We start from the raw sequence: 72,089 nt of genomic DNA on the forward strand, positions 1-72,089 counted from the left end.
ATTTAAATGTTATTTATAAAACCATCGCTATCTATTAGTTTATTAGTCCATATGTCTTGTGCAACAAATTCATCCGTTTATTTAGCTATGGTTTGTGTATTAATCATCGTTACCTTTTAGTTTAAAGGTTGTTTATATAAAACTACCACTAAATAGCCTAATTTATATCAAATCTTTGAAAACCAACTCCAATAATTTAGAAATCCTAAATCTTTATGCTAGTTCCAAATCCCTAATTTGCTAATCTTTTTCTTTTCTCGTTAAATATGCTTGCTCTAAATTCAAGCTCTTTTTCTTTTTGTGCTTGTTGCAACCAGTCGAAAGAAGTTTCAAAAAATATTTTTCGCAAAAAATCGTTGCTAATTTGTCAAATTTTTGTAGTGTTTATTCATGCATTCTTGCATTTACATTCACCACTTTTTAATTCTTCTCATTCATTCTTCTTAAAGTCACAATACATGACCTCTGAAGCAACAAATTTTACTATGCATCCAACGCAGGGGGTCACGTTCAATGCAGTCCCAACAGAGCCCAAATGGCTCCAAATTGTGGCTCTTACATTGAACGTGCCATCCTACACATTCAACGCACCAAACTACTCAAGTTTAGTGTCCCCATTTTTTACACACGTTGAACATGCCACCATCCATGGTCAACACACCTAACAATTCAAGTTTGGTGTCTCTCTGTCCCCACCCACGTTGAAAGTGTTACCTTGCTTGTCATGCCATGCTTGCATGACTCATATCCATTTTCATTTAGTTTATTTTGTCAAGCATGCATCTTCATTTTCCATTATCCTTATGTCATCTTTTGCATTCATTCATTATATTTAGTTTTCATTTGCTTTTCTATTTTGCTTTTCCTCCTAATTTTCATTTTGAATATTAAAGATGGAGCTCGTGACTATCATATGGAATCTAATATGGTTTCATTACCCTCTGAATCCTAGCATGCAAGGGTCTTTCAAATATTACCCTATGGTTCACCCACTTTAAAATCTATGCATACTGCTCCTTCACAAGGCCTCAGAAACCCCCTAAGGTGAACACAAATTCAAATCTTCTTGTACTTACCTGCCTTCTTCTCATGCATTGATCACTGATGGGAAGCAGAAGCTGATGAATTTAAAAATTATTAAATTTGATACGTTGTAAGTATAGTTCTTAATTCACCAAAAATCTGCCTATCAATTTAGAAATGTGTCACAAAGAGTTTAAATCAAAATTACTTGGAGTTTTAAGTCCTAGGTCGTCTCCCAATGAGTTGCAGAGAAGGGTGCTATCTTATTAATCAGAGGTTCAAAGAAGTTGAGGTAAGTAAATTGGAATGTAAACTGAGGAAAATTAAATGATATGAATAAAAAACCTTGACTGGGAATTGATTAGTTAGAATCTCTATCATTGATGGAATGATTTTTTAGATGGATTTATAATTAACGGTTACTTTGTTTAGTTATCCTTTACTAGGTAAGGGAAAGTCAAACAAGTTGGATTACTAGATCCGTTCACGAGTTACAACCCACTTAGTTCAAGGGATTGACGTTGGTGACAGGATAGCAATTCAACAATTAACCCAATTACAAATTTTCTTTCAATCCTTCCAACTCAAGAGTTCCTTTTCAATCAATTCCCCATCAAGTAATGAAACTACTCACGCATTGTAAATAATAAACCCATAACACATAAAAGGAAATTAAAAGAAGACATGATTATTGGAATTGAAATTGAATTAAAAAGAAATAATCCTTGCATTAGATAACCATAAAAGTATCTGAATAATAAAATTGAACAAAACAAAGAATATGGAAGAATAAAACCAAGATAAAAAAACAAACTAGAATGATGAAGTCTTGATGAGGAAATAACTCTTCTCAATGTTCCAATGCTAAGACCAATTGAAAATTAAAATTCTAAAAACTAGAGAGAAAAAAAACCTAAGAGAGTAAAAAAACTAGATCTAAAACTACTGAATGAATGTGTGTGTTGTTTCTGCATATTCTCTGACTCTAGTCTGCTGTTCCGGGCCGAAAACTGGGCCGAAATAAGGTCCAAAAATCGCCCCCAGCGAATTCTGCAGATTATGCAGATCGCACATGTCACGCGATCGCGTCGTCCATGCGGACGCGTCGCTTGCGCTTTTTCCTCTCCACGCATTCGCGTCGTCCATGCTACCGCGTCGCTTGCGCTTTCCAATCCGCACGGCCGCGTCACTGCGATTTGCGCTCCTTCGCGCGGTCGCGTGAGCCATGCGACCGCGTCACTTCTCGCTGGTTATCTCCTCAAATTCTTGTGTTCCTTCCATTTTTTGCTAGCTTCCTCTCCAATCTCTATCTCATTCATGCCCTATAAAGCCTGAAACACTTGACACACAGATCACGGCATCGAATGGAATAAAGGAGAATTAAAATTAAATAATTAAAGTCTCTAGGAAGCAATTTTCAAACATGTACTGAATTTAGGAAGGAAATCTAAATGCATGCTAAATTGATGAATAAGTGGGTAAGGATCATGACAAAACCACACAATTAAACACAATATAAACTATAAAATAGTGGTTTATCAACCTCTCCACACTTAAACATTAGCATGTCCTCATGCTAAATTGAAGGAGACAAGAAAATAAGTATGAACATGTAGAAACTCATGAAATGCAATGCAATCCTACATATATAAATAAACGCAACTATATGATTATTGTCCACTTGATCAAAAGTAAATAAGCTCTTCAAAACAATTACAAATCAAATTCCACTAATTCTATCATTATACAATAAAACCGATAAAAGTGCAAGAAGATAGCTTATGAAAGCAGGAAACATGAAAATTCAAGCATTGAACCCTCACTGATAATGTATGTACGCTCTAATCTCTAGTGTATAGGGTAATCACTCTATTCTTCTCTAGTCATATTTTCTAACTTTTGTTTTTCTCCTAACCAATCAACAACAGTTAATATACCAATGCAAACATCATGAGGTCTTTTCAGGGTTGTAATGGGGCCAAGGTGCAGGTGTGGGTATACATATGGCTAAGTGAGCTTTATAAATTGAATCTTTAATTAACCTAAGCTCTCACCTAATATACATATATTCTATATACTTTTAAATTCATGCCTAGCTACCCATAATTCCCTTTTTCAACACATACTCATATTTCAACTTTGTATTTTAATTCTATCATATGTGCATTGATCTTTGAATTCTGAATTTAACATTGGGGTAATTTTGTCCCCTTATTTATTTGTTTTTTTTTTGAATTAAAATAAATAAAGCTTATCAACGCACATAGATTTTTGATTCTTATAGTTTCACATGAATAGGTATCCAAATTCCCTTTAAATTTTCATGACACATTCCCTTAACAACTTTTGTTCCCACAATTTCCCATACTTAACTAGCACACACAATTCTATCTTAAGCTAACCAAAGATTCAATTTGGGATATGCAATTATTTTTCAGCTTGAGGTTAGTAATGTGGTAAAATATAGAACAAATGGGGTTTTAAAGGCTCAAAGTGGTTAACAAAGGTAATTGAAAAGGGTAGGCTTGATTTGGATAAGTGAGTTTAAACAAATAATGTCCTCAATCATATGCAAGCATGTAAATATAATAAATATTGGACATATAAGATAAAACAAAATATAGATTACAATCATAGAGAAGTAAACACACAAGAATAAAATAATTATAGTTAAATAATGTAACCATACATAAAGGCTCAAATCTTTCACAGGTTGTGTGTTCTTTAGCTCAAACATCATGTTCCAAATACAACTCAAGCAGATTTATCATAAAAATTTTGAAAAATTAGTGAAATTTTATTCCAAAGATAGATTTTTAAAAGAAACTTATTTTCTTTTCAATCAAGTAGAACATGCATGCAACTATTCTATAAAGGGGAGAAAATCTAACTAAAATATCCTAATTATTGGTGTACAGAGAAGAGAAATTACCTCCAGACGTCAGGTACTAACCGACCTCCCCACACTTAAGGCTTTGCACCGTCCTCGGTGCCATCTGTCAGGAACAGGGGTGGGCTGGTAGCAGTATCTCCACAGTCGGGACTATCATGGCATTCCGGATGTGTCTTGAGAGATTCAGAGGTTGGTCTGTAAGGATGCACCATAGTAGAACAGCCATGTCTGCAGTGAAGGAGGACTCATGAGTGCTCGAAAAGACGTAATGGGCATGATCTGTGCCCATACGCGAGCCTCCAAGGTAAGTGCGGAAGCCAAGATTCCCTTAGGGCGGGTACGGTGGTATCCGTAGATCCAACGGCTGCCAGGTAATGTGATGACTCCGAGAACGGAGTCCCAGTCAAATTGGTATCTCTAGCGCTGAAGGGTGGCTTCTTGAAAAGCGTCCATTCCTGCTGGAATAGGAGGAAGACTCAGAACATGCTGAATGGCCTCTTCTGTGATGGGGACTTGTTGCTGCCGGACATAAACAGACTGCAGGGTCGGTATGTAGAAGTTGGAGTAGAACTCAGCTACCCAAGAGAGATTGACCTGCCTCGGCTGTCTCCGTAAGAAACCCCATTATCTTCGTTCAATTTGCGGCTCAACAAAGGAGGGAATATTGGATGGGAGGATAAGAAGGTATTCATTGTTATAGTTCCTTTCTGCTAGGATAGGGAACATCTGCTCACAGTAGCGATTAGGAAATCGTGCAGTGTCCTTTGCTGGAAAGGCTTTCTCCTTGTCGTCAACCTTTATTATCCTCTTAACTCTTTTTGTTGAGGGCTTGACTGTGGTTGAAGAAGGCTCTGCCACTAATGCTCTTTTAGTTCCTCTTCTTGCTGGTGGTTTGGAAGTAGCTTTCTCTTTTCCTTTCTTGGTGGCCATCCTGAAAGAAGGGAAGAGAAAGGAAATTAAATTCAAAGAGATAGAGCAAGGAAGAGGGTATTGTAAGTGATAGTCAATGCACAATAAAGATAAATGGCATTAACACATGGTCCGGATTACATGTGAAAAGCTCATCAATGGAAATATAGCAAGTGCATGTAGGACAATGGAATGCAAGAGGTTTATTGGCATGCAGGCAAAGGCATGAGTAGCATATATCAAACATTCAATGTCCAATTTAGATTACCATTTGTAACAAACTAGCCATCACGTTTGTATTGACAATTAAATTTAATTAATAAAATATGAAAGGGAATTTGTGAAAAGCAAGCATTGCATATTAGAGTAAAATAATGTGAAGAAGTGCATAATGTCATATGGGCTTTTTCACAAACACATAGCATGCATGTAGAATAAGCTCTTGAAAGTATGAATTTGAACATGCAAGCAATCCCTTAAAAAGTAATATATATGATTGTCAAACAAATTTATAACAAACCATAAGCATATAAAGATAAATAATGACTCACATAAATAGATAACACCAAGTAAAAAGGAAAAGAAAAGAAAAGAAAATAAGAACAATGAAGAAAAGATAAGAAGATAACATATGAAAATAAGAAGAATAGTAGAAAAGTGTGAAAGAAGAAAAGAAAAACCTTGTTAATGGGGGTGAGAAAGATAGAGAATGAAAGGTGAGATAGAGAGGGGAAGGGAGAAAGAAGAAAGAAGGAGGGAAAAGAAAAATTAGGATTTGGAGGAAAGAAAGATAAGATAATTTGGCAACTGAGGTTGAGCTGTGCGGCGCATGCGACGCGGCCGCAGAAGGCATGCGTTCGCGTGGTTGCGCTCCAGGGAGGGTGACGCGATCGCGTCGGTCACGCGGTCGCGTGACCTATGTTGCGCTGCTGGCACGAGTGCAGCCTCGCTCCAGCACAACTCTTTGTTCGATTCATTTTAATTGCCAAAATTGAGTGACGCGATCGCGTGGGTCACGCGATCGCATGAGTGTGCGTTATAAAATGCGTGACGCGGCCGCGTCGCTGATGCGGTCGCGTGACAAGGCTTGTGCTTCCAGCACCAATCCAGCATCACTCTCGCACAGAATGCGACTGTGCACCCTTTTACGTCGAAAACTCAGGGCACGCGGCCACGTGGGGCACGCAGTCGCGTGGGAGGCCATGATTTCCATTTGACGCGGTCGCGTGGGGTAATTTGTGCCATTGGCACGACTTCAGCGCTGCTCCTGCGTAACTTTCTGTTCATTTTTATTTTTCTTTACTCCCCCTGCCACGCGGACGCGTCGCTGGTGCAATCGCGTCGCGCGGCGAAATTTTTTTTTTTTTTTTACTAAAAGTGAAGAAAAGAACGATCATACCGCGGTGGGTTGTCTCCCACCAAGCACTTTACTTTAACATCCGTAAGTTGGACGCTCCACTAGCTCAATCTACTGCTATGTGGGGATCTTCCAAGTGGAGGATCTCAAGCTCCTTGCTTTTCTGCACTTTCTCACTATGGTACAGCTTCAGGCAGTGTCCATTAACCTTAATAAGTTCAGAGCTTGAAGGATGGCTTAGGTGATAAACTCCGTACGGTTCAGCCTTCTCTACTCTGTATGGACCTTCCCATTTGGATCTTAACTTACCGGGCATTAGCCTTAGTCGAGATTTGTAAAGGAGGACGAAATCTCCAGGGTGAAATTCTTTCTTCTTGATGTTTTGATCATGCACAGCTTTCATCCTTTCCTTGCAAATTCTGGAATTCTCATAAGCTTCTAGGCGAAGGTTCTCCAGTTCCTGCAGTTGCAACTTTCTTTCAGCTCCGGCCTTCTCAATTTTCATGTTGCACTCTTTAACTGCCCAGAAGGCTCTGTGTTCAATTTCAACTGGGAGATGGCAAGCTTTTCCATAAACTAAGCGAAAGGGACTCATCCCAATGGGTGTCTTGTATGCTGTTCTATATGTCCACAGTGCATCTTGTAGCTTGGTGCTCCAGTCTTTTCTATGAGGCTTCACTATCTTTTGCAAGATACGCTTAATTTCTCTGTTCGACACCTCGGCTTGCCCATTAGTTTGGGGATGGTAAGCTGTTGCAACTTTATGGATTATCCCATACTTCTTCATCAATCCTGTTAGTCTCCTGTTACAAAAATGGGTGCCTTGATCACTCACGATCGCTCGTGGTGATCCAAAACGGCATATAATGTGGTTTCTCACAAAGGAAACAACAGCGTTAGCATCGTCAGTGCGGGTAGGGATTGCTTCCACCCATTTGGAAACATAATCCACAGCTAACAATATATAAAAATATCCACTAGAATTTGGAAATGGACCCATGAAGTCAATGTCCCATACATCAAAAATTTCACAGAAAAGCATATAGTGTTGAGGCATCTCATCCCTCCTGGATATATTACCAAATTTCTGGCATGGGATACAAGATTTGCAAAACTCAGAAGCGTCTCTAAAAAGAGTAGGCCACCAGAATCCACAGTCTAAGATTTTTCTAGCTGTTCGTTGAGGGCCAAAATGTCCTCCACTCTCAGATGAGTGATAGGCCTCTAAAATGGACTGGAATTCTGATTGAGGCAGACAACGTCTAATTATCTGGTCAGCGCCACATCTCCATAAATATGGGTCATCTCATATATAATATTTAGACTCACTTTTCAGCTTGTCTCTTTGATGTTTAGAAAAATGTGGAGGAAATGTGCGGCTAACTAAATAATTAGCAACAGGTGCATACCAAGGGACTACCTCAGATACTGCTTGTAGGTTATCAAAAGGAAAATTATCATCTATAGGAGTAGAATCATCCTTAATATGTTCAAGGCGACTCAAGTGGTCTGCTACTAAATTCTGATTACCACTCCTATCCTTTATTTCTAAATTAAATTCTTGTAGCAGCAGTATCCAACGTATAAGCCTTGGTTTGGACTCCTTTTTAGCTAATAGATACTTTAGAGCTGCGTGGTCCGAATACACCACTACTTTGGTACCAAGTAAATAGGCCCGGAATTTATCCAGAGCAAAAACAATAGTAAGAAGTTCTTTCTCAGTAGTAGTATAATTGGACTGGGCAGTGTCTAAAGTCTTAGACGCATAGGCAATAACAAAAGGATCCTTACCTTCACGCTGAGCCAGCGCTGCTCCTACTGCATGGTTGGAAGCATCGCACATGATTTCAAACGGCTGGCTCCAGTCGGGTCCTCTCACAATTGGGGCTTGAGTTAGAGTAGTCTTTAGCTTATCAAATGCTTGTTTGCAATCTTCACTGAACTCGAACTCAATGTCCTTCTGCAGTAATCTGGATAAGGGAAGTGCCACCTTACTAAAGTCTTTAATAAATCTCCTGTAGAAACCTGCATGGCCAAGGAACGAACGGACTTCCCTCACAGAAGAGGGGTAAGGTAAACTAGAAATAACATTCACCTTTGCTGGGTCTACAGAAATGCCATTATTAGATACCACATGTCCTAATACAATCCCTTGTTTTACCATAAAGTAGCATTTTTCGAAATTCAATACAAGGTTTGTATTAACACATCTATCTAATACTCTAGATAATCCCTCTAAGCAAAGGGTAAAAGAATCACCATAAACGCTAAAATCGTCCATAAAAACTTCCATACAGTCCTCAGTAAGATCAGAGAAAAGACTCATCATGCACCTTTGGAAAGCAGCTGGTGCATTGCATAAGCCAAAGGGCATTCTCTTATAAGCATAAGTCCTAAAAGGACATGTAAAAGTAGTCTTTTCCTGATCCTCAGGAGCTATATGAATCTGGAAATAACCTGTATAACCATCTAGAAACAATAATGTGATTTACCTGACAGGCAATCCAGCATTTGATCAATGAATAGAAGTGGGTAGTGATCCTCACGAGTAGCTTGGTTGAGACGCCTGTAATCAATGCAGACTCTCCAAGCATTCTAAACTCTAGTTGCTATGAGCTCTCCATGCTCATTCTTCACTGTAGTGACTCCAGACTTCTTGGGCACCACTTGTACTGGGCTTACCCATTCACTGTCTGAAATGGGATATATGATACCGGCCTCCAATAGTCTGGTCACCTCCTTCTTGACAACTTTCAAGATGGTGGGATTCAATCTTCTCTGGGGTTGACGGATAGGTCTTGCTCCCTCTTCTAAAAATATTCTGTGCTCGTATACTTGAGGGTTGATTCCCACTATATCTGCCAAGCTCCACCCAATTGCCTTCTTATGCTTCCTCAGCACATCAAGTAGCTGCTCTTCTTGTTGAGGAGTCAGTTCTCTTGCAATAATAACCGGAAGCTTCTGCTCATCCTCAAGATAAGCATATTTGAGATGTGGAGGAAGAGGTTTCAATTCTAACTTTTGATCATGGGCAGGCTCTGGATTATCTGGAGCTCGTGAAATTGGCGAAGTGCCCTCACTGTCAGTTAAGAGGGTCCCCACACTCGGACCTTGTCCAGTGTGCCTCTCTTCAAACTCTTCTTTTTGAACTTCAGCCACACTTTCGTCTATGACATCACACTGGAAGATAGAACGATCTTCTGGGGGGTTGTTAATGACTCCATTCAGATTGAAGATCACTATGTGGCCATCTATTTTAAAGGAGTATGTTTCTGAAAAAGCATCCAATTTGAATTTTGATGTCTTAAGGAATGGTCTTCCAAGTAGGATCGATGATGGCTTATCTGAATTATTATGGGGCATCTCCAAGATATAAAAATCAGTGGGAAATGTGAGCCCTTTAATGTTCACCAAAACATCTTCAGCAACTCCAGCCACTGTAATAATGCTTTTATCTGCTAACACAAAACGAGCTGCCGACCTTTTTAAGGGAGGGAGCCTCAAAACATCATATATGGACAAAGGCATTATACTGACACATGCTCCTAAATCACACATGCAATCATAAATTACTACACCACCAATAGTACAACTAACTATGCAAGGACCTGGATCACTACATTTTTCAGGTAATCCTCCCATTAAAGCAGATATAGAACTACCTAAAGGAATAGTTTCTAATTCATTAATCTTGTCTTTATGGATACATAAGTCTTTTAGAAACTTTGCATATTTAGGTACCTGCTGAATAACATCAAAAAGGGGGACAGTTACCTCGACCTTTTTGAATATCTCTACCATTTTAGGATCAGGTTCCAGCTGCTTTCTGGGCTTCCTTGCAAGCTGTGGAAATGGAATGGGAACAGTGGTTTCCGTGGTGCCTGCGCCTTTTGGTGCTTCTTCTTGTGGTTGAGCTATCTCTTCTTCAGCTATGTCCTGTATATCATTTTCCTCTTCAACATCTTCGATTTCCACCACCTCTTCAGCTGAGGCATATTCTGGTGAGCTTGGTTCCTCCTGATTCCTCTCCCGTAGTGTAGTTCCAGACCTCAGGGTGATGGCATTAATGCCTCCCTTTGGATTGGGTAATGGTTGTGAGGGGATTCCAGTGGTGCTTGAAGGTTGGTTACCGGAATTTTGTGCTGAACCAAGCTGTGTCATAAAAGCTTGCAGAGTAGAGGTGAGACCATTCAGACTGGCGTTAATACTGTTCACGATGGTACTTTCCATGGCCAGTTGTCTTTTCTCAAAAGCTTGTAATAAATCTTCATTAGAAGATACAGAAGAATGAGTAAATTGATAGGTTTGCTGCTGATTATTCGGTGGTCCTTGGTTTTGCCTCAGGTGAGGTGCTCGGTAAGGTTGATTTTGCCGCCTGTTGTTGTTATTATTCCACCTCTGATTTTCCTGATTATCTCTACCTCCCCTGTTATTGTTGTCCCTCCAATTCTGGTTTGAATTGTCCTGCCATCCATGGTTATTATTTCCACTTTGATTGTACCCTTGGTTGGGGCGGTCATAGAAGTTGTGAGTGGATGCCACCATGTTGTCTTCTTGTTGGAGCTGCGGGCATTCATCAGTGTAATGGCTGTAATCAGCACAAATTTCGCAAATTCTTTGTGGGACTAGTTGTTGGTTTTGCTGCGGTTGAGTTTGCTGAGCTTGTTGATTCAACTGCATTTGCTTCAGTAGGTTGGTCATCTCACAGATGCTTTAAGTTAGAGCAGCAGTCTCTCTGCCAGAAGATACTTCTATAACGGCTTTTGAACGGCCTTGCTTTTGTCTGTGGTTCTGAGTAGATTCAGCTAAATCACTGATCAATTGCCAAGCTTCATCAGTGGTCCTGTACTTCTTCATAGACCCATTGCTGGCACTTTCCAATGTGGTCTTATCTTGGGGCCTCATACCTTGTGTGATATAGCTGAGTAGCACGATCTTGTCAATCATGTGGTGGGGGCATGCTTCCTGAAGATTATTGAAGCGCTCCCAGTATTCGAAGAGAGTCTCATTGTCATCCTGAACAATCGTAGAGATATCCTTCCTCAGTTTATCAGTAACTTCAGATGGAAAGAATTTCTCCAGAAACTCCTTTCTGAGTGTATCCCAGTTAGATACATTTTCTAGAGGTTGAGTGTAGTACCACTCTCTTGCTTTTCCCTCAAGAGAAAATGGAAAAGCTTTCAGCAGAATTGAAGTTTCATCAGTGCCGTCACGCCTGACAGTAGAACAGGCTGCCTGGAAATCTCTCAAGTGCTTGATAGGCTCTTGAGCAGGTAGGCTATGAAAATTGGGCATCAAATTTAACAGTGCGGTCTTTATTTCAAAATCTGTAGCTACCGCTGGATGATGCGCTTGAAACAGTTGCATTGTAAAATCAGGAGCTCCTTCCTCCTGAATGGTAACTCTTCTAGCTGCCATGTTTTCTACACGTAAAACAACCAAATCAGTAGAACGGGCGGTGGTTTCTTCCTCAGATTCACTTTCAGATCCGCCCTCAGAGCGGGCTAACCTACGCTGTTCTCACCTTATTCGTGAAATAGTCCTTTCAATTTCAGGATCGAATATTAGCAAGCACGGATCAGGAAGTGAACGCGTCATTTGACGGAAGAAACATGCAGCTCATAGTAGCAAAATTAAATAAAATGCAAATAAATAAATTCTAATTAATAAAATTAGCACTCTATTGCAACTCCCCGGCAACGGCGCCAAAAATTGATGGGAAGCAGAAGCTGATGAATTAAAAAATTATTAAATTTGATACGTTGCAAGTATAGTTCTTAATTCACCGAAAATCTGCCTATCAATTTAGAAATGTGTCACAAAGAGTTTAAATCAAAATTACTGGGAGTTTTAAGTCCCAGGTCGTCTCCCAACGAGTTGAAGAGAAGGGTGCTATCTTATTAATCAGAGGTTCGAAGAAGTTGAGGTAAGTAAATTGGAATGTAAACTGAGGAAGATTAAATGATATGAATAAAAAACCTTGACTGGGAATTGATTAGTTAGAATCTCTATCATTGATGGAATGATTTTTTAGATGGATTTATAATTAATGGTTACTCTGTTTAGTTATCCTTTACTAGGTAAGGGAAAGTCAAACAAGTTGGATTACTAGATCCGTTCACGAGTTACAACCCACTTAGTTCAAGGGATTGACGTTGGTGACAGGATAGCAATTCAACAATTAACCCAATTACAAATTTTCTTTCAATCCTTCCAACTCAAGAGTTCCTTTTCAATCAATTCCCTATCAAGTAATGAAACTACTCACGCATTGTAAATAATAAACCCATAACATATAAAAGGGAATTAAAAGAAGACATGATTATTGGAATTGAAATTGAATGAAAAAGAAATAATCCTTGCATTAGATAACCATAAAAGTATCTAAATAATAAAATTGAACAAAACAAAGAATATGGAAGAATAAAACCAAGTTAAGAAAACAAACTAGAATGATGAAGTCTTGATGAGGAAATAACTCTTCTCAATGTTCCAATGCTAAGACCAATTGAAAATTAAAATTCTAAAAACTAGACAGAAAAAAACCTAAGAGAGTAAAAAAACTAGATCTAAAACTACTGAATGAATGTGTGTGTTGTTTCTGCATATTCTCTGACTCTAGTCTGCTGTTCCGGGCCAAAAACTGGGCCGAAATAAGGTCCAAAAATCGCCCCCAGCAAATTCTGCAGATTATGCAGATCGCACATGTCACGCGATCGCGTCGTCCATGCGGACGCGTCGCTTGCGCTTTTTCCTCTCCACGCGTTCGCGTCGTCCATGCTACCGCGTCGCTTGCTCTTTCCAATCCACGCGGCCGCGCAAGCCATGCGGCCGCGTCACTGCGATTTGCGCTCCTTCGCGCGGTCGCGTGAGCCATGCGACCGCGTCACTTCTCGCTGGTTATCTCCTCAAAATCTTGTGTTCCTTCCATTTTTTGCTAGCTTCCTCTCCAATCTCTATCTCATTCATGCTCTATAAAGCCTGAAACACTTGACACACAGATCACGGCATCGAATGGAATAAAGGAGAATTAAAATTAAATAATTAAAGTCTCTAGGAAGCAATTTTCAAACATGTACTGAATTTAGGAAGGAAATCTAAATGCATGCTAAATTGATGAATAAGTGGGTAAGGATCATGACAAAACCACACAATTAAACACAATATAAACTATAAAATAGTGGTTTATCAATCACATGCATCAATGTTCGTATCCATCAACTACCATGCATTGGTCCCCCACTCTCCAAGAATCACCAACCTATCATACCATTCGAACCTCCCAACCCTATGCACACCCTTAGATCCTCATTTTGCATATCCACTATTCATTCAGAGGTCCCTTCAGTTATAAATACTCACCCCTCAACACCATCATACATCACATAGCACTACTTCCTTTCTTTTCTTAACCGAAATACTATCCCTCATTCTCCTTCCATTACATCCATTCCCCCTTTCTTTCTTCATTCATTTTTCTTACCTCTATTTTTTCTCTATATGCTTAGGGACAAGCACTAATTCTAAGTTTGGTGTTAATTTTTTCTTGAAAAATTTTTGCACAAAAAGTAATGGCACCCAAAGCATCCTTATCAAACAAAAGAAAAGGAAAAGAACCAGCCAATGTTACATATGATGCCACAAGGTTCCTTTCAAAATATCATGAGAATCACTTTCACAATGTGATCAGCAAAAGAAAAATCAATTTGGAGGTGCCATTTGATTTAGAAGAAGGAGAATATCCTGAGATTCAAGAGCAAATCTTGAGAAGAAAATGGCAAGTTATCTGTGACCTACCTCAAAAGGTGGGACAATTATTAGTTCAAGAGTTCTATGCCATGGCTTACTAATGTAGAGACTTTTAATGCTAAAAAATAGAGCTATCTAAGTTATGTAAGGGAAAAAGTGATTGATTTTATCCCCGAAAGTATCCACAGAATTCTTCACCTGAGAGTTCCAACGTCGTCACCATCGGAAGGGAGCTACCAGCACAGGGTGAAAAAAGATCCAAGATATGATGAGGTAATAAGAGATATTTACCTTCTCAGGGTGCAATGGACCTTGGGTGTGAATGGCAAACCACGCTTATTGAGAAGGTGCAACCTCATACCATTGGCATGAGGATGGTTGGAGTTTATCCAACGATCGCTTATGCCCACTAGCAATCATTCAAAGGTGACAGTGTCTAGAGCCATACTGATTCATTCAATCCTTTTAGGTGAAGAAATAAGCGTAAACCACATAATTTCTCAAGAGTTCTATCACAATACTTGCAGCCCATCCTCAAGCTCCACACTTGGCTTTCTAGGCATTATTTCTCGTCTATGTGGGGATGTTGAGGCTTTCATTGAGAATAACATTCCAATCCCGCTAGAGAGACCTATCTTGAAGAGAACCATTTTGGGGGTGAAAAAGAACCCCTCTCAAAGGGTACAAGAGGACATCATCCTTTAAGGAGAAGCTCTACAACTTCCTAAGCCAAAAGCCCCTCAAGATCAAGCCAAATTGAGTCAACAATCCTTTGCTCCTCTACAACAAGAGGTTGAGTGGCAGCAAGTGTACTCCACAATTCAAGAACTCTCCGCACAACAAGCAAATTTTTACACAGAGATCCAAGAGCACAAGGCCTTGCAAGAGGAACATCATAAGGAGTTCCAAGATTTCAAAGCTTTGCATGAGAAACATCATAAGGAATTCCAAGATTATTGAGCACTTTCTAAAACTCGATATGAAGCTAAAGACTCTTGGCGACTAAACATGCATGCCAAAATGAACTATTGCACTTGGGCACAAAATACTGCACATCCAACTCTACCTCTATATGAAAAGGTATCCAATGTTTATAGAAAGGAGTTTAAGAAGATAAACAAGGAACATGCTCTCTGGAAGGATAGGGAATTAGCTATTAGAGGACTTTAATTTGGAACAAAAAAGAAAGGGATGAGCATGCTGTACGAGGAATTTAGGAGCCAAGAGAAAGTTAACAAGATGCTGATGAGAATGATGATGAAAACCATGACGATGAAGACAACAATGATGAATTAGGAGGTCAAGTTCTTTTATGCTTCTCCTATCCTTCATTCTTTTATGTTTTTCTATTCTGTTTGTCTTTTCTTTTCTTTTGCATTATTTTTCTGTTTTCATGTTTTCTTGTTCCTTATCTTGTCTTCTGAACTTACTACTTGTAATGTCCTCCTAAGTACTCTAATCACATGAAAAAGAGTTGTCTGGATGGAGAAAAGTTGAATATGATAAGTAAAGCCCTCTTATGAAAAGTGGTGGTATACTACTTGTGATTGTCACGGACTGAGCTAAAATGTTGATGATCTTGTATGAAAGAAAAGAATGATTCTTTATGAACAAAGGCCTAGAGAAGTATTATAAGACATGTGAACAAACAAAAAGATCCTTGAACTAAAAAAGAAATAAAAAGAAAGAGAAAAAAGAAACATCAAGGAAAAAGAAAAAAAAAGAAAAAAATAAAAAGATCAAGCGAAAAATCAAAGTTGCAAAGCTTTGAGCATGAATGGTTAAAGAACCCAGTTATGTGTCTGTGGTGTTGATTATCCAAGGATAGGGCTTGGGTAACTAGATCTGCGGGGTGTTTCATCACCTGGTAACTTGGACCAACTGGTTTGGGATTATCGATCGAAAACTAAAAATCAAGAGTTCCCTTGAGACAAAATATTTAGAAGCCCAAAGAGGCTCTAGACATCATGTCTGGGAATTTAAAGCCTTTAACTATATGCTTGTGGTGCAAACGTATCAAAGAGTGACTTAGATAATTAGATTCGAGGGGTGCTTTATCACTCGATAACTTAGGTTAACTAGCCCGGGTTATCGATCGAAAGCCCACAATCAAGAGTTGCCTTGAAAACGAAGCACTTAAAGTTGTCAACCGAAAAATCTCTCTATTATAAATAAAGGATTCAAGGATCAATTAAAGCTTAAAAGAAGGGTCTCATAATATCATTCGAGCTTTAACTCTCAAGGATCCTTTACTCCCAATATTTCAAGATTCATTAAGAAGAAGGAAAATTCGTTTATAATCACATGGTGTGCTAAACCCCACTCTCAAAAGGGACATAAGATTAAAGAAGATTCAATCTTCCTTTATTAAATTCAATTCTTTTCTTTTCTTCTCTTTTGCTTGAGGACAAGCAAAGTATTAAGTTTAGTGTTGTAATGCAGCCGCATCTTTAGTTGTTTTTCCTTTAGAACTTCATTCAATAAGCCAAGAATTCTTGTTAAATAGGCAATGATTTCATGATTTAATGAGCATTAATTTGAGTTAGTTTGAATTCATTTGCTACAGGAAAAATTGGAAGAAATTTAGCAAAGATCAAGGATAGAGAAGAAGTAATAGAAAGCTTACTGAGTTGAATAGAAAGGTTGTTGGATTGAACATAGGGCTTATGGACTCAAACAGAGACTCCCTGAGATGATAAAATCTTGGCACATCCAACGTGCCATTTCAATCCCTCTTCCAGTAGCCAAAAGCAAGGTCACGTTGAACCCAAAGGAGGGCACGTCCAACGTGCCTCTAAGGAGGCAAAGAGCATGTCCAAAATGCCATTTTGAGCCCTCTTCAGGTGCTCACTCCAGACCTCACGTCCAACGTGAGCCATGGCACGTCCAATGTGCCATTTTGGAGCTCCCTCCGGTAGCTCACACCAACCTTGCATCCAACGTGCATGGAGGCATGTCCAACGCACCAGCAGCCTCATCAAGCTCACATTCAACCTAAGTAGAGGCATGTAACACCCTAACTACCAAAACTCACACTTTCGGCTGCACAACTCTGATAGTTTGGACATTACGACGACTCTTATACTATTTAATACTAAAATATGAGCCTGTTTAAAACTTTAAACCGCAAAACCGCTCCCAAAATACTTTCGTTCGATAACGTACATCCATAGATACCATACAACTTACAAAAACTCATAAAGAGTACATCTATATATATACATAGATATATATAATATTACAAGCATTAACCAATACAATCCATATCCCTCTTACAGAATATATCAAGATACAGGCGAGGGTACAATAAATAATAATCCAAAGCAATACAGAACATTTCAACAACAACTAAAATAAACTCTTCGTGATTTCTGCGTCCATATCCTGAAAGGAGAAAAAAGTAGGAGTGAGAACATCATCCTCGAAAGGGTTCTCAGTAGAGGGTTTTTGGGAATTACTGTAATAGGATACGTGAAGATAAACCGTACCAGTGATTAATAACCGTCTTATGCCTCTTTTCAAAAACCACGGTTTACAATAAAAGTAAAGTCGGAAATATTTTCTGAAAGAGGAACCGTTCAATTCTCAAAAACTCAAAATTCTTTCATAAAGGTTTATCTTTACAAGGCACGTCCAACATGCCATTAGAGCTCCCTCCCAGGGGCTCACTTCCCCCTTGCATCCAACGTGTATGGAGGCACATCCAATGCACTAGCAAGCCTCCCCACCTTATGTTCAACATGAAGATGGCACGTCCAACGTGCCAATTGGAAGCACCTCCAGTGGCTCATCTCCAAGGCCACGTTCAACATACAAAAGAGCATGTCCAATGTGCCTAAAGTGCGTCCAACTCATGGGCCTTCTACCCTCCAGGGCCTTTTTATTTTCTTTACCAATCTCTAAGCCTCTAAGCTTAAATGAGGGAGTGAAGATTAGGCAGATGGCCCATGTCATCTAGCATTGATTAAGGATCAATTGGAGAAGGATCTAAAGCTTGACTTGAGAAGGAGAGCATTAATTAGTTAGATTTTATTCTATTTTAATTTGATTCTGTTTTGAATTTTGAATTTTAGGTTTTAGGTTAACGTATATAAGGATAGGAGCCACATACATAAGCTTCTTCTTCAGCAGTTTTACAATTCATAATTCTAGGTTTTCTTTTGATCATGAGCAACTAATCTCCTTTGTTAAGGTTAGGAGCTTTGTTTATTACCATGGATTAAAGTTTTTACTTTTCTATTCTTGATTCATGCATTGATATTTTCTTAAGAGTTTAGTTTTTGTTCTTCATCACAAGGGTTTAAAATGATCGAAAAATAGCTTAAATCTGAATTGAATTCTATATCCATCTTGGAAAATATTGTTTGAAGAATTAAGCTTCAAAACCTCTTCTCTTAATTCTAAAAGTTTTGAACTTGGCTTGATAAGTGACATTAAATCAATTAGATTTAAATCTTAAGAATTGTGTAGCTTATGAATTAGTACGTATGCTTAATCTCTTATAATAATTGATTGATCAAGGAATTGACTATTAGTTAAGTTAAGGGAAATTAGATTACCAAGTGATTGGAATTTGGTTAATTAGGATTCACTGTAAGATAATTTTTGCATGATCAAGTTAGATAGTGAAAGGCGTTCTTCTTGAAGTTTTAAATATCTCCGAAAACATAGCATTCCATTTATACTATTTTCTCAACAGTTTATAAATTGCTTTCATTTAATCTTCTGCTTTTGCTATTTGATGTTATTGAAACCCTAATTTGTAATTGTCTAGTTAGAACAATCGATTAACTCTTTTGTGCTCAGTCTATTAATCTTCGTGGGAACGATAACTCACTCCCGTGGTATTACTTGATACGATTTGGTGTACTTGTCGAATTGTAGTTTTATAAAATTTCGTATTATTGGAAAACTTGCTCTAACACTCGTAGATTTGTCTTTGGATATTTTTTTCTTGGATCATCTCTCGTTTGCTAGAGAAGCAAGAAGCAAAGTATTGTGGCACAATCATCAGTTGAGGTTGAATATAGGGTACTCGATCTTGTCATTTGTAAAAGCATTTGGATCAATTACATTCTCACTTATTTTTGTCTCCTCACTCCAGATCTCTTCACTCTCTTCTGCGACAATCAGTTCACCATCCACATTTCTACCAATTCTATGTTTTTCAAGCGTATGAAACATATCGAGATTGATTGTTACACTGTTCACAACAAGGTCCAGGATGTTCCTGAAGCTTCTTCCTGTTTCTTTTACTTATTAGGTTGCATATGTGCTTACAAAGGTACTGCCGCCTACTCCATTTAGCACTTTCCATTCCATGCTTGGTATGATTGACTTTCACCTTCCAAACTTGCGTCGAGGAGTTACAACTTCTACTTAGTTAGCCTCATCTCTTCATTCTTCTTCACATGTACAACACCTAGTTCGTTCCCTCTTATAGCAATAGTTAGCTAGCTAGTCACTAACTTAAGTTAATTAGTTAGTTGAGCTAAATTAACTCTAGTTAGTTAGATTAACCTCAATTAGACTAACGTCCGAAAGATGTTTTTAATCAAATTCATCCTTCAAAGATTTTAAGTTAGTCACATAAGTCCTTCTGTCTCTTTCCTTACTAATTGTGTTAAAATTTGCTGATTTGATTCATTAAGTGATACCATACTGACTATACCATACACCTAACAGTCCTAATTAATTGGTAATATGACAAGTTTATAAAATTAGATTAAATTATTCCTAAATTGAGAAGATCTTGAGGTATTGAACTCCCTCAATTTGGAGTTGATTTAATCTAATTAATAAATTTATTATGTTAGCATTCAATTAAAATTGTCAGGTGTGTACAGTAATGTCACTTAACGTGTTGTATCAGCAAATTCTAATGCCATTAATAACGAAAATGACGAAAAGACTAATATGATTAATTTAAAATCTTTGAAAAACTAACTCGTTCGATAACCAATTCAAAAAATGAGTGATCTTTTGAAGATGAATTTAACCATTTATCCATTTATTTTATTTTATTTTTTGATATTACCATCTACCCATTTATATTAATAAACTCACGAGACAAAAATAAATTTCAAAACGGAAAACATAATACCTAATAATTACGTGTCCATATTTATTTTTGTCCCCGTGGGGACGGGTACATATTTATTAGGATCTCTAGGAAAAGATGAGATTAAACTAATAATAATACCATCCAAAGTAGATCTCAAACAAACCACCACAAAAAAAGAAAAAAAATATTCAACTTTCTCCCGATAGACCTTACCTAATATGTCCTTCAAGTTTATATTTAACTAAAATATTATATGTTGGATACCATATACTAATATTCTAATGAAAAAGAAAAAATTTGATGGATAAAACAATGTAAAAATCAAATGATAATTTGAGGATCCTATGCTGTTTAGTGGTGTCCAAAATTTAATTAGAGCTAGATATGATAAGTCATATTGATGAAGGTTATTAAATAACCTATATTCCCAATTTGCCACAATTAGTACAAATTCAGAAATCTCCAGGAAGGTGTCTCCTACGGTCCTACCTAATAGGATACCACATCCAATTCCAACAAAATCCCTTTTTTTTAGGACCTTCAAACACCTCTTTAATTTGTTCAAAGATGCATTGTCTTCATTCAATATTGCCATAGTAACCCCACCTAAGTTGTGCAGTACATTACACAGAATTACACATGCATGTTTTGTAACTTTGCTGTAGTGGTTTTTAAAAAGAAAAATAAAAATAATTAAAAATTATAAGTGAAGCATTAGTTGCTAGCACACTTGAAGTTGCTACATTACATATTTACATGCAATATTGCAATCTCAAACAAAAGTGAAAGGAAAAAAGAAAAAAAAATAAAATAAAAAGGAAATAAGGTGTGTCCTATTTGTAGGACTAACCGAGGCAAGAGTATGAGCTGGAACAGATGATTGCATCCTTTTACTACAGATGCCCTTTCATGAAACTTGTCAGAACTTAGATATACGAATAAAGAGATCATATAATTGCATGTATAGGAAATGTTCAAGCATCTCATGATTTTAAGTGTTCTAGTATTTTTTATCATTAATATCAATTATGTTAAAATTAGTGACTAAAACTAAGTTTATAATTAAAATTAATAACTAAAAATATTAGAAGACCTGGAACTACATTACAATTAAAATGCTTCCAAGTGTATATATTGAATAGGATAGGTGCCATTTTTTTTAATAAAAATTATTAGTAAAGCCTATTTTAGCTAAAGCTAAGCAGCTCATGTCAGCCAAATAAATTATTCCATTCCACATCCTCATGCGGACATCCCAGGATACATGAGCATTCTTTCCATTTGAAAAATAAAAAACAAACAATAAATTGGTTGGATTAATAGAAGGTTGAAATTAATAATGTTTAGTAAAAACATAAAATTCTAAGAATGGTAAATAAAACTAACGGAATTAAAGTTGTTATATATTTTGAAGAAGAGAAAGAAAAAGTATACAATGGGTTTGTTGAGATGACATATTTTTATAATTCATTCTATTTATAAATAATATTATTTGCTTACAAATAATTAATGAATTGTTTAAGTCGCACTGGATAACGTATTCTGAAAATTTAAGTATAAAGTTTTTAATTTTATGAAGATGAAAACGATATACTCAAATCTAGTTATTAGATACTATCAAAAACAGAACAAAAATCTGAATATTATATTTTTGTTTCAATTTTAATTTGTTTACACTGATCATTTGTTTTCACTTACTTTTTTTTTTATTTTATCTGATTTTAATTTTATTACAAAAATACTATATATATATATATATATATATATATATATATATATATATATATATATATATATATATATATATATATACTAACTATTAAATCAATTATTGTTTATTTGTATATAAATATATGTGTTATGTAATTTATTTTTAATGTATATTTTATTTTTTAATATGTATTTTATAGAAATGATTGATTTATAGTGACCAAAAATTATTTTGTACCCATTGCTTAATTCATCTTATTATATCTGATTTATTAAGCTTAATCGATCATCATAACAATTTGGCATAAGTAACCTAGTACATCCAATAATGGCGCCAAGGGTTTCAGCCCATGTGTGCAATAATGGTGTCCTTGCATGCACACACTCCTTTTACAGAAGATCATTGGCAGTATCTGTTTTGGAAAATCACACATCATTATAGCAGCTTATTGGATTAATAACAAAGAAATTACAGAGAACTAACATTATAATTTTATGGAATTATAATTTTTTGAAATTACGTTCATTTGGTCTTATTAGTCTTGTGGTAAAAAATATCCATAGAGTAAAAAATTATTTTTAAAAAAGATCGTAGAAAAATATTGCAATAAATTAAGGAGATTAAATGTTTCATAGAACCAAAAAAAATCAAGTAATAGGTTTTTTTAGTTATTATTTTTATATAAAAATCTTATCAACTTTTTTAATTTATTAGCTCATGAAAGAATTTATTTTTTATTAATAATTAATTTTTAATATATATTATCTAAAAGTTAAAAGAATTTAATAAATATACTTTTATATTTAATTAGACTTTAGATATAGGTTTATTATTTAAAAATAATATTTTTTATATATTAAAATATAAATAGATATTATTATAAAATAATTATTTATAAAATTAACGTAAAAAATAACTGCACATAGTGCAAGCAGCAAGGACGCATAAATTTTAGAAAAAAGTTGAATGAAATTTTTTTTAACTAATTACAATGAGCGAGTCTCATGTTATATATGTTGTTTATTAAATTAATAATAAGTTATAGGTTATAGATAAAGTGGGGAGGGTAGATAAAAATAATAGAAAATAAAAAAGAAAAAAAAAATAAAAAACGAATAAAATAGAAAAAAAAAAGAGAAAAAAAGATTTTATTTTAATGTAAGAGTAAGGGATAAATAGGTTCCTAATCTTTTTAAACAGAAACATTTTTTTTCCTCAAGATTGAAAATACATTTCGACCCCTCACCATTTAAAATACGTGACAATTATATTCTTCTGTCGAATTAGTGCTGGAAACGGTAACAGAGATTGCTGAACTGGAGGGATGGATAGTAATGTGTCTATTACGGTTGCTGAAGTGGATGGAAACAAATTGTTAGAGGATAATTTGGTCCTTATTGGCCAAAACGACGCCGTATGCTGGAATAAGCCCTATTTCATCGAAATAGATCGACGAAGCAATGGCCATTGATGGAGCGATTGTCGATGATGAGTGAAGGGGTTTCTTCATGCACAAGACCTGGTGGGAGATCTTCATTCGTCGTGCCAGGAGGATACGAGCATGATGGGGTTATCCTCCTGGATAAGTGAGTGTGCGAGTATGGAGGACCATCAAGGGAACAATGCAAGGGTGGTGGCGGATTTCGTGGTTTGCTGCATGCTTCTTTCCAGGAATTGCTTTTGTGATTCTAACTGCAATCAACTTTCTGTTATGGGGCAGCAAGAGCACTGGTGAGGTAGTCTTCTCCCTGGTGAGCAACCCTATTCCGAGCTCCTCCCTCACAAACTTATACAATGGGTATGATATGCTTTTTGCAATTCTATATGGAACTGTTGGATTCGCATTCTCATAGGCCACCCTTGTGTAAACCCCGGTTAAATTAGTTAATAAATTAGTTTTTAATAAGGAGGATTAGAAATGTGAATATTATATCAAATTAGGATAGAGCTCATCGAAACGAGAATTTTGACACCAATTTCGAAGAAAACGGTCCAAAATTAGACCGAACGGACCGAACCGGTTGAACCGGACCCAAACCGGGCCGTCGGTCCAACTGGACCAACTCATTAAAATGAAGCTGAACCCCTTTCTCTCCCTCATTTGGATGCAGCAGCGTGAAACACTTCCAGGGAGGGGAGAAAGCTTCCGTAACTTTACGGTAAATTTCCGATCCCCGTAACTTCTCCGTCCGAGCTCCAATCGCCGCACCGTTTGCGGCCACGCATCCACCGCGTTGAGCTCTACATTTCTACCGGAACAATTTCACTGGTAACTTGTTTAATCACTCTCAGCCATCTTTTCTCCCAATTTTCGAATTTTAAGTGGGAATGTTGAATTTCTTTGATTTCTGATGTTTTAGGATCCAATTAGCTTGAGAGAAACGTTCACTCTTGCTTATGTGAAGCTTGGGTAAGGTGAGGATGCGATAATTCTATTTTATTTTCATTGAATTTGAGCTTTGAGTATTAAATTGGGTATATATGTGTTATGAATGTGTATTAGGTTGAAAATAAATAATTGGAGCTTGAAATTGTGAATACTGGAACTTGGAGGAAGCGGATTAGTTGAGGTTTTGAGGGCTGTGTTCTTTTAGGAAAATTTTCTTGGAATAATACTTGGGAATCGACTAAGGTATGGTTTAGGTTTCTTGCATTTAATATATAATGTTCTGTGAAAACTTAGGCTAGATGACCATAGGATAAGTTGGAATGCAGGTGTATATTTAATATTTAGTAATTTGTCGATGAATATAATTGGTTGAAGTTTATTGGATAATTAGTTATTAATTTTGGATGGTGAATGTTGTTATGTTAATTTGGAGAGAATTATAGTTGAATGTTATTGTTGATGAACATGGTTGGTTTGGTGCTTGTTGATTAATTAACGATTCGATGAATTATTGATTTGAGGTATTTTGTGTTAAATGCCTAGGATTTGTGAATTATGACTCTTAGTTGAATTTTGGTTGTTGGATTTGAATATTGTATGAGTTTAATTGTTGATCTGAGGTAGATTTTTTGTGGAGATTGTTATGATAATGAGGAAGGAAATGTTGAATTGAAAAGAAAGCAGGTTTGGACCCGAACAGGGTGGCAAAGTCCGAGTTTTAGAAGAGATGCTGCCGAAATTTTATAAAAATTAGAGATTAGAGATTTTGTTTATATGATTATTTAAAAAGATTTAGATTCAAAGGTTATATGGTTTGATTTAGAGTTATTAAGAAAATGAGCATGTTTTAAGTTTGATTCATTTAGAAAAGAATGAATTATGTTTTGAATTGGAACTATTGATGGACGGAATGGGAGGTGTGATAATGAAGGATAAGGATTGAATATGATTGATGTATGATGATGAATGAAATGCGATTGAGAATGATGTTGATGTTGATGAATTATAATTGAATTATTTATATGGCTTATGAATTTGAATAATCTGAGATACGAGATTCCCTGGATTAAGTGCCGTGGCTTGCCACCACGTGTACCAGGTTGAAAACTCGATACTCTGTTGACCCTACGACGTAAGTGTGTGACCGGGCACTATATAAATTCCCGGGAATGTTACCCCCATTGAGTATTATTGATTATTTGAGAAAAAACTATGCATAGACTCTTGGGGATGCACGTCGGGGGACAGTCTAAGTACAATTCAGACTTGTCGGGTTGGCTGGATAACCGACAGATGAGCCTCATCAGCCATAGGACAGGCATGCATCATATGCATATTACTTGAATTACTTGCTTGTGCTCTAATTGGGTGTGCCTATCTGTATTTGCCATGCTAAATGTATATTTGTTATCTGCAGTACTTGTAACCTACTTGTGTTTGCCTTTGTCTGTTTAGTTGTCTGTGAAAATGCATGATGGAGTTGGAGGTTTGGAGGAATGGCAGTATGGGATTTAGATTTAAGGTTAAGTTAAGTTAGGATTAAATATTTTTAGAGAACCACCCTTTATGGCTTCTGTTTAATACTTTAAGCTCTATAATCTGAGTGTCGGTGTTCTAGGATTGCCTCTGGCATTCCCAGGACCTTATATATTATGTGTGTGGCACCTTTACCATACTGAGAACCTCCGGTTCTCATTCCATACTATGTTGTTATTTTTAGATGCAAGTCGAGAGGCATCTCGTTAGGCGTCTGGACTCTTGAAGCGGAGTGGTTACTGGGATATTTTGTTATGCTATGATGTATATATATGTACTTAGCTTTCTCTCCGCATGACTTATTCTTTTTGATCCTCTTAGAGGTTTATGGAGAGGCAGGATTGTGTATATGTACTTTTGGGTTTTGGATATGTATGTATATATGTGTAAATATTCTCCAGCCAGTCTTGACTTCGCAGGCTGAGTTAGGAGCTTGATATTTTGTATCTTTGGCACTCTATTCCCACTTCTGTTAGCTTATGTTTGATAGTTATGGTTTTCTTAGCACGTAAGTTAACTCGTTCCTTGAGCGTTGCGCCTTTATTGTGCGATTTTTATTTTCCCCTTTTCTTCAAGGCTCCTAGCATATTATAATTCTTCTGCTATTATATGTACTCATTTTATTTTAGAGGTCGTAATACCACACCACATTCGTTTTACGACTTAAGCGTAAAGCTTAGTGTGGTAGGGTGTTACATTATGGTATCAGAGCAGTTTGTTCCTATAGAGCCTGAAAGACGGACTGATTGTGCTTCTGTGCATTCTCTGTATATGTGTTTATGTGCTATTAGGATATCTAATTGATATATGTGGCATAAACGTTTGTGAGCATGCATTTGGAACTTAAAGCATTAGACCTGCGATATTGAGACTGATCAACTTAATATCACTTGTTTGGTGTGTATAGGGACCAGATGTCGACTTGCGGACGCGGTCGCGGGCGAGGTAGAGGTAGGACAGGCACCGTTACTCCTGCCCCCATAGGGACTGATCCAGTAGACTTTATGGCTGCCCTGGGAAATATGGCTGCAGTTATGCAGGTGACAGCTGAGGCACTGGGTAACCAGATAAATCAGGGTAATCATGGGAATAATAATGATGAGGATGGTCCTATGACACTTGCTACATTTCTGAAAGTTCGCCCTCCGACTTTTAGGGGAACCTCAAATCCCACTGATGTAGATAATTGGATTCAGGCTATGGAAAGGGCGTTACAGGCACAACAGGTTCCTGAAGAGTAATGGGTTGAATTTGGAACTTATCAGTTGCAAGGTGAAGCTCAGTATTGGTGGCAGGGAACACGACGTATCCTGCAGCCTGATGGTGCTGTGATTCCTTGGGAGGTTTTCTGGACAGAGTTCTATAAGAAGTACTTTCCTAATTCAGCCAGAAATGCCAAGGAACTTGAATTAATGCAGTTAAAACAGGGACAGATGACTGTTGCTGAGTATACTAGTAAGTTTGAGGAGTTATGTCGCTTTTTTCATATCTGTCAAGGTGCGCCTGAAGATTTTGCTGAATGGAAGTGTATTAAATATGAGGGAGGTCTTCGGAGCGATATTCTGAGCTTCGTTGCCCCAATGGAGATCAGGGTATTTTCTGAATTGGTGAATAAGAGTAGGGTGGCTGAGGATTGTGTGAGGAAGGCAGCAAGAGAGAATGGGAATTTGGGGGTGCCTTTTCAGAGGCCTTCAGGGAGGAACTTTGCTCCAAGAGGTAGGAATTTCAAGCGTGGAGGTTTTGTTTCGCAGCAGACTCAGGGTCAAGGTAATTACAGAAGGCCGAATACCAATGCTAGTCAAGGAAAAAGGTTTGGGAAGCAGCCACAGCAAGATCTGAATTGTCAGAAGTGCGGAAGGTATCACCCTGGAGTTCCGTGCAGATTCGGACTTGGAGTATGCTATTCTTGTGGACAGCCCAGGCATATGGCCACCAATTGCCCGGAGAAGAAAAAGTATGAGACTGGTAGAGTGCAACAGCCAGGGAGAGTATACACCACTTCTACCATTGGTGCTGAGGGATCTGAGACACTGATTAGAGGTAATTGTGAAATGGCTGGTAAAATCTTAAATGCTTTATTTGATTCAGGAGCGTCTCATTCATTTATTACATTTGAAAAAGCCTATGAATTATGATTGAGAATGGTGGTTTTAGGTTATGATTTGAAAGTATATAATGCTACTCATGAAGCTATGGTGACTAGGATAGGATGTCCACAAGTTCCCTTTCGAGTACAACAGCGTGAATTTGTGCATGATTTGATTTGTTTGCCTATGACTGGTCTTGATCTCATTTTGGGATTGGATTGGTTATCCAAGAATCATGTTTTACTTGATTGTTCTGAAAAGTCAGTACAGTTTATGCCAGAAGGGTCAGAAGCACCGGTTGTGGTGAATAGTTACTATTTAAATTCTATGATAGTAAACTGTTCTGGAACCGAATGTCAGGGTATTATGTTATTAACTGCGGGAGTATCAGGTAATGATCAGAGTTTAGAGCAAATTCCGGTTGTATGTGAATTTCCAGATGTGTTTCCGGATGATATTAATGAATTCCCACCTAACCGAGAGGTTGAATTTGCAATTGAGTTGGTACCTGGATCCGGTCCAATTTCAATTACTCCTTATAGGATGTCGCCTTTAGAAATGGCTGAACTGAAGGCTCAGCTGGAAGATCTGTTAGGTAAGCATTTTATCCGACCAAGTGTTTCTCCGTGGGGAGCGCCAGTGTTACTGGTAAAGAAGAAGGATGGGAGTATGCGGTTGTGTGTCGACTATCGGCAGTTGAATAAGATCACTGTGAACAATAAATATCCGTTGCCTAGAATCGATGATCTAATGGATCAGTTACAGGGTGCCGGTGTGTTTTCTAAGATTGACCTGCGATCCGGATATCATCAGATAAGGGTTAGAGACGAGGATATTCCAAAAACTGCTTTCAGAATCCGTTATGGTCATTATGAGTATACAGTGATGTCTTTCGGGTTAACTAATGCCCCGGCAGTATTTATGGATTATATGAACAGGATTTTTCGACCGTATCTAGACAAGTTTGTTATCGTCTTCATTGATGACATTCTTGTTTATTCTAAGTCTGAAGAGGAACATGCTGATCATTTGCGAACTGTGCTGCAAATTCTGAGAGATAGGAAGTTATATGCTAAGCTATCTAAATGTGAGTTCTGGAAGAGTGAAGTGAAGTTTCTCGGCCACGTGGTGAGTAAGCAGGGGATAGCTGTGGATCCTGCTAAGGTGGAAGCAGTGATGAATTGGGAGCGACCAATTTCAGTGACAGAGATCAAGAGTTTCTTAGGTTTGGCGGGGTATTATCGCAGATTCATTAAGGGATTTTCACAGCTCGCCTTACCTTTAACTAAATTGACTAGGAAGGACACGCCTTTTATCTGGACTCCGGAATGTGAAGAGAGTTTCCAGGCATTAAAGCACAAGTTGACTACTGCACCTGTATTGGTATTATCTGAACCAAGTGAACCGTTTGAAGTGTATTGTGATGCATCTCTGAAAGGTTTGGGGTGCGTTCTGATGCAGCACCAGAATGTTGTAGCATACGCCTCACGGCAATTAAGGCCGCATGAAATGAACTATCCGACACATGATTTGGAGCTTGCTGCTGTTGTGTTTGCTTTAAAGATTTGGAGACACTATCTCTATGGTGTTAAGTTTCATGTTTTCTCAGACCATAAGAGTTTGAAGTATCTTTTTGAGCAGAAAGAATTAAATATGCGTCAGAGGAGATGGATGGAGCTTCTGAAAGATTATGATTTTGAATTGAATTATCATCCAGGAAAAGTGAACATTGTGGCGGACGCTTTGAGTCGGAAGTCTTTATATGCAGCTTGGATGATGCTACGGGAGGAAGAGTTACTGAAGGCATTCCAAGGTTTGAATTTGGGAGTTAGAGAAGAATCTGGAATCCTGTGTTTGAGTCAGTTGCAAATTTCAAGTGATTTTAAATCAGAACTTCTGAGGGCTCATCGAGACAGTGAAGCGTTACGTAAGGTATTACCAGCAGTCGAACAGGGAAAACAGTGGAGAATGTCAGAAGGTCAGGATGGTTTATGGAGGTTCAAGAACCGGATTATTGTGCCTGATGTTGGAGACCTGCGACAAAGTATCTTGAAGGAAGCTCATAAGAGCGGGTTTTCAATTCACCCAGGGAGCACTAAAATGTATCAGGATCTGAAAGCGATGTTCTGGTGGCCAGGTATGAAGAATGATATGTCATTGCATGTATCTAAATGTTTAACGTGTCAGAAGGTTAAGATTGAGCATCAGAGACCATCAGGGACCCTTCAGCCTTTGGAGATTCCACAATGGAAATGGGAGAGTATCGCAATGGATTTTGTGATAGGTTTGCCTAGAACCCGATCTGGTTGTGACGCTATTTGGGTGGTTGTGGATCGACTGACAAAATCAGCTCACTTTCTTCCTATCCGAATAAGCTGCACAATGGAGGAATTGGCTCGAATGTATATCAAAGAGATTGTCAGGTTGCATGGTGTGCCTTCTACTATCATATCTGACAGAGATCCTCGTTTCACATCAAGGTTCTGGGGAGCTTTTCAGCGTGCATTTGGAACTCAGTTAAGCTTGAGTACTGCGTATCACCCTCAGACAGATGGTCAGTTAGAAAGAACTATTCAGACCTTGGAAGATATGCTAAGAGCTTGTGTTTTGGACCAACCGGCGAGCTGGGACCGGTATATGCCATTAGTAGAGTTTGCTTATAATAATAGCTATCATGCGAGCATCGGAATGGCTCCATATGAGGCTCTGTATGGCAGGAAATGTCAATCTCCACTATGTTGGTATGAAACTGGAGAAAGGAGTTTATTAGGGCCTGAAATGATAGCTGAAACGACTGAGCAGATAAAGAAGATTCGTAGTCGAATGCTTATAGCCCAAAGCCACCAGAAGAGCTATGCTGATCAGAGGCGAAAGCCTTTGGAATTCGAAGAAGGAGAACATGTCTTTCTGAAAGTTACACCAACCACTGGCGTGGGAAGAGCTATTAAGACTAAGAAACTGAATCCCCGTTATATTGGACCGTTTGAGATCCTGAAGAGAATTGGGCCAGTGGCTTATAGAATTGCCTTACCGCCGTATCTTTCGAATTTGCACGATGTGTTCCATGTGTCACAGCTTCGGAAGTATAATCCTGACGCAAGTCATGTCCTGGAACCAGAACCAATCCAAGTAAGAGAAGATCTAACACTTCCAATAATTCCAGTGAGAATTGATGATACTGATATTAAACGATTACGCGGAAAGGAAGTATCATTGGTAAAAATAGCTTGGAGTCGAGCTGGTATCGAGGAACATACCTGGGAGCTCGAATAAGATATGCGAAAGGACTATCCAAATCTCTTTTCAGGTAACTAGATTTGAATTTTGAGGGCAAAATTCTTTATTAGGTGGGTAGGATGTAAACCCCGGTTAAAATAGTTAATAAATTAGTTTTTAATAAGGAGGATTAGAAATGTGAATATTATATCAAATTAGGATAGAGCTCATCGAAACGAGAATTTTGACACCAATTTCGAAGAAAACGGTCCAAAATTGGACCGAACGGACCGAACCGGTTGAACCGGACCCAAACCGGGCCGTCGGTCCAACCGGACCAACTCATTAAAATGAAGCTGAACCCCTTTCTCTCCCTCATTTGGATGCAGCAGCGTGAAACACTTCCAGGGAGGGGAGAAAGCTTCCGTAACTTTACGGTAAATTTCCGATCCCCGTAACTTCTCCGTCCGAGCTCCAATCGCCGCACCGTTTGCGGCCACGCGTCCACCGCGTCGAGCTCTACATTTCTACCGGAACAATTTCACTGGTAACTTGTTTAATCACTCTCAGCCCTCTTTTCTCCCAATTTTCGAATTTTAAGTGGGAATGTTGAATTTCTTTGATTTCTGATGTTTTAGGATCCAATTAGCTTGAGAGAAACGTTCACTCTTGCTTATGTGAAGCTTGGGTAAGGTGAGGATGCGATAATTCTATTTTATTTTCATTGAATTTGAGCTTTGAGTATTAAATTGGGTATATATGTGTTATGAATGTGTATTAGGTTGAAAATAAATAATTGGAGCTTGAAATTGTGAATACTGGAACTTGGAGGAAGCGGATTAATTGAGGTTTTGAGGGCTGTGTTCTTTTAGGAAAATTTTCTTGGAATAATACTTGGGAATCGACTAAGGTATGGTTTAGGTTTCTTGCATTTAATATATAATGTTCTGTGAAAACTTAGGCTAGATGACCATAGGATAAGTTGGAATGCAGGTGTATATTTAATATTTAGTAATTTGTCGATGAATATAATTGGTTGAAGTTTATTGGATAATTAGTTATTAATTTTGGATGGTGAATGTTGTTATGTTAATTTGGAGAGAATTATAGTTGAATGTTATTGTTGATGAACATGGTTGGTTTGGTGCTTGTTGATTAATTAACGATTCGATGAATTATTAATTTGAGGTATTTTGTGTTAAAAGCCTAGGATTTGTGAATTATGACTCTTAGTTGAATTTTGGTTGTTGGATTTGAATATTGTATGAGTTTAATTGTTGATCTGAGGTAGATTTTTTGTGGAGATTGTTATGATAATGAGGAAGGAAATGTTGAATTGAAAAGAAAGCAGGTTTGGACCCGAACAGGGTGGCAAAGTCCGAGTTTTAGAAGAGATGCTGCCGAAATTTTATAAAAATTAGAGATTAGAGATTTTGTTTATATGATTATTTAAAAAGATTTAGATTCAAAGGTTATATGGTTTGATTTAGAGTTATTAAGAAAATGAGCATGTTTTAAGTTTGATTCATTTAGAAAAGAATGAATTATGTTTTGAATTGAAACTATTGATGGGCGGAATGGGAGGTGTGATAATGAAGGATAAGGATTGAATATGATTGATGTATGATGATGAATGAAATGCGATTGAGAATGATGTTGATGTTGATGAATTATAATTGAATTATTTATATGGCTTATGAATTTGAATAATCTGAGATACGAGATTCCCTGGATTAAGTGCCGTGGCTTGCCACCACGTGTACCAGGTTGAAAACTCGATACTCTGTTGACCCTACGACGTAAGTGTGTGACCGGGCACTATATAAATTCCCGGGAATGTTACCCCCATTGAGTATTATTGATTATTTGAGAAAAATTATGCATAGACTCTTGGGGATGCACGTCGGGGGACAGTCTAAGTACAATTCAGACTTGTCGGGTTGGCTGGATAACCGACAGATGAGCCTCATCAGCCATAGGACAGGCATGCATCATATGCATATTACTTGAATTACTTGCTTGTGCTCTAATTGGGTGTGCCTATCTGTATTTGCCATGCTAAATGTATATTTGTTATCTGCAGTACTTGTAACCTTCTTGTGTTTGCCTTTGTCTGTTTAGTTGTCTGTGAAAATGCATGATGGAGTTGGAGGTATGGAGGAATGGCAGTATGGGATTTAGATTTAAGGTTAAGTTAAGTTAGGATTAAATATTTTTAGAGAACCACCCTTTATGGCTTCTGTTTAATACTTTAAGCTCTATAATCTGAGTGTCGGTGTTCTAGGATTGCCTCTGGCATTCCCAGGACCTTATATATTATGTGTGTGGCACCTTTACCATACTGAGAACCTCCGGTTCTCATTCCATACTATGTTGTTATTTTTAGATGCAAGTCGAGAGGCATCTCGTTAGGCGTCTGGACTCTTGAAGCGGAGTGGTTACTGGGATATTTTGTTATGCTATGATGTATATATATGTACTTAGCTTTCTCTCCGCATGACTTATTCTTTTTGATCCTCTTAGAGGTTTATGGAGAGGCAGGATTGTGTATATGTACTTTTGGGTTTTGGATATGTATGTATATATGTGTAAATATTCTCCAGCCAGTCTTGACTTCGCAGGCTGAGTTAGGAGCTTGATATTTTGTATCTTTGGCACTCTATTCCCACTTCTGTTAGCTTATGTTTGATAGTTATGGTTTTCTTAGCACGTAAGTTAACTCGTTCCTTGAGCGTTGCGCCTTTATTGTGCGATTTTTATTTTCCCCTTTTCTTCAAGGCTCCTAGCATATTATAATTCTTCTGCTATTATATGTACTCATTTTATTTTAGAGGTCGTAATACCACACCACATTCGTTTTACGACTTAAGCGTAAAGCTTAGTGTGGTAGGGTGTTACACCTTGCACTTTCAACCTCATTTTGTAACATACTCTTCAACTCATTCTCAAAAGCTCCAATTTTCTCAAAAACTACGCTCGCATTTTTTTTCCTGCTGATGGCACTCGCTTGTGCTTCCTCATAAAGTATTTGTTTTAATTTTGGCATCAATGAATACCTAACATTGAAGGAATCATCAATATAGGAGAATACAATACATATTCTCTATCAACTACTTTGAGAAAATCTCTCTTACATGATCCAAACAAATCCGTGCTTAATGTCTTCTTTGCAACTCCACTTATAGTATCCTTGATTGTGCTCTTCAAAATTTCCTTCAAATGCCTCAAGTCAATAGCTTGGCAAAGCGCAACCAAATACGTGGAGCACATTAGCTTCAATATCTCGACAGCTTCTACGGTTTTCCAAGCAGAAATTAACCCCAAGGAATTCACATCTTGGTTATGTTGCTCAGCACTTTGCACATGGTTGGTTACTGGGTTTGCCAGATATTGAAGTTAAGAGCAATAAACAGCCATGGCAACCACAAATGCCTTAAAACCATAATTCAGACTCGGATTTCTGCTGACAGAGAGATTCGATGGCAAACTGTTGATATACAAGTCATCGACTAGCTTGGTAAATTATGTAAAGATGAGTTTGCCAATTGAAGCAACAGCTAAACGTGCATTATCCATCGAAACTCCAATTGGGGTGCCTTGAAAATTGCCACCATTCAAAGCCTTGCTACTAGTGACATCAATCAGATGATTTTCGTTGACAGAGTTTATTTCCCTTTCAATTGATTTAGTCGAATACCTGATGACTTCAATTCAATCTGTGGACCAAGCCACTAAGGAGAATTTTGGAGAGCATAACGATCATTTTTGGGCTTCTACAATGGATCTGCCTATTGCATTCTGGCTTGTTGGATGTAAGAGCTACCCTCTAAGATATGCTCCATAATAGTAGCAGCTTCAATTTGGCCAGGATGGTACTTCAGCTTATGTATCAAATGATGTGTAAATTCTGGATTGCACTGCATAACTTCGGCGAAAACTGCTGACGAAATTTCAGACAAAAAAGCTAAGATGTTTGCCTCAAAGAGCACCACAGAAGCTCCTGGCACGACGAATGAAGATCTCCCATCAGGTCTTGTGCATGAAGAACTCCCTTTACTTATCATCGACGATCGCTCCATCAATGACCATTGCCTCGTCGATCCATTTCGATGAAATAGGGCTCATTCTAGCAATACGGCGTCGTTTTGGCTAATAAGAACCAAATTATCCTCCAAAAATTTGTTTCCCATCCACTTCAATAACCGTAAAAACATCACTATCCACCCCTCCAGCTCAGCAATCTCCGTTACCGTTTCCAGCACCAATTTGACGGAAGGACATAATTGTCACACGTTTTAAATGGTGAGGGATCGAAATGTATTTTCCAATCTTGTGGGATGAAAATGTCCCCGTTTAAAAAGGTCAGGAACTTATTTGTCTTTTACTCTTAATGTAATAAAAATATTGAAGAATTACCATGTGTTCATAACATGCAGCGGAAAAAAAAGAAAATAATCCTAAAGATCTATTTTTGTGCTTAAATTTTATTATAATAAACAATATATAGATCAGATATAAATACCTGTGTACGCTAGTAAAAATCACTTTCTCCTTCGATGGTCGGAAGGCGCTATGCATATCCACACCGAAACCAACCTTTGCTGTCAACTCCTTGACCAATGGACATCTGATCTAATTGGGAAACCTCTTGCAACTCTTTGCACGCCATAAAATTCTTCTCCAAGAATTAGGCTCACATACGTTTATGTGTATAGAGGTAAAGAAATAAACCTCTACTTTTGGTATACATATATATAGTATGAGATTTGTTACTGATTTTAAATTTGAATCTCAATTCAAATTTGAATCATATCTTACTATTTTAAACTTGAATATTTCAAATTTATGAATCATATCATAACTCAATTTGAAACAGAATTAGTTAGGATCTCATCCAAATTTAGAATTCAAGTTTAGAAATATAATAACTAATTATGCTCAAATCTCATAATATTCTCACTTATCATATTATTATTATATTTTTTGTGCTAGCAAAGAATATAATAATATTTTATTTGAATTAACATAATTATTTATTTGATCAAATCAAAATAATAATTAAATAATTCTATAGCAAAGATTAGAACACTCGTTAGTGTGTGACCCCATAGATTCAGTATATGCTAAGCGGGTAGTAAATTAGTCATACTAAATTTTACTAATCAAGGTTGGCGTCTAGCAACACTCCTTAACGACCTCATAATATGAAGTAATATATTTTTACTAAGAATTCGAGAAGAACAAAGTATAATTCCTTCCATCTTTTCAGCTCTTGGTTAACCCATATAGTATGGTTTAATTGTTAAACTCTAACTTGTTACCATTATTATAATAAACTGTGAATGACTTAAGAAACTCATTTCTTCATTCATTCAATCTCCTTGGCCAAGGTTTTATTCATCTCAGTCACTATAATCATAGAGCTCAAACTCTTTATCGAGAGTTGACAGATTCCTTATTGACTAATCATTAATTATACAAGTATTTAAATCATACCCAATATCCATTCAACTAGCACCCTAGGGTATTAGGTGTCCAGAATCAAAGTATAATAAATACATTGTTAATTACTATGATAGTCACAGATCAAAGGAAACTCTATTACTATGCTCATCTTGAGAATATCCTATTGACAAATGTGCGGTAATTATAACCATTAGAAATTCTCAAATTGAGTCAGTTCAATAATCATATCTCTATATGTACCATCTATATATATAATTTAATAAATGAGATCTATTAATCTTCATTCAATGAAGACCATTATATATATATATATATATATATATATATATATATATATATATATATTTTCGAATTATTAATGTCCTTTTTAATAATCTTATGACTAAGAACAATTTAGATTAAATAATAAAAGATTTATCTTTCAATATTACGATCACTATCACAATGATAAATTTTTAAATTTAATCAAAGACCTTATTATATTAATATTTTAATATAATAATAATAATAACAAATTATTTGACACATAATTAATTGAATTGTAGTCATACTATTTATTTCCAACAAATATCACGTGACATATTTAAATAATAATAATAATAATAATAATAATAATAATAATAATAATAATAATATGTTATACATAGATTGGATAATAGAAAATAATAAAAAAATAAAAAAAGAAGAAAAATAAGAAGGAAAAGAACCAGAAAAAAAGAATGACTTTTTTTATTATAGAAAATTTTGTTCATTCAATTAAAATAAGAGAATCTCATATAACAGATTTTGATCGTAATAAATAAAAAATATATCTATATTGAGCAACTAGAAGAAATAGGACATTTTGGGTTTGACAAAATAATAAATATTAATTTTTTAAAAAATGACAAATACTAATCAAGAAATAAAAAAAATAAAAAGTTTAAATTAGCGTGAATTACTTTAATTTTGTGACGGACATATAGGACAATGGAACGAAGAGCACTTTAAAATAAATGAACACATTATAAAATAACAATAATCCAGTTGAAGCCTAGTTGAGATGACATGTTAGTATGGTTCTTAATATATTGCACTCAGGTTTAAAATTTGATAATATCAAGTGGTGGATAAGAATTTTTAAAAATATTAGGTGTACGGGTGGATAGTATGTGTAATATCATGGCCCGAATCAAGTTATGACTGGCGCTTAAGGAGCAAGTCTCTTAGTAAGCCAATCGACCAAGTCTTTAAAAAAAATGGACAGAGTTTTTTCTATTCTTAGAGTCTTACTAACATGAATATTATCTTCCTGTATCAATAATAAACATCCATTTCCAAAGATAACAATAACAACATATTCCAAATATATCCACAACCAAACATGTTAAAAGTCACATCATATATATTAAGTTGATAATTAAAGTATATAATTAAATCCATATGTTTTACATAACAAAGTCATAATTACTATCTAAACAGTTCGAGATTTAAAATAACATAACCAAAATAAGGACCCTGTCTGTGACATATGGAGCATTGATATAATCTAGATTTTGAGCAAAGGTTTCATTACATAATTATTTAGCCCTTGGAAAGAAAAATGACTCATCGAAATGACTAAGATCTACTGAGGGGTAGATGGAATGGAACCTGGAATGACACCTGTATCTGAAAAATATGGGAATATAATAGAGTGAGCAAACATTACATCTATAACCCACACGAGACAATATAAGTTCTACCATGAAAATTATATTTCTTTTCAAAGATGAGAAATTCATATTAATTAATTATGCAAATAAATAGATAAATAATTAAGCGAAATGAACGAAAATGGGAGTTCTCATTCCAGAAGTGAAATCAAATCGAATATTACACACTTAGGACGGCTCCACCTCTAAGGGTATTCCTTTCCTCTTGTGCGTCCGTACGGTATAACAGATCCAACGTATGGCCTACACGTTAGGCTAGCAACGCCTCTGCTAGCTGAGGTTTGAGTCAGATGCATCTAGGTTAACATCATAACCGTCATTAACTTCGATTTTCTAGTCAGAGTATCTGAAACCAATCCAAACCAAATTACATATAACTATTTCTAATACTTGTAACATATTACTAAATTTCATAAAAATAGAGTATATATAAAAATGCATATTAAAATTTAATTAAAGTTTAACAAATACAAATAAGAAAAACAAGTATGTTTTAGAAAATGTATAAATATCGTCTTGCGTGTATCTTTATAAAATTATGAAATTTTCAGAAATCGATATCCATTCCAATTATTTAAAAATCACAACAATCAAATATTTTCAAATGCTAAAAATAATGATTCAATTTAAATATTGGTAATAGTATACTTAAAAGCAATTATAGACACAATATCCACTCACAAATTGATTCCAAGGAACCGCAAGTAATTCTGATTACGTCAACGAACTACCAAATGATGTCCAATAACTCTACAACTCTAGAAATACAACAATAATGATAATTGTGAGCTACTATTGTTGTCAATTAATATAATCTTACTCACTTTGACAAAAGTCTAAATTTTCTAACCTAATAACCCTAATTTCGGATTTTGCTATACCCACAAGTATAGGGATGATAAAATTTAGAGATATAGCTAATTATTGAATCAAAGAGTTACTTTGAAATCTCAATAATAACCGAAACTCAAAAATTGAATACTTTCCTCACTCATTAAATTGAAACTCTATGATTTAGGGTTGTGATAAATGAAATTTGAATGAATAAAATAGAGTAGAAAAGGAGAAGAAAGTAAAAATGAAAGATGTGAGTTTAATGATAGTGTATGATTTCAAGAAGAAAAGATGAGAAGATGAAAAGGATGAGGAGATGAGAGGGATAAGAAAGGAGAAGGGTGAGGTTGAGAAAGGGAGGGGAAATGGGTAGGGTTCAGGAGCCTTCCTGAAGGAAATAAGAGGGATTAATAGGGTCACATGTTTTTCATGTGCTCTTCCTCTTTTTTTTTTTTTCAGTTATAACACTCTCTCCCCCTTAAAAAATTTGGTTCCCGAATTTTGAACTCATATACTGTGATAAGTGTGATAGTTACCTTCAGACTTAAACAGATATGGATATTTGTCGCGCATGGCATCCTCCACTTCCTAAGTTGCCTCTTCTACTGAATGATTTTTTCAAATAACTTTCACAGATGCTATCTCTTTAGAACGTAGTTTCTTTACTTGGCGATCAAGTATAGCCACTTGTTCCTCTTCAAAAGATAAATCCTCCTTTAGCTCTATGACTTGTGGTTCGAGCACATGAGATGGGTCAACAAGATATTTGCGCAACATTGATACGTGAAATATTGGATGGATCATGCACAGCTGGCAGTGCCAAGCGATAAGCAACTGGACCTATTCTATCTAATATCTCAAATGGACCAATGTAACGAGGACTAAGCTTGCCTCTTTTTCCAAACCTCATCACTCCTTTCATAGGCGACACTCTAAGGAATACCTGATCACCTACTGAAAACTCTAAGTTATGCCTTCTGTTATCTACATAAGCCATCTGCCTACTATGAGCTGCTAATAAGCGTTCTCATATTAAGCGAACCTTCTCAACTACATCTTGTGCCAAATTTAGTCCCAAAAGCTTAACCTCACCAACCTCAAACCACCTAATAGGTGACCTGCATCTTCTCCCATAGAGAGCCTCAAATGGTGCCATTTGAATGCTGGTTTGATAACTATTATTATAAAAGAACTCGATCAAAGGTAGATAGTTGTCCCAATTTCCACCAAAATCTAGAACACAACACCTTAACATGTCTTCTAATGTTTAGATCGTCATCTCCGATTGTCCATTGATTTGAGGGTGAAAAGCTGTACTAAGATCCAGACGAGTTCCTAACGCTCTCTGAAAAGATTTCCAAAAATGAGAGGTGAACTAAGGTCTGCGATCTGAAATAATGGACACTGGAATTCCGTGTAGTTTAACTATCTCATCAACATAAAGTTGAGCATACCGAGCTTCACTAAAAGTTGTTTTCACCGGAAGAAAGTGGGCTGACTTCATCATTCTGTCTACAATTACCCAAATTGAATCAAAACCTTTAAAGCTACGAGGTAAACCTGTTGCAAAATCCATCATAATCCTTTCCTACTTCCATTTAGGTATGTCAATTTGTTGTAATAACCCAGCAGGCCTTTGATGTTCAACCTTAACCTGTTGGCAAGTTAAGCAATGAGAAATAAAAACTCCTATATCTTTTTTCATGCCTTCCCACCAAAACAATTGTTTCAAATCTTGATACATCTTGTTGTAACCTGAATGAACTGTGTACTTAGAATTATGAGCCTCCTCCAAAATAGCTTTCTTCAAGTCGTGGTTATCTGGCACACATAAGCGTTGCCCACAACGCAAAATATCTTAATCAAGAGAAAAGTCTGAGTTCTTCCCTTTGCGAACATCTTTCATAAGTTTTCTTAATTTTGGATCATCACTTTGTGTAACCTTGATTTGTTCTATTAGGGAAGATTGAGCTCGAACATGTGCTAAGAAAATTTCTGATTCTCCGAGGTTAAATTGGTGGACTTCTTCAACAATTGTTCTCCTTGCAAGAGTGATATGGGCCAAACTACCTATCGACTTTCTACTAAGGGCATTAGCCACAACATTTGTCATGCCAGGATGATACAAGATGGTACAATCATAATCCTTTAGCAGCTCCATCCATCTCCGTTGCCTCAAATTCAAATTCTTCTGTTGAAATATATACTTCAAACTTTTGTGGTCTGTATAGATCTCACAGGTCTCACCATAAAGGTAGTGCCTCCAAATCTTCAAAGCAAAAACGACCGCTGTCATTTTCAAGTCATGAGTTGGATAATTCTGCTCATGCTTCTTAAGTTGTCGCGAGGCATAGGTAATAACACGGCCATGCTGCATCAATACACAACCAAGTCTTATCCAAGATGCATTATAAAAGACTGAGAATCCCCCAGACCTGGAAGGTAAAACAAGGATAGGCGCTAAGGTTAGCAAGCCTTAAGCGTTTGGAAGATTTCCTTACACGCTGCTGACCATTGAAACCTTATATTCTTTTGGGTTAACTTGGTTAATGGTGTAGAAATTCACGAGAAGTCCTTGATGAATTGCCAATAATAGCCAGCCAATCCTAGAAAGCTACAGATTTTCGTCACTGTAGTAGGCCTTGGCAACTTCTGAACGGCTTCAACCTTTTTTAGATCCACCATGATTACATCTTTTGATACAACGTGCCCAAAAAATGTTACTTGATCAAAGCAAAACTCACATTTAGAAAAACTCATCATAAAACTTGTGATCTCTTAAGGTTTGTAACACAATCCTCAAATGATACTCATGCTCCGTAGCACTTTTCGAATACACCAAGATGTCATCGATAAAGACGATAACAAAATGATCTAAGAAAGGTTTGAAGATTCAGTTCATTAAATCCATGAAAGCTACTGGCACGTTTGTCAAACCAAAGGACATTACTAAGAACTCATAGTGTCCATAGCGGTTACGAAAGGCAGTTTTTGGAATGTCTTCCTCTTTTATCTTCAATTGATAGTACCCTGAACGCAAGTCGATTTTAGAGAAACAGGTAGCTCCTTGAAGTTGATCAAACACATCATCAATCCTTAGCAATAGATACTTGTTGTGAACAGTTATCTTATTGAGCTGATGATAGTCCACACATAGTCGCATCGTTTCATCCTTTTTCTTAACGAATAGAATAGGAGCTCCCCACGAGGAAGTGCTAGGAAGAATGAATCCTTTCTCCAGCATTTCTTTTAATTGAACCTTTAATTCTTGTAACTCATTTGGAGCCATACGATAGGGAGGAATAGACACAGGCTGGACTCCCGGAGCTAATTCTATGGGAAAACTCAACTTCACGATCAGGTGGCATCCCTGGTAACTCGTCAGAAAACACGTCAAAAAATTCTCTAATAATAGGAACCTGATCAAGACTAGGCATTTCAACATCAATATCTCTAACAACTGCCAGAAATTCTTGGCTCCCCTTATCCATCAATTGCATAGCACTCATCGATAAGATGATGCTAGCTAAAGTGGGACAATTGTCACCCATAAAAACAAAATGTGAGATACCCGGAATGTCAAACTTCATAGTTTTGGAGTAACAACCCACCTCAGCATGACAAGTTGCTAACCAATCCATGCCTAGGATAACATCTCTTCCATTGGTTCTAGATAGATTAAGTCAGCTAAGGTATCAACCGTATTAATTCTAACAACACAAGATCGAAACACGACTCAAACCACCGTGGAGACTCCAAGTGGAGTGCCAACATGAAATGGGTGGGATAACAGTTCAGATTTTTTTATCGAATCGAGATGCAAGATATGGAGATACATATGAATAATGAGAACCTGTATCAAATAACACTCGAGCATCTAAAGAACAAACTTGTAAAGTACCTGCCACTACAGTATTAGAAGCTTGAGCATCCTGACTTGTCAAAGCGTACATACATGCCTGACCTCTCCCTCTCTAACTCCCTCCTCTGTTATAATTCTGACCCCTGCCACCAGCTCCTCTGCCACTAAGACGAGAAGAATTTCCAATAGACATAGCTAAAGATTATGGCATTGGTGTTGTCGGACGTGCAATACCTGGAGCAAAGCCTCCTTTAGAATTAGGACAATCTCTCTTAAGATGACTAGATTGGCCATAACCAAAACATGCTTTAGTGGCCATGAAACATATACTAGAATGGTAACTCCCACATTGATGATGGTAGGACTGAGCTGGTCTTGTTTGATTTGAACCCTGTGCACTAGGTTGAGAGGTGCCTGATGTGCGAAAAACGATCCGACACAAAACTCACCGGCAAGTGCACCGGGTCGCATCAAGTAATAATAACTCACGGGAGTGAGGTCGATCCCACAGGGATTGAAGGATTGAGCAATTTTAGTTTAGTGGTTGATTTAGTCAAGCGAATCAAGATTTGGTTGAGAGATTTGTGATTACAAAATTTAAATTGCATGGAAAGTAAAGGGAATGGGTAAATTGCATGAAAGTAAAGAGAACTGAAATTTAAAGTGCCGAATCTTAAAGAACAAGAAATTAAATGGCAGAAACTTAGAACGCAAGAAAAGTAAATTGCAGAATCTTAAAGTGCAAGAAATGTAAATGGCTTGAATTGTAAAGGGAATTGGGAATTGGATTTGCAGAAATTAAACAAGGAAAAGTAAAATTGCAACAAGCAGAGAAGTAAAGGATGACTTGAATTGAACCGGATCTTAAAAACAGAATTGAAAATGAGCATGAAAAGCATTAAACAGAGGATGTAAAATTGGAATTTAGATCTCAGGACCCAAGAGACTAGATAACCAAGTCTAGATCTCAATGCCTTCCTAGATCCAACAAGAACAATTGCAAAGGAAATGTAAATTGCAGAGAAAGTAGATGAAGAAGCAATTAACCGAAACTGAAATTCAATTAAGCAGAGAATTAAACAAGATCCCAAGGTGAGATTGAAATAGAAGTTCTTCAATTCTCCACCCAAGATCCGAAGCAAGAAAATTAAAGAGTGCTGGGCAAGAACAAGGAAGAAGATAGATCAATTCTCCTCCCCAATTCTCTTGAATTAAAACAACAATGCTAGAATGTAAAAGTGAGCTCCCAATCAAACCCGAAAAGAAAGCTCTATGAAAACTAAAAAGGGAAGCTCCCTAAAAAACTTAAATCCTATGCTATTTATACACTTTCTGCAAATGGTCTTCAAGCCTTCAATTGGGCCTTTGCTCTTGATGGAATTGGGTTGATAGAGGTCTTGGCTGATTGCTCTTGGAGTTTGGAGAAGAACCGAATTGAACCGGGTTTGGAATCATGAAAGCTTGAGTAAAAGTTTGAGTAAAAGTTTGAGGCAAACTTTTACTCCAACTTTTCACATCAGCCACCCTCTTTTGCTGATACCAACGTTGGGGCAAAAGTTTGGGGTCAAACTTTTGCTCCAACGTTGGCCTCCCCTTGCACACTCATGGCGCCAACGTTAGCCAAAAAGTTAGAGGCTAACGTTGGCGCAAACTTTTGCTCTCCAGGGTGTGTTGTTCATGCGCCAACGTTTGCCAAAAAGTTTGAGGCTAACGTTGGCGCAAACTTTTGCTCTCCAGGGTGTTGATTTGTGATTACAAAAGTTTGCCAAAAAGTTTGAGGCAAACTTTTGCTCCAGCTTTTTACCCAAAAGTTTGCACAAAAGTTTGAGGCAAACTTTTGGTCCAGCTTTTTGCTCCCTGGTTCATTTTCACTTATTCCAAAAGTTTGAGCTAAAGTTTGAGGCAAACTTTTGCTCAAACTTTTTGTCCTCTCTTCCTCCTAGCCATTCCTTCTTGCTTCAACCTTTCTCCAAGCTTTCTTCACCTATCATTAATCAACCAAACACATCAAAGCTATGCTCAAAATCATGAGATATTCATTCTTTCATAATATGTGACAATTATAGCATAAAACCTCATGAAATAGCATGAATTCATACATGGTTGATTAAATCAAAGGAAGCATGAAAATCTACCCAATTGGCTTGCTTATGGCTCAAGAAAGTGCATAATTCAATTGAAAACAAAAGAAAAAGGCTAGTGAAACTAGGCTAAGATCACAACACCAAACTTAAAGCTTGCTTGTCCCCAAGCAAGAAATGATTTATGTTCATAGGTTCTTTCAATTAAGACGGATTGAAGAACAACTTGTAAAGTCCTGTGAGTGAAGTGATTAAGTGTCAGTGGGGTGAACTCTAAATCATATGCTCATGCAAGGGCTTCAGTGCTCACTAGTCCTCACATATTGGGAGTCTTAGGTCTTAGGATTTTCATCCAAATGGTATCATGGAGATCTCTTTATATGTAGTCACCTTGAAGCAGCTTATAGTTTCTTTGCTTTGGCCTTGACTCTAAGTGTCATGTCTCAAAGCGGCTCTTTAGATAAGCTTTCAATCAATACTCCTAAACCAGTTGGTTTTAAGGTATTAGGTGTTAAAGCACCCCTAAGGATTTACTTGCTCAAGCCTCTTTCCTTGACACAACTCAACCACAAGCATTTACTAGGCTAACAACTCTTTGAGTTTTGTTTCTTCTTTCTTTTTCTGCCTAGTAATTGATGCTCAGAGCCTTGGGCCATGTTCTTTTTGTTTTTATATTTTCTTTTTCTTTCTTTTGTTTTGTTTGCTGCTTCTTGGATCAATAAATTTTTGAGAATCTCCACAATACTTCTTTGAACTTCATGTCCTGCCTATGAGCTCCCATGCAAGTTTTCACAAGCATGCAACCTCAATACATAATCATACAACTAGAACCGCCACTTCTCCTAATCTTTTGCTTGCCTCAAAATTGTTTTAATTCCTCAATCCTTCTTTTCAAAGAACTTTCATGTGATGCATTTTTGAAGTATTGAGTGCAAACAAGTTTTGAAGAGAAAAATGTTGTGAATGATCAAGCATCTTGCTTATTGAATTATAGAGAACTATATTATGCAGACAGGCAGGGGTATTATATCACTTTCAATCATAGTAGTGTTTGATGTAAAACAATCACTTAATAATACAACCTTTTGGAGTTCGCTTGCTTTCCTTCTTCTCATCATCATCATTGCCGGCCTTCACATTCATCTTTCATCTCTTTGGTTGATGATGCCTAATCTCTCCAAAAGTTTGTATGGTACTCTGCAGTGATATTAAAAGTTGCTTGTTCCCCAAGCACTTGAAAGAAGAAATGGTTAGCTTGCATGATTTATTTGTGGGCTTTTGAACTTACTTTGGTGTGGGAACACCAAACTTAGTACCTTGCCAATGGTTCTCATGCATCGAATTAACCATGTGTGAAACTCTTTTTCTTTTTTCTTTTTCAAAAGCAATAAAACTGAAAACTAGGAAACAGCAGAATAGTTAACTAGTTCATCCAACATGCTTGAAGCCAGCATTATGCAGAAAGTGAGAATGTATTTTATGATGGGATTTTGGTGGAACACCAAACTTAGAATCTTTCATTCTCCCTTAGATTGTTTTGGTGTGCAACACCAAACTTAGCTTCTTGCAATATAGATAAAACTAATTAACCTTTTTATTGAAATAGATATGAAAAGATAGTTACCTCCGGTTGGATTGCCTCCCAACAAGCGCTCTTTTATTGTCACTAGCTTGACATCCTCTGTGCTTGCTCAGTTCAGATTCTGAACTTCCTTCTCCTTGTCCCCTTGTCCTCCTAAGTGAGGCTTTGCTTTGTGATGCTCATCCTGGATGAGTGATTCTTTTCCTTTAGCCCTCTTCTCACTCATTTCTGTGAGATTCTTAGCTAATTGTTCCATTTGCCTCTCAATTCTCCCGAGTGAGGCCTCCTAGTGTTTGCTTATCATCTTTTGATGTGTCATCATTCTCTCTACTAAGATCTCCAGATTGGTGATCCTCTGAGAGTCTTGTGAGATTGGTTGGTTGTGGGGTGTTGGGGGTTGGAAGGGTGGGTAGTGTGGTGGTATGTAGTGATTGTTGTTGGTATGGTAGTGTTTTTGCAGGTTTGGGAAATTGGGGTTGTTGTAGTTGAAGTCCCTTTGTTCCTGATGTTGAGATTCCCTCATTCTTAGATAAGAATATGGCTTCCATGGTGGAAAGTGTGCATTCACTGTAGTAGAATGGAGAAAATCAATTTGTCTACCTATTGACTCCAATTGTTGCTAAGTTTGCTGATGTAGCTGTTTGCTTTGATTCATGACTGCCTTCATTCCTTCAAGATTCATTATCTCCTTTTCTGAAGTTGCATTCTGTGGGGTCTCAAATGAGTGTTGGTTATTGGCTCTCTTGTCATTGAACTCTACAGTTCCTTGGATGGTTGCTGTTGCGTTGAGCAGGCCATCTGAGAAGTGATCCACCGCTCTTCTTGTTTCCGGGGTTAATCCTTCATAGAACGCTTGGAAATCCGCTTTGTTGCTTGCCTTCTTGTATCTTTCCCATGCTTTGAACAATGGTTCTTCCCCTTCTTGCATGAATGGATGTACTCCCTCTTTCATCTTGATGCTTTGTTGGGACGAGGAGAATTTGGCTAGAAACTTGGCAACCAAATCATCCCAACTAGTTATACTTCCTTGGGGAAAGGTTTCAAGCCATTGTGCCGCTTCATCCTTCAGTGAGAAGGGAAATAACAAGAGCTTATAGGTATCATGATTTACACTATCGAGATTGACAGCACCACAAGTTCTCAGAAAATTGGATAGGTGCTGTTTAGGATTCTCCAGTGGAGTTCCACCATAGGAACAATTGTTCTTGATTAGTGTAATGATTTGCGGCTTCATGTTGTGGTGTTCTTCTTTCTCAGGAACTCCTTCTTCATTGATACCCTTTCCTCTGACCTTTCTTCTTTCCTGTGACATATAAATCAACAAACAGAACGCACAGTGGTATTCTTGAAATTTGAGTGTAGTCAGTTGAGACAAAACTTCAAACAGTTAGTGGGTTAGTCAAAAATTAAAGAAACAGGAAATAAAAATGCTAGATCTAGATCACCACCTCATTTAATCATTGTCAATCTAATCAATCCCCGGCAACGGCGCCAAAAACTTGATGTGCGGAAAACGATCCGACACAAAACTCACCGGCAAGTGCACCGGGTCGCATCAAGTAATAATAACTCACGGGAGTGAGGTCGATCCCACAGGGATTGAAGGATTGAGCAATTTTAGTTTAGTGGTTGATTTAGTCAAGCGAATCAAGATTTGGTTGAGAGATTTGTGATTACAAAATTTAAATTGCATGGAAAGTAAAGGGAATGGGTAAATTGCATGAAAGTAAAGAGAACTGAAATTTAAAGTGCCGAATCTTAAAGAACAAGAAATTAAATGGCAGAAACTTAGAACGCAAGAAATGTAAATTGCAGAATCTTAAAGTGCAAGAAATGTAAATGGCTTGAATTATAAAGGGAATTGGGAATTGGATTTGCAGAAATTAAACAAGGAAAAGTAAAATTGCAACAAGCAGAGAAGTAAAGGATGACTTGAATTGAACCGGATCTTAAAAACAGAATTGTAAATGAGCATGAAAAGCATTAAACAGAGGATGTAAAATCGGAATTTAGATCTCAGGACCCAAGAGACTAGATAACCAAGTCTAGATCTCAATGCCTTCCTAGATCCAACAAGAACAATTGCAAAGGAAATGTAAATTGCAGAGAAAGTAGATGAAGAAGCAATTAACCGAAACTGAAATTCAATTAAGCAGAGAATTAAACAAGATCCCAAGGTAAGATTGAAACAGAAGTTCTTCAATTCTCCACCCAAGATCCGAAGCAAGAAAATTAAAGAGTGCTGGGCAAGAACAAGGAAGAAGATAGATCAATTCTCCTCCCCAATTCTCTTGAATTAAAACAACAATGCTAGAATGTAAAAGTGAGCTCCCAATCAAACCCGAAAAGAAAGCTCTATGAAAACTAAAAAGGGAAGCTCCCTGAAAAACTTAAATCCTATGCTATTTATACACTTTCTTCAAATGGTCTTCAAGCCTTCAATTGGGCCTTTGCTCTTGATGGAATTGGGTTGATAGAGGCCTTGGTTGATTGCTCTTGGAGTTTGGAGAAGAACCGAATTGAACCGGGTTTGGAATCATGAAAGCTTGAGTAAAAGTTTGAGTAAAAGTTTGAGGCAAACTTTTACTCCAACTTTTCACATCAGCCACCCTCTTTTGCTGATACCAACGTTGGGGCAAAAGTTTGGGGTCAAACTTTTGCTCCAACGTTGGCCTTCCCTTCCACACTCATGGCGCCAACGTTAGCCAAAAAGTTAGAGGCTAACATTGGCGCAAACTTTTGCTCTCCAGGGTGTTGATTTGTGATGCCAAAAGTTTGCCAAAAAGTTTGAGGCAAACTTTTGCTCCAGCTTTTTGCCCAAAAGTTTGCACAAAAGTTTGAGGCAAACTTTTGGTCTAGCTTTTTGCACAAAAGTTTGCACAAAAGTTTGAGGCAAACTTTTGCTCCAGCTTTTTGCCCAAAAGTTTGCACAAAAGTTTGAGGCAAACTTTTGGTCCAGCTTTTTGCTCCCTGGTTCATTTTCACTTATTCCAAAAGTTTGAGCTAAAGTTTGAGGCAAACTTTTGCTCAAACTTTTTGTCCTCTCTTCCTCCTAGCCATTCCTTCTTGCTTCAACCTTTCTCCAAGCTTTCTTCACCTATCATTAATCAACCAAACACATCAAAGCTATGCTCAAAATCATGAGATATTCATTCTTTCATAATATGTGACAATTATAGCATAAAACCTCATGAAATAGCATGAATTCATACATGGTTGATTAAATCAAAGGAAGCATGAAAATCTACCCAATTGGCTTGCTTATGGCTCAAGAAAGTGCATAATTCAATTGAAAACAAAAGAAAAAGGCTAGTGAAACTCGGCTAAGATGACTTGTCATCAGTGCCCTTAACAAAGGGTCTGGGACTCAAAACACTCATGGGAGCAGATCCAGAAGAAGCAACCCCACCAAAAGATATTTGAGGACGAGCTCGATAACGTGAATAACCTTGCTGATTAGGCTGACAATGATAAGATTGAAATCCTCCTGAAGAACTAGAACCACCAGAAAATTGTCCCTTCATCTTAGGCTTGTTACCAACATCCTTAAAAGCATTTCTCTTCGCTATCCTAGCTTCAATTCCATAAGCATAGTTTAGGATATCTTTAAAAGACATGCGTCCAACTTCAGGAATAAGAGTAGTGAACATAGGTTCTACTAACCGACGAACTTTTATCTCTTCTGAATTCACCAAGTACGGAGCGCTCTTAGAAAGTCTAGTAAACTCTATAGCATACTCAGTCACTGTTATATTCTCTTGCCTTAATCTTTCAAAGGAAATTGCATCTTCTACTTGCTTGTTAGCTGGATAAACCGAGCAAGAAATTCTTTGGTGAACTTTTCCCAAGAAGGAGGAGGAAGTCCAGCTACTTCTTTGCTCTCAAGAAGAGATCATACTAATACCTTGCTGAACCGTGCAAGTTGTAGGATACTAACTCAACAGCCCATTCTTTGGTGCATTTGAGATTCCAAATAACTTTTTTTGCATCCTTTATATATTCTTGTGGATCTTCATCAAAGGAATCTCTATTGAAAGTAGACGAATTTAACTTCAAATATTTCTCAATTAACGGCTCTTGATCTCCAAATAATTGATGAACTCTTTGAGGCTGAAGATTTGGCACATTAGAAAGTCCCGCTTCACCCCTATTTTGATCTGTTAGGACTTGTAATACCGCATTAAGGGTTTGATTCGTTCCCCTCAATTCTGCTGCCAAGACTGCTTGAGCTACTCCTACTGCGGGATTTTCTTGAACTCCTTCATGGGGCATCCCTTCTCTGCGCCTATCAGTTATCCTTTGGTTCTTTGGTCTTTGTCGAAGCACTCAAGTGGCAGAAAAACTGTCCTATTAGATTCAACAGTATCAGGAGCATGAACAGATCCACTATGTATTTTCTTAGGTGGCATCTTCCACCTATTGAATAAGTAAGGCAATTGGATCATAAATGACATATGTATATTAGGTTCAAAGACAATAGAACCGACAGAAATGATTATGAGAACAAAAGATTGGGGACAACTTCCTATAGGCCTCTAGTAACATCACACTTTGTAAAAATGGGTCAGCTTTCATTTGCACAATTGTGATCTTACTAAAGGACACTTACTCCATATTACACAGGAAACCGAAAGCTCTGATACCACTTTGTCATGGCCCGAACCAAGCCATGACTGGCGCTTAAGGGACAAGTCCCTCAGCAAGCCAATTGATGACAAGTCATCTTAGCCTAGTTTTACTAGCCTTTTTCTTTGTTTTTATTTGGTTTTATGCACTTTCTTGCATTCTAAGTAAGTAATTTGGAATGGAAATGCATGGTTTCTTTGAATCAAACGACCACCAATTAATTGATGCTAAATCATGAGGTTTAAGCTAAATTTAATTGAATTTTATTGATTTATAAACCTTGTGAATTTGGTGATACTTTGATTGGTTGTTTTGATTACTTGAAGGAGAAGAAAAGAAAAAAAAATAATAAGAAAAGCGTAGCCTAAGTAGCATGATCTAAGCAAAGAAAGAAAGCGTGGCACAAGAAAAGGAAGCGTGGCTTAAGGAAGGAAAAGCATAAGTGCATTCAAGAAACAAGGGCACAAAGCTCTTGCCAAGAGCTTTAAAGCTCTTGTGGAGAGCTTTCCTTCAAAGAATCAAGAGCCAAGCTCTTGGCAAAGAGCTTTGAAGCTCTTGCCAAAGAGCTTTATCAAGAACATATGAAGAAGGAATCAAGAGCCAAGCTCTTGGCAAAGAGCTTTGAAGCTCTTGCCAAAGAGCTTTTTCGTGCATGCCATGAAGAAAATCAAGGAAGAAAAGCTCACTAATGCACTCACCAAGACTTGAACCCATGACCAAGAGGAGGGGAGCCAGCGCTACTTCACAAGGAAAATAAGCCAAAATTTGCTTGTTTTCATTCACCAAGGTTCGAACCAAGTCCCTCAAGGAAGCAAGGCCTTATGCGCCACTTATTTGCTAAGGAAAATTAGCTTGTTTTCCTTCACCAAGGCTTGAACCAGGGACCTCAAAGAAGCAAGACTTTGGGGGCTTCTCTTGTGCCAAGAAAATTTGCTCCACAAGTGCTCCACCCAAGATTTGAACCAAGGACCTCAAGGACAAGTGAAACTCTTGCCAAGAGCTTTCAAGCTCTTGCAAAGAGCTTTATTCTCTTATCACAAGGGACCGTGCGCAACACATTGGAAGAAAAGGGAACCAAAGCTCTTAGCCAAAGCTCTTGCCAAGAGCCGAACTCTTCCCTGGGAGGTGCACCATGGGCCAAAAATTCACTAAAAATCCAAATTAATTCATTTCTTCACCAAATTTTAGAGCCCATCCAAATTCTTAGATCCAAATTAGAAAGTGTATAAATAGCAGCTAGTTTAATGTAATTAGGACTTTTTTGAACCTTTAACCTTTTTCACACTTGGAGATTTTACTTTGGACTTTTCATTTTGAGCTTTTATTTTGAATTTAGATCTTAGAGAATTGAGAAGGAGAATTGATCTCTCTTCTTCTTGGTTCTTGCTTGAGCACTCTTTACTTTTCTTGCTTTTGATCTTGGGTGAAGAATTGAAGAAATTCTGTTTCAATCTCACCTTGAGATCTCTTGTTTACTTTTACTGCATAATTGACTTTGAATTTCTGTTTACTGCATCTTCTCTTATTCTTCTTCTACACTTTCTGCATTTTTACTTTTCTTCATTTCTCTTGCAATTAATCTTGTTGGATCAAGGAAGGATTTGAGATCTAGACCTGTTATCTAGTCTCTTTCACCCCTGAGATCTTCAACCATCTTTTATTTTGCTGCAAATTAAGCACCCTTTCTGTTTACTTCTCAAAGCATTTTACCTCTCTGTTTGAGATCTGTTTCAATTCAATTCATCTTTTGCTCTTCTGTTTTGTTGCAATTTACTTCCTCTTGTTTAAATTCTGCAAATCCCAACTCCCAATCCCTTTTACAATTCAAGCAAATTTATATTTCTTGCACTTTAAGATTTAGTCATTTACATTTCTTGCAATCTAAGTTTCTGCAATTTAATTTACTTGTTCTTTAAGATTCAGCTTATTTACTTTTTTTGCTCTTTAATTTCCTGCAATTTACCCCTCTCCCTTTACATTTCAAGCAATTTAGTTTCTGTCAAGTACAAATCACTCAACCAATACTTGATTCGCTTGACTAAATCAACCACTAAACTAAAATTGCTCAATCCTTCAATCCCTGTGGGATCGACCTCACTCATGTGAGTTATTGTTACTTGATGCGACCCAGTCCACTTGCTGGTGAGTTTTGTGTTGGATCATTTTCCACACATCAAGTTTTTGGCGCCGTTGCCGGGGATTGAATCAGATTGACAATGATTAAGTGAAGTGGAGATCTAGATCAAGCACTTTTTATTTTCGATTTTCTTTAATTTTTGACTAACACACTAACTGTTTGAATTTTTGCTTAAGCCAATTAACATTTCACTTCAGCCATGGATTGAAGTGTTATTGCTTTATGGTGTTGTGATTCCTATGTTTTGGTTGTATGTCAGGTACAAGGAGAGTTATACCCACATTTTGTGAACAAGACGAAAGAACCCTCAGAAGATTAAGAAGAGCTAAAAGAGGGAAAAACATTATTGGAGAAGAAGAGGATTCAGAAGAAGAATTCCAAGATATGGAAGAACACTTAACAAACCCACCAAATGGAGCTGAAGGAGCAGCCAATAACAACAATAATCCACCACAGAGAATAGTTTTGGCTTCCTACACATGTGCAGATCCTAGACATTGTGGGAGTAGCATTCTTACCCCAAATGTTAATGCAAATAACTTTGAACTAAAGCCACAACTCATCACCTTAGTTCAAAACAATTGTTCTTATGGAGGAGGACCACTTGAAGACCCTAACCAACACTTGTCCACCTTCTTGAGGATTTGTGACACTGTCAAAACCAATGGTGTACACCCTGACAGTTACAAGCTACTGCTATTTCCATTTTCTCTCAGAGACAAAGCCACCCAATGGTTGAATCCTTCCCAAGAGACAGCATCAACAATTGGGATGATCTAGTAACCAAGTTCCTTGCCAAGTTTTACCCACCTCAAAGAGTTATTAGATTGAAGACTGAAGTGCAAACATTCACACAAATGGATACTGAACCCTTGTATGAGGCATGGGAAGGATACAAAGCTCTAATCAGGAAGTGTCCACCAGGAATGTTCAGTGAGTGGGACAGATTGCAAAATTTCTATGAGGGCTTGACACTGAAATCTCAAGAGGCTTTGGATTATTCAGCAGGAGGCTCTTTACAATTAATGAAAACGGCAGAGGAAGCTCAAAATCTCATTGATATGGTGACCAACAATTAATATTTCTTTGCTCACCAAAGGCAACGCCAACCATCACAAAGGAAAGGAGTGATGGAGTTGGAAGGAGTGGACTCAATCTTGGCTCAAAACAAGATGATGCAGCAGTAAATTCAACAACAATTTGAGCAAATGGCCAAGAGGATTGATAGCCTCCAAGTTGCAGCAGTTAACACAAGCCAACCATCATCCACAGGGGGGCAAAATGAAGAAACTCAAGAGGAGCAACAGCAAGAACAAGTCCAGTACATGCACAATCAAAATTCTGGGCCAAATGAAGTCTATGGTGATACTTACAACCCTTCTTGGAAGAACCACCCAAACCTTAGGTGGGGAGACAATCACAACCAGAATCAACAACCATGGTAGAGAAATTCAAATCAAAACACTTCAAGAAACAACCAAAACCACAACCAGCAGCAAACTAACCAAAACCCTTACAGAAAACCCCAAAATAACTACCCCAACTCCAACCATTACCCATCCAATAATCAAACCTCAAATCAAAACACTTACCCTCAACCCTTAACACCCCACAATCAACCAATCTCACAAGAATCTCAAAGGATTAACAACTTGGAGCTCTTAATGGAAAAGATGATGAAAAATCAAGAGATGACATTGAGGAACCAGGAAGCCTCTATGAAAAATATGGAAAGACAAATTGGACAACTCTCCAAGCAGATTGCCATCAAAAGGCCATCAAGCTCACTACCAAGTGACACCATTCCTAATCCAAAAGAGGAGTGCAAGGCAATACAACTGAGGAGTGGAAAGATCCTGGTGAAAAATGAAGAAGCAACCAAGACGCCAAAGAAAAGTGACAAGAAACAAGCTGAAGAAGAGAAAGTCAATGATAAGGAGGAGACAGCAAGCAAGCAAACTCAGAATCAAGCTAAAGAAAGGGAAGATCAGCCACCAAAATCAAGGAAGGGGAAGGAAGCAATTGAAGAGCCAACCAAGGAACAAAGGCAGGGAGTGAACTTCACACCACCTTTGCCATATCCTCAAAGGTTCAGCAAAGAGACTAAGGACCAACACTTCCCAAAATTCCTTGAAATCTTCAAGAAGTTGGAAATCAATATTCCCTTAGCCGAAGCACTTGAGCAAATGCCCCTGTATGCAAAGTTCTTAAAAGAACTCATCAACAAGAAGAGGAGCTGGCAAGAGAAGGAAACAATACTTCTCACTGAAGAATGTAGTGCTGTGATTCAAGGAGTTATCCCACCAAAGCTTAAAGATCCAGGGAGCTTTGTAGTTTCATGTACCATAGGCAAAATGACCTTAGACAAAGCTCTCTGTGACCTTGGTGCTAGCATCAATCTGATGCCATTATCAATGATGAGAAAGCTTGCCATAGAGGAACTCAAACCTACTAGGATGTCTTTAGTGATGGCTGACAGATCAATCAAGACACCCAATGGCATTGTGGAAAACCTGTTAGTGAAGGTTGGAGAGTTTATCTTCCCAGCAGACTTCGTGATTCTAGATACAGAGGAAGAAGGAAACAACTCAATCATCTTGGGAAGGCCATTTTTAGCCACAGCCAGAGTCGTTATTGATGTAGAGAAGGGAGAGATGATTTTTAGAGTACATAATGAGCAAATGGTCATCAATGTCTTCAAATCAATACAACACCCTCCTGAACAAGAAAATTACATGAAGGTGGACAAGATAGAAAGTCTAGTGGAGGAAATGTTAGAAGCCACTTGTCATGAGCAACAGGAAGAAGAGGTGGTAGAAATCTCTAGTGAAGACAAGGAGAAAGAGAAGCCAAAACAGGAATTGAAACCTCTTTCCCCTCACCTCAAATATGTGTTCCTAGGAGAAGAAGAGACCCTACCAGTAATCATTAACTCCTCCTTGAATATGGAAGAAGAAACAAAGCTGATTGAAGTGTTGAAAGCTCACAAAGCAGCCTTGGGGTGGACAATTGACGATATCAAAGGTATTAGCCCAGCCATTTGTATGCATAAAATTTTACTGGAAGAAGAATCAAAGCCTGTGGTCCAACCCCAAAGAAGGCTCAACCCAGCCATGAAGGAGGTAGTTCAAAAAGAAGTCATGAAGTTGTGGAATGTTGGAATAATCTTCCCAATCTCTGATAGCTCATGGGTAAGCCCGGTTCAAGTTGTACCAAAAAAGGGAGGAATGACGGTCATCACCAATGAGAAGAATGAGTTGATCCCTACTAGGACAGTGACTAGGTGGAGGATGTGCATAGACTATAGAAGATTGAATGATGCCACAAGGAAATACCATTTCCCTCTCCCATTTATTGATCAGATGCTGGAAAGATTAGCTGGCCATGCCTATTATTGTTTCTTAGATGGGTATTCTGGTTACAATCAAATCGTGGTGGACCCTAAAGATCAAGAGAAAACTGCCTTCACATGTCTATTTGGAGTTTTCGCATACAGGAGGATGCCCTTTGGGCTGTGCAACGCCCCAACCACATTTCAGAGGTGTATGCTTTCCATTTTCTCAGATATGGTTGAAAAATTTTTGGAAGTATTCATGGATGATTTTTCTGTCTTTGGAAATTCATTTAACACCTATTTGCATCATTTAACTCTTGTTTTGAAAAGATGCCAAGAAATTAACTTGATCTTAAACTGGGAAAAATGCCATTTCATGGTTCCTGAAGGGATAGTTCTTGGGCATAAGGTGTCATGCAAGGGTATAGAAGTTGATAAAGCCAAAATAGAAATTATTGAAAAACTTCCTATACCCGTTAATGTGAAAGCAGTAAGGAGTTTTCTTGGGCATGCTGGTTTCTACAGAAGGTTCATCAAAGATTTCTCAAAAATAGCAAAGCCATTGAGCAATTTGCTAGTGATTGACAACCCTTTTATCTTTGATGACAACTGTAAGCATGCGTTTGAAACCTTAAAGAGAAAACTCATCACAGCACCAATCATCACACCCCCTGATTGGAACTTACCTTTTGAACTTATGTGTGATGCAAGTGACCTTGCTATTGGTGCTGTGCTGGGACAAAAGAAAGACAAGCTGCACCATGTCATATATTATGCCAGCAAAGTGTTAAATGAAACACAGAAAAATTATACAACCACTGAGAAAGAACTTTTGGCGATTGTTTATGCATTTGATAAGTTTAGACAATACTTGATTGGCTCCAAAGTTATAGTGTACACTGACCATGCTGCTCTCAAGTATTTAATGTCTAAACAGGATTCAAAGCCAAGGCTTATTAGGTGGGTGCTGCTACTTCAAGAGTTTGATATTGAAGTCAGAGATAGGAAGGGAAGTGAAAATCAAGTGGCGGATCATTTATCAAGAGTACCACAAGAAGCATGTCAAGACAGGCCACAACAAGTAAACGAGAACTTCCCTGATGAGCACCTGTTCCAAGTTCAACAAACACCCTGGTTTGCTGACATAGCAAATTATAAAGTGGGAAGGAAGATACCTCAAGAATGTTCTAAGCAACAAGTGAAGAAGCTGCTCAATGAAGCGAGGAAGTTCTTGTGGGATGAACCATTTTTATTCAAAAGGTGCTCTGATGGAATGATTAGGACGTGTGTTCATGAAAATGAAATGAGGGACATATTGTGGCATTGTCATGGTTCAGCATACGGTGGGCACTTTGGACCAGAGAGAACAGCTGCAAAGGTATTACAAAGCGGTTTTTATTGGCCAACTATCTTCAAGGATGCCAGAGAGTTTGTTCACCAATGCAATGAATGCCAAAGAGTTGGAAGATTAACAAAAAGGAATGAGATGCCTCAGAATTTCATCTTGGAAGTTGAGCTATTTGACCTATGGGGCATTGATTTCATGGGACCTTTTCCCCCTTCTTATTCTTTCAGATACATCTTGGTAGCAGTGGAGTATGTCTCAAAATGGGTGGAAGCCATAGCCACAACCACTTGTGATGCACAAATTGTCCTTCAATTCCTTAAGAAGCATATCTTCACTAGATATGGAGTGCCCAAGGGTCTTGTCAGTGATGGTGGTGGTCATTTCTGCAACAAGCAAATGGAGAAACTCCTCCACAAATATGGAGTAATCCATAAAGTAGCAACACCATACCATCCTCAGACTAATGGCCAGGCTGAATTAGCAAACAGAGAGTTGAAGAGAATTTTAGAAAAAACAGTGGGAAACACAAGGAAAGATTGGGCCAGGAAGTTAAAAGATGCACTCTGGGCATACAGGACAGCTTTCAAAACTTCCATTGGAAAGTCCCCATTTCAGCTATTATATGGAAAATCTTGTCACCTCCCTGTGGAGCTTGAACATAAAGCTTTTTGGGCCACTAAACTTCTCAACCTTGATTCTCAAGCAGCAGGAGAAAAGAGGCTGCTACAACTAAATGAATTGGATGAGTTTAGACTAGAAGCTTATGAGAATGCTAAGTTATACAAGGAGAGAGCTAAGAGGTGGCATGACAAGAAGATCTCAAAGAAAGAGTTCAAGCCAGGACAGCAAGTGCTCCTGTATAACTCAAGGCTCAAGATCTTCCCTGGCAAGCTCAAGTCCAAATGGACAGGTCCGTATCTAGTAACAAAAGTCTTTCCTTATGGAAGTCTTGAGCTGCTAGATGAAGCCACACAGAGCCACTTCACAGCAAATGGACATAGAGCAAAGCCTTATTTAGGAGGACAATGGGACAAGGAAAAGGAAGTTCAGTACCTGAACTGAACAAACACAGAGAATGTCAAGCTAATGACAATAAAAGAGCGCTTGTTGGGAGGCAACCCAACCTGAGCAGCAGGAGAAAAGAGGCTACTACAACTAAATGAATTGGATGAGTTTAGACTAGAAGCTTACGAGAATGCTAAGATATACAAGGAGAGAGCTAAGAGGTGGCATGACAAGAAGATCTCAAAGAAAGAGTTCAAGCCAGGACAGCAAGTGCTCCTGTATAACTCAAGGCTCAAGATCTTCCCTGGCAAGCTCAAGTCCAAATGGACAGGTCCGTATCTAGTAACAAAAGTCTTTCCTTATGGAAGTCTTGAGCTGCTAGATGAAGCCACACAGAGCCACTTCACAGCAAATGGACATAGAGCAAAGCCTTATTTAGGAGGACAATGGGACAAGGAAAAGGAAGTTCAGTACCTGAACTGAACAAACACAGAGAATGTCAAGCTAATGACAATAAAAGAGCGCTTGTTGGGAGGCAACCCAACCTGAGGTAGTTTTCTTTTCATAGCTATTTAATAAAAAGGTTAATTAGCTTTATTTATTCTGCAAGAAGCTAAGTTTGGTGTTGCACACCAAAACAATATAAGGGAGAATGAAGAATTCTAAGTTTGGTGTTCCACCAAAGTCCCATTATAAAACACATTCTCACCCCCTACACAAAGCTAGCTTCATGCATTTAGATAAACTAGTTAACTATTTTGCTGTTTCCAATTCATTAGTTTATTTCTTTTGAAAAAGAAAAAGAGTTCACATATAAATTGTTGCATGAGAAATCTTGACAAGGAACTAAGTTTGGTGTTCACACACCAAAGTAAGTCCAAGAGCCCACACATAAACTTTGCAAATTAACCGGATATCTTAAGGGCTTGAGAAGCAAGCCACTTTTTGAGGATTATGCAGGAATATAGCTGACAAATTCAAAGAACACTTGCATTATGATTCAAAAGGAGAAAACAGAAGGAAGAATGAGAAGCTGCAACCCACAGGTTGTATCTATACTTGATTCTTGTTGATATGTAATGGTTTAATTCAGAGACTCCTTTATATCTGGCTGGAATGATCATTTAGTTGCAAGTGGAAGTACATGCTGAAGAAAGCTATCTGCATAATTTTTGATCATCTGCATAATAAATGTCATCATTCATCAGCTTGAATACTTTGTTTTGTTCCCCATGCTATCTGAATAAAAGAGAGATGCTTGATTTAGAAAAGTAGTGTTCAATGTTGCAAAAGTTAGAATGAAAAATTAGTGGTGGTGTGTGTTTGATTCAATTGATAGCTCATAGAATAAATGCTGAAGAATGACTTGTTACTTGAAGCTTAAGCCAGTTTGCTGCTATGATCCTTTAATTAATGAAAGCCCCTTGAAAATAAACCAAAACAGAAAGAAAAAGAAAGAAGAAAAGCCAAAAGTTGGCAAAGAAACAAACAATAAGGCTAGACACCAATAGCTTGGACCCTAGGACATATGCCTGTGGTGTTTGTGTACTAGGATATGCTTGGACAAGTAGGTTCTAAGGAGTATTTTAAAACTTGGCAACTTAGATCAACTGATTTGGGATTGCCAACTGAAAGTCCACAATAAAGAGCAACCTAGCTACAAAACATTTAGTGATCCAAAGAGATGCTGGGCATCAATGATCCTAGGAAGAAAAAGAATGAGCCATGTGTCTGTGGTGAAAAAAATGTTGAGTGAAAATAAGCCAAAGGCCACTGCAACATTTGCCACCAAGCCTTTAATAAATAATAAGCTCTTTAAGCAAAAGAAAGAAGAAAAGCTAACAAGGGAAATGATTAAAAAGTAAGACATTGTAGCAGCAACCTTGGTGAACCCTTGAGGGAGCATTGTTTGTTTTGACAGCAAGTAATAAATGAGCTATTCTTGATCTGCATAAAACCCCATAAACCAAATTCAACTCTTTGCCTAATAAGGACATGCATACTTATCTATTTCATTCTATCTTATCTTATGTTTAAGTGCTTGCTTGGGGACAAGCAAGTTTTAAGTTTGGTGTTGTGATGACAAGTCATCTTAGCCTAGTTTTACTAGCCTTTTTCTTTGTTTTTATTTGGTTTTATGCACTTTCTTGCATTCTAAGTAAGTAATTTGGAATGGAAATGCATGGTTTCTTTGAATCAAACGACCACCAATTAATTGAGGCTAAATCATGAGGTTTAAGCTAAATTTAATTGAATTTTATTGATTTATAAACCTTGTGAATTTGGTGATACTTTGATTGGTTGTTTTGATTACTTGAAGGAGAAGAAAAGAAAAAAAAAATAAGAAAAGCGTAGCCTAAGGAGCATGATCTAAGCAAAGAAAGAAAGCGTGGCACAAGAAAAGGAAGCGTGGCTTAAGGAAGGAAAAGCATAAGTGCATTCAAGAAACAAGGGCACAAAGCTCTTGCCAAGAGCTTTAAAGCTCTTGTGGAGAGCTTTCCTTCAAAGAATCAAGAGCCAAGCTCTTGGCAAAGAGCTTTGAAGCTCTTGCCAAAGAGCTTTATCAAGAACATATGAAGAAGGAATCAAGAGCCAAGCTCTTGGCAAAGAGCTTTGAAGCTCTTGCCAAAGAGCTTTTTCGTGCATGCCATGAAGAAAATCAAGGAAGAAAAGCTCACTAATGCACTCACCAAGACTTGAACCCATGACCAAGAGGAGGGGAGCCAGCTACTTCACAAGGAAAATAAGCCAAAATTTGCTTGTTTTCACTCACCAAGGTTCGAACCAAGTCCCTCAAGGAAGCAAGGCCTTATGCGCCACTTATTTGCCAAGGAAAATTAGCTTGTTTTCCTTCACCAAGGCTTGAACCAGGGACCTCAAAGAAGCAAGACTTTGGGGGCTTCTCTTGTGCCAAGAAAATTTGCTCCACAAGTGCTCCACCCAAGATTTGAACCAAGGACCTCAAGGACAACTGAAGCTCTTGCCAAGAGCTTTCAAGCTCTTGCAAAGAGCTTTGTTCTCTTGTCACAAGGGACCGTGCGCAACACATTGGAAGAAAAGGGAACCAAAGCTCTTGGCCAAAGCTCTTGCCAAGAGCCGAACTCTTCCTTGGGAGGTGCACCATGGGCCAAAAATTCACTAAAAATCCAAATTAATTCATTTCTTCACCAAATTTTAGAGCCCATCCAAATTCTTAGATCCAAATTAGAAAGTGTATAAATAGGAGCTAGTTTAATGTAATTAGGACTTTTTTGAACCTTTAACCTTTTTCACACTTGGAGATTTTACTTTGGACTTTTCATTTTGAGCTTTTATTTTGAATTTAGATCTTAGAGAATTGAGAAGGAGAATTGATCTCTCTTCTTCTTGGTTCTTGCTTGAGCACTCTTTACTTTTCTTTCTTTTGATCTTGGGTGAAGAATTGAAGAAATTCTGTTTTAATCTCACCTTGAGATCTCTTGTTTACTTTTACTGCATAATTGACTTTGAATTTCTATTTACTGCATCTTCTCTTATTCTTCTTCTACACTTTCTGCATTTTTACTTTTCTTCATTTCTCTTGCAATTAATCTTGTTGGATCAAGGAAGGATTTGAGATCTAGACCTGTTATCTAGTCTCTTTCACCCCTGAGATCTTCAACCATCTTTTATTTTGCTGCAAATTAAGCACCCTTTCTGTTTACTTCTCAAAGCATTTTACCTCTCTGTTTGAGATCTGTTTCAATTCAATTCATCTTTTGCTCTTCTGTTTTGTTGCAATTTACTTCCTCTTGTTTAAATTCTGCAAATCCCAACTCCCAATCCCTTTTACAATTCAAGCAAGTTTACATTTCTTGCACTTTAAGATTCAGTCATTTACATTTCTTGCAATCTAAGTTTCTGCAATTTAATTTACTTGTTCTTTAAGATTCAGCTTATTTACTTTTTTTGCTCTTTAATTTCCTGCAATTTACCCCTCTCCCTTTACATTTCAAGCAATTTAGTTTCTGTCAAGTACAAATCACTCAACCAATACTTGATTCGCTTGACTAAATCAACCACTAAACTAAAATTGCTCAATCCTTCAATCCCTGTGGGATCGACCTCACTCATGTGAGTTATTGTTACTTGATGCGATCCAGTCCACTTGCCGGTGAGTTTTGTGTTGGATCGTTTTCCACACATCACCAATCAACCAAGTCTTTAGAAAAACAGACAAAGTCTCCTCTATTCTTAGAGTCTCACCAACATGAATATTATCTTCCTGTATCAATAATAAACATCCATTTCTAAAGATAACAATAACAACATATTCTAAATATATCCACAACTAAACATGTCAAAAGTCATGTAACACCCTACCACACAAAGCTTTACGCTTAAGTCGTAAAATAGAAGTGATGTGGTATTACGACCTCTAAAATAAAATGAGTACATATAATAGCAGAAGAGTTATAATATGCTAGGAGCCTTGAAGGATAGGGGAAATAAAAATCGCGAGATAAAAGCGCAACGCTCAAGGAACGAGTTAACTTGCATGCTAAGAAAACTGTAACTGTCAAACATAAGATAAGAGAAGTAGGAATAGAGTGCCAAAGATACAAAATAACAAGATCCTAACTCAGCCTGCGAAGTCAAGACTGGCCGGAGAATATTTACACATATATACATACATATCCAAAACCCAAAAGTACATACACACAATCCTGCCTCTCCATAAACCTCTAAGAGGATCAAAAAGGACAAGTTATGCGGAGAGAAAGCTAAGTACATATATATACATCACTGTACAACAAAACTATACAACAATACTATCCAGTAACCCCTCCGCTTTAAGAGTCCAGACGCCTAACGAGATGGCTCCCGACCTGCATCTGAAAAACAACAACATAGTATGGAATGAGAATCGGAGGTTCTCAGTATGGTAAAGGTGCCACACACATAATATATAAGGTCCTGGGAATGCCAGAGGCAATCCTAGAACGCCGACACTCAGATTATAGAGCTTAAATTATTAAATAGAAGCCATAAAAGGTGGTTTCCTAAAAATATTTAATCCTAACTTAACTTAACTTTAAATCTAAGTCCTATACTGCCATTCCTCCATACCTCCAACTCCATCATGCATTTTCAAAGACAAATAGACAGATAAAGGCAAACACAAGAAGGATACAACTACTGCAGGTAACAAATACACATTTAGCATGGCAAATACAGATAGACACACCCAATTAGAGCACAAGCAAGTAATTCAAGTAATATGTATATGATGCATGCCTGTCCTATGGCTGATGAGGCTCATCTGTCGGTTATCCAGCCAACCCGACAAGTCTGAATTGTCCTTAGACTGTCCCCCGACGTGCATCCCCAAGAGTCTATGCATAGATTTTTTTCAAATAATCAATATTGCTCAATGGGGGTAACATTCCCAGGAATTTATATAGTGCCCGGTCACACTTACATCGTAGGGTCAACAGAGTATCGAGTTTTCAACTTGGTACACGTGGTGGCAAGCCACGACACTTAATCCAGGGAATCTCGTATCTCAGATTATTCAAATTCATAAGCCATATAATTAATTCAATTATAATTTATCAACATCCACATCGTTCTCAATTGCATCTCATTCATCATCATACATTAAACATATTCAATCCTTATCCTTCATTATCACACCTCTCATTCCGTCCATCAATAGTTCCAATTCAAAACATAAATCATTCTTTGCTAAGAATCAAACTTCAAACTTAAAACATACTCATTTTCTTAATAACTCAAAATCAAACCATATAACCTTTAAATCTAAATCTCTTTTAAATAATCATCTAAATAAAAATCTCTAATTTTTTATAAAGTTTCGGCAGCATCACCTCTAAAACTCGGACTTTGCCACCCTTTTCGGGTCCAAACCTGCATTCTTTTCAATTCAACATACCCTTCCTCATCATCATAACAATCACCACAATAAATCTACCTCAGATCAACAATTAAACTCATGCAATATTCAAATCCAACAACCAAAATCCAACTAAGAATCATAGTTCACAAATCCTAGGCTTTTAACACAAAATATCTCATTATCACAACAACCTCCACAATAATTATACCTCAAATCAATAATTCACCAAATCATTAGTTAATCAACAAGAACAAAACTAACCATGTTAATCAACAATAAAATTCAACCATAATTCTCTCCAAATTAACATAACAACATTCACCATCCAAAATTAAAAACTAATTATCCAATAAACTTCAACCAAATATATTCATCGACAAATTACTAAACATTAAACATACACCTACATTTCAACTTATCCAATGGTCATCTAGCCTAAGTTTTCACAGAACATTATATATTAAATGCAAGAAACCTAAACCATACTTTAGCCGATTTCCAAGTATTATTCCAAGACAATTTTTCTAAAAGAACACAGCCCTCAAAATCTCAACTAATCCGCTTCCTCCAAGTTCCAGTATTCACAATTTCAAGCTCTAATTATCTATTCACAACCTAATACACATTCATAACACATATATATCCAATTTAATACTCAAATCTCAAATTCAATGAAAATAAAATAGTATTATCGTATCCTTACCTTACCCAAGCTTCACATAAGCAAGAGTGAACGTTTTTCTCAAGCTAATTGGATCCTAAAACATCAGAAATCAAAGAAATTCAACATTCCCACTTAAAATTCGAAAATTGGGGGAAAAGAAGGCTGAGAGTGATTAAACAAGTTACCAGTGAAATTGTTCCGGTAGAAATGTAGAACTCAATGCGGTGAACGCGTGGCCGCAAACGGTGCGGCGATTGGAGCTCGGACGGAGAAGTTACGGCATACGGAAGTTAACGTGAGGGTTTACCGGAATGTATCGTTCTTCTTTTCCCTCTGAAGCTTTCAGCTTCGTTTACGTTGAAATGAGGGGGACGAAGGCTTGGGTTCACTTAAAAGGGCTGGTCCGGTTGGACCGACAGCCCAGTTCGGGTCCGGTTCAACCGGTTCGGTCCGTTCAGTCCAATCTTGGACCGTTTTCTTCAAAATTGGTGTCAAAATTCTCGTTTCGAAGAGCTCTATCCTAATTTAATATAATATTCACATTTCTAATCCTCCTTATTAAAAAGTAATTTATTAACTAATTATCTACTAATTTAACCGGGGTTTACATCCTACCCACCTAATAAAGAATTTTGCCCTCAAAATTCAAATCTAGTTACCTAAAAAGAGATGTGGATAGTCCTTTCGTATATTTGATTTGAGTTCCCAGGTATGTTCCTCGATACCAGCTCGACTCCAAGCTACTTTTACCAATGATACTTTCTTCCCGCGTAATCGTTTAATATTAGTATCATCAATTCTCACTGGAATTACCGGAAGTGTTAGATCTTCTCTTACTTGGATTGGTTCTGGTTCTAGAACATGACTTGCATCAGGAGTATACTTCCGAAGCTGTGATACATGAAATACATCGTGCAAATTCGAAAGGTACGGCGGTAAGGCAATTCTATAAGCCACTGGTCCAATTCTCTTCAGAATCTCAAATGGTCCAATATAACGGGGATTCAGTTTCTTAGTCTTAATAGCTCTTCCCACGCCAGTGGTTGGTGTAACTTTCAGAAAGACATGTTCTCCTTCTTCGAATTCCAAAGGCTTTTGCCTCTGATCAGCATAGCTCTTCTGGCAGCTTTGGGCTATAAGCATTCGACTACGGATCTTCTTTATCTGCTCAGTCGTTTCAGCTATTATTTCAGGCCCTAATAAACTCCTCTCTCCAGTTTCATACCAACATAGTGGAGATTGACATTTTCTGCCATACAGAGACTCATATGGAGCCGTTCCGATGCTCGCATGATAGCTATTATTATAAGCAAATTCTATTAATGGCATATACCGATCCCAGCTCGTAGGCTGGTCCAAAACACAAGCCCTTAGCATATCCTCCAAGGTTTGAATAGTTCTTTCTAACTGACCATCTGTCTGAGGGTGATACCCAGTACTTAAGCTTAACTGAGTCCCAAATGCACGCTGAAAAGCTCTCCAGAACCTTGATGTAAAACGGGGATCTCTATCAGATATAATAGTAGAGGGCACACCATGTAACCTGACAATCTCTTTGATATACATTCGAGCCAATTCCTCCATTGTGCAACTTATTCGGATAGGAAGAAAATGAGCTGATTTTGTTAGTCGATCCACAACTACCCAAATAGCGTCACAACCAGACCGGGTTCTAGGCAAACCTATCACAAAATCCATTGCAATACTCTCCCATTTTCATTGTGGAATCTCCAAAGGCTGAAGGGTCCCTGATGGTCTCTGATGCTCAATCTTAACTTTCTGACACGTTAAACATTTAGATACATGCAATGCCACATCATTCTTCATATCTGGCCACCAGAACATCGCTTTCAGATCCTGATACATTTTAGTGCTCCCTGGGTGAATTGAAAACCCGCTCTTATGAGCTTCCTTCAAGATACTTTGTCGTAGGTCTCCAACATCAGGCACAATAATCCGGTTCTTGAACCTCCATAAACTCTCCTGACCTTCTGACACTCTCCACTGTTTTCCCTGTTCAACTGCTGGTAATACCTTACGTAACGCTTCACTATCTTGATGATCCTTCAGAAGTTCTGATTTAAAATCACTTGAAATCTGCAACTGACTCAAACACAGGATTCCAGATTCTTCTCTAATTACCAAATTCAAACCTTGAAATGCCTTTAGTAATTCTTCTTCCCGTAGCATCATCCAAGCTGCATATAAAGATTTCCGACTCAAGGCGTCCGCCACAACGTTCGCTTTTCCTGGATGATAATTCAATTCAAAATCATAATCTTTCAGAAGCTCCATCCATCTCCTCTGACGCATATTCAATTCTTTCTGCTCAAAAAGATACTTCAAACTCTTATGGTATGAGAAAACATGAAACTTAACACCATAGAGATAGTGCCTCCAAATCTTTAAAGCAAACACAACAGCAGCAAGATCCAAATCATGTGTTGGATAGTTCATTTCATGCGGCCTTAATTTCCGTGAGGCGTATGCTATAACATTCTGGTGCTGCATCAGAACGCACCCTAAACCCTTCAGAGATGCATCACAGTACATTTCAAATGGTTCACTTGGTTCAGGTAATACCAATACAGGTGCAGTAGTCAACCTGTGCTTCAATGCTTGGAAACTCTCCTCACACTCCGGAGTCCAGATAAAAGGCATATCCTTCCTAGTCAACTTAGTTAAAGGTAAAGTGAGCTGTGAAAATCCTTTAATGAATCTGCGATAATACCCCGCCAAACCTAAGAAACTCCTGATCTCTATTACGGAAGTTGGTCGCTCCCAATTCATCACTGCTTCCACCTTAGCAGGATCCACAGCTATCCCCTGCTTACTCACCACGTGGTCGAGAAACTTCACTTCACTCTTCCAGAACTCACATTTAGATAACTTAGCATATAACTTCCTATCTCTCAGAATTTGCAGCACAGTTCGCAAGTGATCAGCATGCTCCTCTTCAGTCTTAGAATAAACAAAAATGTCATCAATGAAGACAATAACAAACTTGTCCAGATACGGTCGAAAAATCATGTTCATATAATCCATAAATACTGCCGGGGCATTAGTTAACCCAAAAGACATCACTGTATACTCATAATTACCATAACGCGTTCTGAAAGCAGTTTTCGGAATATCCTCATCTCTAACCCTTATCTGATGATACCCTGATCGCAGGTCAATCTTAGAAAACACACCGGCACCCTGTAACTGATCCATTAGATCATCGATTCTAGGTAACGGATATTTATTCTTCACAGTGATCTTATTCAATTGCCGATAATCGACACACAGCCGCATACTCCCATCCTTCTTCTTTACCAGTAACATTGGCGCTCCCCACGGAGAAACACTTGGTCGGATAAAATGCTTACCCAACAGATCTTCCAGCTGAGCCTTCAGTTCAGCCATTTCTAAAGGCGACATCCTATAAGGAGTAATTGAAATTGGACCGGATCCAGGTACCAACTCAATTGCAAATTCAACCTCTCGGTTAGGTGGGAATTCATTAATATCATCCGGAAACACATCTGGAAATTCACATACAACGAGAATCTGCTCTAAACTCTGATCATCACCTGATACTCCCGCAGTTAATAACATAATACCTGACATTCAGTTCCAGAACAGTTTACTATCATAGAATTCAAATAGTAACTATTCACCACAACTGGTGCTTCTGACCCTTCCGGCATAAACTGTACTGACTTCTCAGAACAATCAAGCAAAACATGATTCTTGGATAACCAATCCAATCCCAAAATGAGATCAAGACCAGTCATAGGCAAACAAATCAAATCATGCACAAATTCACGCTGTTGTACTCGAAAGGGAACTTCTGGACATCCTATCCTAGTCACCATAGCTTCATGAGTAGCGTTATATACTTTCAAATCGTAACCTAAAACCACCATTCTCAATCCTAACTCATGGGCCTTTTCAAATGCAATAAATGAAAGAGACGCTCCTGAATCAAATAAAGCATTTAAGATTTTACCAGCCATTTCACAATTACCTCTAATTAGTGTCTCAGATCCCTCAGCACCTATGGTAGAAGTGGTGTATACTCTTCCTGGCTGCTGCACCCTACCAGTCTCATACTTCTTCTTCTCCGGGCAATTAGTGGCCATATGTCCGGGCTGTCCACAGGAATAGCATACTCCAAGTCCTACTCTGCACGGAACTCCAGGATGATACTTTCCGCACTTCTGACAATTCAAATCCTGCTGCGGCTGCTTCCCAAACCTTTTCCCTTGATTAGCAGTAATATTCGGCCTTCTGTAATTACCTTGACCCTGAGTCTGCTGCGGAACAAAACCTCCACGTTTGAAATTCCTACCTCTCGGAGCAAAGTTCCTCCCTGAAGGCCTCTGAAAAGGCACCCTCAAACTTCCTTTCTCTGCTGCCGCCTTCCTCACACAATTCTCAGCCACCCTACTCTTATTCGCCAATTTAGAAAACACCCTAATCTCCATTGGGGCAACGAAGCTCTGAATATCACTCCGAAGACCTCCCTCATATTTAATACATTTCCATTCGGCAAAATCTTCTGGTGCCCCTTGACAGATACGAGAAAAGCGACACAACTCCTCAAACTTACTAGTATACTCAGCAACAGTCATCTGTCCCTATTTTAACTGTATTAATTCAAGTTCCTTGGCATTTCTGGCTGAATTAGGAAAGTATTTCTTATAGAATTCTGTTCGAAAAACCTCCCAAGGAATTGCAGTACCATCAGGATGTAGGATACGTCATGTTCCCTGCCACCAATACCGAGCCTCACCTTGCAGCTGATAAATTCCAAATTCAACCCATTGCTCTTCAGGAACCTGTTGGGCCTGCAACGCCCTTTCCATAGCCTGAATCCAGTTATCTGCATCTGTGGGATTTGAGGTTCCCCTAAAGGTCGGAGGGCAAACTTTCAGAAATGTGGCAAGTGTCATAGGACCATCCTCATCATTATTATTATTCCCATGATTACCCTGATTTATTTGATTACCCAGTGCCTCGGCTGTTACCTGCATAGCTGCAGCCATATTTCCCAGGGCAGTCATAAAGTCTACTGGATCAGTCCCTATGGGGCAGGAGTAACGGTGCCTGTCCTACCTCTACCTCGCCCGCGACCGCGTCCGCGAGTCGACATCTGGTCCCTATACACACCAAACAAGTGATATTAAGTTGATCAGTCTCAATATCGCAAGTCTAATGCTTTAAGTTCCAAATTCATGCTCACAAACGTTTATGCCATATATATCAATCAGATATCCTAATTGCACATACACATATATACAGAGAATGCACAGAAGCACAATCAGTCCGTCTTTCAGGCTCTATAGGAACGAACTGCTCTGATACCATAATGTAACATCCTACCACACAAAGCTTTACGCTTAAGTCATAAAACAGAGGTGATGTGGTATTACGACCTCAAAAATAAAAGGAGTACATATAATAGCAGAAGAGTTATAATATGTTAGGAGCCTTAAAGGATAGGGGAAATAAAAATCGCGAGATAAAAGCGCAACGCTCAAGGAACGAGTTAACTTGCATGCTAAGAAAACTGTAACTGTCAAACATAAGATAACAGAAGTAGGAATAGAGTGCCAAAGATACAAAATAACAAGCTCCTAACTCAGCCTGTGAAGTCAAGACTGGCCGGAGAATATTTACACATATATACATACATATCCAAAACCCAAAAGTACATACACACAATCCTGCCTCTCCATAAACCTCTAAGAGGATAAAAAAGGACAAGTTATGCGGAGAGAAAGCTAAGTACATATATATACATCACTGTACAACAAAACTATACAACAACACTATCCAGTAACCCCTCCGCTTTAAGAGTCCATACGCCTAACGAGATGGCTCCCGACCTGCATCTGAAAAACAACAACATAGTATGGAATGAGAATCGGAGGTTCTCAGTATGGTAAAGGTGCCACACACATAATATATAAGGTCCTGAGAATGCCAGAGGCAATCCTAGAACGCCGACACTCAGATTATAGAGCTTAAAGTATTAAATAGAAGCCATAAAAGGTGGTTTCCTAAAAATATTTAATCCTAACTTAACTTAACTTTAAATCTAAGTCCTATACTGCCATTCCTCCATACCTCCAACTCCGTCACGCATTTTCAAAGACAAATAGACAGATAAAGGCAAACACAAGAAGGTTACAACTACTGCAGGTAACAAATACACATTTAGCATGGCAAATACAGATAGGCACACCCAATTAGAGCACAAGCAAGTAATTCAAGTAATATGTATATGATGCATGCCTGTCCTATGGCTGATGAGGCTCATCTGTCGGTTATCCAGCCAACCCGACAAGTCTGAATTGTCCTTAGACTGTCCCCCGACGTGCATCCCCAAGAGTCTATGCATAGATTTTTCTCAAATAATCAATATTGCTCAATGGGGTAACATTCCCAGGAATTTATATAGTGCCCGGTCACACTTACGTCGTAGGGTCAACAGAGTATCGAGTTTTCAACCTGGTACACGTGTTGGCAAGCCACGACACTTAATCCAGGGAATCTCGTATCTGAGATTATTCAAATTCATAAGCCATGTAATTAATTCAATTATAATTCATGAACATCCACATCGTTCTCAATTGCATCTCATTCATCATCAT

At 37.8% G+C, this 72,089-nt stretch overlaps 2 long non-coding RNA genes and 1 pseudogene across 2 annotated transcripts; 2 read left to right on the forward strand and 1 right to left on the reverse strand.

Moving 5' to 3' along the window:
• Positions 1-23,276: 23,276 nt before the first annotated feature.
• Positions 23,277-35,013, reverse strand: LOC112748332 (phenylalanine ammonia-lyase class 3-like; annotated as a pseudogene).
• On the forward strand, positions 23,823-24,611 carry LOC140179654 (uncharacterized). Its single transcript, XR_011873395.1, has 3 exons — positions 23,823-23,975; positions 24,067-24,121; positions 24,210-24,611. It is a non-coding gene; the product is annotated as an uncharacterized lncRNA (long non-coding RNA).
• On the forward strand, positions 31,316-31,844 carry LOC140179655 (uncharacterized). Its single transcript, XR_011873396.1, has 3 exons — positions 31,316-31,481; positions 31,573-31,627; positions 31,716-31,844. It is a non-coding gene; the product is annotated as an uncharacterized lncRNA (long non-coding RNA).
• Positions 35,014-72,089: the final 37,076 nt, after the last annotated feature.

This window comes from Arachis hypogaea, chromosome 15 (genome assembly GCF_003086295.3).
Source record: "Arachis hypogaea cultivar Tifrunner chromosome 15, arahy.Tifrunner.gnm2.J5K5, whole genome shotgun sequence".
Lineage (NCBI taxonomy): Eukaryota > Viridiplantae > Streptophyta > Magnoliopsida > Fabales > Fabaceae > Arachis > Arachis hypogaea.